The sequence below is a fragment of the Acomys minous genome (genome assembly GCF_964271855.1).
Source record: "Acomys minous genome assembly, chromosome: 13".
Taxonomy (NCBI): domain Eukaryota; kingdom Metazoa; phylum Chordata; class Mammalia; order Rodentia; family Muridae; genus Acomys; species Acomys minous.
In genome coordinates, this window is record NC_140495.1 from 42,857,709 (window position 1) to 42,929,797 (window position 72,089).

At 44.1% G+C, this 72,089-nt stretch overlaps 1 protein-coding gene across 1 annotated transcript; it reads right to left on the bottom strand.

Annotated features, from left to right (window-relative positions):
• Positions 1-12,068: 12,068 nt before the first annotated feature.
• On the bottom strand, positions 12,069-41,441 carry KLHL31 (kelch like family member 31). Its single transcript, XM_084754269.1, has 3 exons — positions 41,096-41,441; positions 18,507-19,711; positions 12,069-15,507 (listed from the first exon to the last, which is right to left on the bottom strand). The coding sequence occupies exons 2-3, from the start codon at positions 19,676-19,678 to the stop codon at positions 14,775-14,777; spliced, it is 1,905 nt and encodes a 634-aa protein (XP_084610395.1). The 5' UTR covers positions 19,679-19,711; positions 41,096-41,441; the 3' UTR covers positions 12,069-14,774.
• Positions 41,442-72,089: the final 30,648 nt, after the last annotated feature.

The following is a 72,089-nucleotide window of genomic DNA, read 5'->3' on the forward strand; positions in this document are numbered from 1 at the left end:
TCGAAGTTTACTGCCTATATTCTCCTTGGCTGGTGCCTTAGTTTGAGGAGGACCCCAGGACCCAAATCCACCTGGATAATGGCAACTCTTAAAAAGGAATTTAACTGAGGCTGGCTTACAGGTCCAGAGATTTAGTTTATCCTCATGGCAGGAAGCATGGCGGCATGCAGGCAGACATGGTCCTGGAGAAGGAGCTGAGAGTTCTGTATAGTGATCCACAGGTAGCAGAAGGAGACTGTGTCACACTGGCCAGGCTTGAGCATATAAGACCTCAACATCTGACATCAAAGTGACACACTTCCTAAAACAAGCCACACCTAGTCCAAAAAGGCCACACCTCCTAATAGTACCACACTCTCTGGCCAAGCATTCAAACACATGAGTCTATGGGGAGGGGGGCATTGCTATTGTTTTACAAACAAAATCCCAATCATTCGATTTTACCAGTGAAGACTCAGGAGCCAGAATCTGGGGTGAAATCCTGCTAGCTCAGAGAGGCAGAGAAAGCACCCAACTGACCTTCCTACTCAGCTCATGTCCCAGAGGAAAAAGCCAAAAGCCTCTTTGTTGAGGAATGTTAATTCAGAGCATAGCTGTTCTGGCAAGAGATCACATCCAGAGATCTTCTAAGTCTGTGTGAGCTGGTTGGAATACAACTACATCTTTAATCCAGGAGACAGAGGCAAACAGATCTAAGTTTAAGGCTGGCCTGGTATAGAGCAAGTATCAGGTAAAGAAAAGCTTAAGTCCAGGCATGATGGAAAATGCCTTTAATCCCAAATGAAGGTAAAGCTATTTTGTAGAAGGAAACACCCATGTTTGAAAGTGATGTCTAACCGAGTGGCAGAAGATTTGACAGAACAGGACACACCCAACTCATGATAAGTGAGAGGAAAGGAAGCTACTTAAGAGGCAGTTTTTCATAGAGAGAGGAGACAGTTTTACCAGGAGAGTAATAGAGAAATGGGTTGCAGAGAGAGGGGGGAGGGGAACTCAGGTGAAGACACAGTGAGCCAGAAAATGAGAAGAAGCCAGAAGATTAGAGCAGATTGCTGAGTTAGCTGAGGCCAAGCAGAGAAATTCCGGGCTGAGAGAAAAGCAAAAATAAATAAGTCATCTGGGAGAAGAGTTTGAGGCAAAACAGCTGAGTTGAACCAGCCAGCCCAGAGCTCAGAAAAAACAAGTAAGGGTGAGCTCATGAAGCAGTAAGTCTCAGAGACTGAAAACATTCTAGGCCTAGGTTAGATTGTATGAATGCTAGAAGTTTCCCGCACGAGGCCTAGGTTAGCAAAACGAGGCAGTTAGCCTCCCAGACAACAATTAAAACACAAGAATAGAAGTTACTATTTCACTACTTCTTCTCCACACTGTCTTAAAAACCCTTCGCTCACAGTCCCTCCTTTCTGTTTAATCTCTACTAGCTACCTGCTTGTTTATGCCCCTTGGCCTAGGGTTAACTTTATTTAATTCTGTTTATAGAAAACGCTTGGATTAAAGATGTGTGCTGGGGCTGAGCCATACCATAAGTTCTTGTTTACAGTAAACAGAAAGCTCTTGGGTTAAAGGTTTGTGTTAGGGTTGAGCCACACCAAACAAGAAACAGGTTTTTTTCCAGTTCACAATCTCAGGGTTCACACTGGGATCAAACATCCTGCGGTGTATTCCTATTCAAACCACCACACCCCAAGTTGCTGTTGGTCATGACGTTAATCACAGCAATAGAAAGCAAACCATGACACAGGGTAGTTCTCCAGAGTGAAGCTCACAAGTGGTCATCTTCAGCCTGGTTTCAGTTAGGTGTTTTAACTCATTCACTTTATCATTCACAACCTGGGCTGTTGGCGTTATCAATCACTTGTTGTTCCTCTTTTACATTCTTACATTTCCAAATTCTGTCCTTTCATCCTACAGTCTCCTGGGAAAGCCATTTCAGGTTTTCCTAAGGAAAAAAAAATTCCATTGAAATTCTGCGTTATTTCCCTCTAAAGCTGCTATCTGTTTCTCTGAGATGCGTTTAAGATATATTTTGGGTCAGTCTCTTGGAACTGGAGTTATTCTGATATTTCTTTCAGTAACTATGTCTGTCTCTGAAGCTGAGATTTCAGCCTGTCATGAATTAAAAGTTTACGGATTTTGTTTTTCTTTATTGAGAAAGTCTAATGCATCCTCAAGTGAAGAGGTGGTTTTGTTTAGATATTATTAGCTTATCTTCTATTTATTTATTTTATGTATTTTTAGCGGTGTCTGTGTAGGGGTATTTTGCCTACATGTATGCCTACATGTGCCCTCTACCTGTGTAGGTCAGAAGAGGCCATTGCGTCCACCCGGGACCAGAGTTACAGCTGATAATGAGCAACCATGTGCATCCTGGGTCAGGGAGGAGCAACCGGTGCGCTTAACCACTAAGCCATCTCTCCAGCTCACCTATTATTTATTTACTGGTATTTGGGCTCAAGCTCAGGGCTTTTTATAAAATATCTAATGCTATTGAGCTACATCCTCTGACTTGTTCACCTATTTTTTATTTTATTTTATTTTATTTTTTTGTGAATTGCTGCCTAACAGTGCTCGTAGCTTCAAAGGATTGTGGCCTAGTTGGGTGGCTCAGGGCTCTGGAATCTGGTATACGCCAGTCTAATTACACCTGAACACATATTGCTACCATACTCATCTGCCCAACTAGAAAGATCTTTTGGCTAGTTCCCTTTCTATCCTCAAAATATGTTGGCTCCTTATTATAAAATCAGTTCTGGTGGTAAAGACTACAGTCTCCCGGAAACTCAAAAAACTGTATCTCGTGTTCAGACCGTACCAACAAGGTTCTGGTGGTTTGAATAAGAACTGTTAGATATTTGAACACCTTGGTCCCAGCTTGGTGGCACTGTTTGCGGAGGTTGCTGTGCCTTTCAAGTGGAGCTTTACTGGGGAAACTAGATCACTGTGGGGCGGATTTTGAAAGCTTATCGGCTCTCCTCCCTCCTAGTGTGCGCTCTCTCTCTCTCTCTCTCTCTCTCTCTCTCTCTCTCTCTCTCTCTCTCGCTCTCTCTGCTTATGGCTTGTGTTTGATGATGTGAGCTCTCAGCTTCCCGATGCTCCTGCTGCTGTACCTGCTGCTTGCTGTCATGCTTTCTAGCCATGATGGACTCTTGTCCTTCTTTGCCGTGAGCCAAACCCCCTTTCTGCAAAGTTGCTTTGGATCAGGGTGTTCTGTCGCAGCAACAGAAAGGTAAGTAATTTAAGGGTACCGCACAGCTGTTACAGACATCTGGAATTTACTTATTTATTTATTATTTATTGTGGCAGTCAGCAAGCTGTCTGTATTTCTAAAGGGTGTTATGGCTCTAGTTCCGGTTGCCAGTATTCTGTCTGCGCACCATAAGTGATCATATTGAACCTTGTCAGAGTATTCTTTTCTCTAGACAACCAGGGTAGCCCCTCAGTGGGGCTGAGGGTAAAGGGGGCCAGGTTAGCTAAATCACGCTCCACAACTTTGCCCCCTGCAAAACATGGAAAGATGTTATTTGTGCAGCACTTGAAGAAAAACGGAAAAGGGCAAGTGTGGGCAGAGGAGCCAACCTGTGAGCCCTGGACACTACATGCTCCACAGCAAACCTGGGAGGAGTCAAAGACTTGCTGACCATACCCACTTCCTGTGCACAGGTGTGCTGCTGCACAGCCGTGGTACATCCTGCGGCAGAGGACTCGCATGCTCAGATCCTAGGATGAAGTTTACATCTCTCCTCATTTATCTCCTCAGCCCAGAGCCTTACCCTTTCTGTGGCCATCATGCAGGTCTTCTTCCCCCGAAGATGCCTTCTTCTGTGTGGGCAAGGAGGGGCAGGAAGACAGAGGCAGTGGTCTGAAGGCCACCAAAGGCACGTGCACCATGAGATGGGTCTCAGTTATAGGGACTCAGGAGAAATCAATGGAAACATCTTAGTTTCCCATAGGTTTTTGTTGGAGCCAGTTTTCCTCTTTTCAAAACAAGCATTCCTGGGTGGGGACCACCAATGATAGCTCTATTCACAGCCCTACTATTTTCTGCATTTGGGTCCTAAAGCCACCGTGGTGTCAGATTCCAGTCCACTGCATCCTCTTTTGAAGGATGCCTCTGTGCAGACCTCTGAAGCCAGAGCTGTGTATCCCTGTTGCAGAATTTGACACCCTTTATTTCTATAAACAAGACCTTGCTTTTCTAATATGCTGGTGACTCCAGCTGTAGCTATATCCTACATATAAATACACAAACACACACACATAAACGTGCACACGCACATGCTATTATACTATAAAATGATGGATATGTGTATATCCATGTATGTATACGAACGTATATAAAGTAAGTACTGAGTAATCACCAGCTAAACAGTAAAACTAGTTCTAGCATGCTTTTGAATATTTGGCAGCCGTAGGGAGAAAACTATAATTAAAAATAATGAGGAAATAGCCCTAGAGATATCAATCTTGTGAGGTTGCTTAATAAAGAAATGAATAGTAAAGATTGTGTTGCCTAACTCCCTTTACCTATAACATTTCCAAGCAATTTAGTTTTTGGCCTTGAGTCAGTTTGGGTAAAGTCCTAGTTGTCATGATTGTGACTTGATTGTTTTCACCTCTAGTGATTGTTGGGCTGAGGAGAAGTGCTTTGCATGTAGGAGACACTCAGCAAGTGCGTGTTGGTTAAGTGGATGAGTAATGAATGAGTTGAATGAATGAGTAAATAAAAACCAATAGACAGTAAATCATGATGACTTATTGCTTCAGTCACTCACTCAAAACAACAGCTGAAGACTAGACATTGTTTTAAAACACTGGACATCTAGCAGTGAATCAGGTCAAGACCTTCACTCTTAAGAAGCATTTGTGTGCACATATGGTCACTTGATTTTTGACAAAGAAGCCAAATCTATTCAATGGAAAAAGGAAAGCATCTTTAACAAATGGTGCTGGTCTAACTGGATGTCTACATGTAGAAAAATGCAATTAGACCCATGTTTGTCACCATGCACACAACTCAAGTCCAAGTGGATTAAAGACCTCAACATAAAACCAGAGACACTAAATTGGTTAGAAGAAAAAGTGGGGAAGAGCCTGGAACACATTGGCACAGGAGACAACTTCCTGAACAGAACACCAACAGCCCAGGCCTTAAGGTCAACAATTAATAAATGGGACCTCATGGCTGAGAAGCTTCTGTAAGGCAGGAGACACTGTCAACAGAACAAAGCAACAGCCTACAGACTGGGAAAAGATCTTCACCAACCCTACATCTGACAAAGGTCTAATATCCAAAATATATAAAGAACTCAAGAAATTAAACACCACCAAACCAAATAACCCAATTGAGAAATGAGGCTCAGAACTAAACAGAATTCTCAACAGAGCAATATTAAATGGCTGAGAAACACTTAAAGAAATGCTCAACATCTTTAATCATCAGAGAAATGCAAATCAAAACGACTCTGAGATTCCATCTTACACCCATAAGAATGGCTAGGATCAAAAATTCAAGTGACATCACATGCTGGAGAGGATGTGGAGAAAGAGGAACACTCCTTTATTGTTGGTGAGAATGCAAACTTGTACAACCACTTTGGAAATCTATCTGGCGCTATCTCAGAAAACTGGGAATAGGGCTTCCTCAAGACCCAGCTATTCCACTCCTTGGAATATACCCAGAAAATGCTCCCCCACACAAAAAGGACACATGCTCGACCATGTTCACAGCAGCCTTATTCATAATAGCCAGAACCTGGAAACAGCCTAAATGTCCCTCAGTTGAAGAATGGATAAAGAAACTGGTACATTTACACATGGAATACTACTCAGCTATTAAAAACAAGGAAACCCCAAAATTTGTGGACAAATGGATGGGACTAGAAATGATCATACTGAGTGAGTTAACCCAGAAGCAGAAAGACTCACATGGTATATACTCACTTATAATTGGACACTAGCCCAAAAGGCATGTCCCATGAAAGTCTTCACTTACCAGCAGATTGGGATAGATGTGAGGACATCCTACTGAGACTCTATGTAAGAGAAATATAGGAGATGGGGAAATAGAAGGACCCATAGGGTCCTAGAAACCTACAAGAGGAACATTGTGTTGGGTGGATCAGGGCCCAGGGGATTCTTCTCAAACTATTACATTTACCAATGACAATACAAGTAGTAAACATCAAACCCCTACTCTGATCTACCCAATGGACAAGACATTCTCCACAGTTATGTGGAGAGCGGGAACTGACTCTGACATGAACTCCGGTGTCCCATATTTGACCACCTCCTCTGGGTACAAAGGCCTGAGGGGACTCAAAGAAAGAATAAGCAGGCTACCAAGATGAGACTTGATAGCCTATGAACATACAGAGGGGGAGGAGGGCCCTCTTGGTCATAGACCTAGAGGAGGGGAATAGGGTGAAAGAGGGAGGGAGGGAGGAATGGGAGGATACAAGTGATGGGATAACAATTGAGTTGTAATCCGAATAAATAACTAAATAAAAATTAAAATTAAAAAAGAAGCGCGCGCGCGCGCGCGCGCGCGTGTGTGTGTGTGTGTGTATGTGTGTGTGTGTTTTGTTGTTGTTTGAGACAAGGTCTCTCTGTGTAGGCTTGGCTGTCCTGAAATTCCCTCTGTAGAGCAGGTTGGCCTTGAACTCAAAGAGATCTGCCTGCCTCTGCCCCTCCTCCCAAGTGCTGGGATTAAAGGCATGCACCAACACTTCTAGCTAAGAAATATATCCTTAAAGGGATGCCAGAATACAAACCAGTAGGAAAATATGCCATGGTAAAAGACTATGGTTGGTGATGTGAGTACATTACAAGCTGGAGACTGGGGGGTGGGGGTTGGGGGGAGGGAGAAAGGCCCCTTGTCAAGAGCTGTAATTGTGGCCAGAAAGCCAAAGCCAGTGTTGAAGCCAAGAAAGGGCTGGGAAGAAACATAAAACAGCCATATCTGATCACGTTCTTCTGCCTCTTACAGACTAATGCAAACACAGCTCATAGAGTCAGCCTATAGGATGTAGTCCCCAAAGCTGAGACAGCATGACCATGTGTGTGATGTTGCGAAATTACCAACAAATGGAATCAGCTAGAAAACTTTGACTAATTCTCATCTCTCTAAGGGCAGACACTGAGTTGGATTTACCATTCTCTCCCCTGGGAGAGACCTGGAGAGCACAGAGCTTGCCAAAATATGTGCTTGTTAATTTAATTGCTCTTTGTAGAATTGGCTTTCCTCATCTAATGAGTGTGTTATGGACAACAGAGCCACCTCCTGGAAGGTTCTAGCTCTTTACTTCCGCCGAGGAAGCAGTTCACAAGGGTTATTTTAGCTTCTGACTGCTGCCTGGCTGTGTCCAACAAATGTTTGCTAAGCAATGGAAAGATCCACTCTAACCTACAGGGTTTTCCCTCAGCTACCCACTTGTTTTATATTTTTGCTTGTGAGCCTAGGCTTTAACGGCTGAGCCATCTCTCCAGCCCTACACACTTGTTTTATTCATGCCATAAAGCATCTCTAAACTTTCAACTCTTTCCTCAATGAGAAAGACTCATCAAGTCTAGGCAATAAGACTTGGTGGTGGTGGAGGGGGGCAGACTGTGGCCATTTTATCGTCACTCTTGTCCTCCCAGGACTTCTCACAACAGCAACTAAGAGTAGATGGGCATCGGCTCTCTTTTCAGCTCTCTGTGCGTGTACTCTTCTCCCTTAGGTTGTCAGATGTGGAGACTTCTTCATATGGCTAGAATGGTTGGCATTGAGTGACAGGCATACAGTGTACACTAAACCTTATGCCAAGAGTAACATAAAACAACAACAAAATTCCCAGAATTCTGGACGTAGAGGAAAATGGAGATCCAGGCTGGGACCAGTGAAGAGACATTTTACAAACTGTAGATGCGTCTTGATGGTCTGTGGGACCTAGGTTTCTGCAAACACTGAGGGCTTACATAACAAATTTATGCTGCTCTAGACCTACCTGCAAGGGTACTGGGTTGAGAAGGGACCTTAAAAAAACAAAAAAGGATGAGTGGACATCTTTATAACCCAGAGGGGGCTTTTTATCAGTGTCAGCAGAGCCAATGGGAGTGGGTGGACTCAAAAGCTCTTATCCCTGTTGATAATCCTGTTGAAGGTGAGGGGCCATTCATTTCATAGAAACTGTAGAAACTGCATTTTTTTTAATGTCTTTTAGCCACATGCCGGTAAGACTTCTTCCAACCACACGTGCACCTAGGTAGGGACTGTGGATAGTGATTGGAGCAGATTTGATCTAGCCTCCACACGCGACCTAGCAAAAGTAGGTCTTTCTCAGCTTTTCCCTTTAACTGAGTGGAGATGTCGCTAGACAGAAGAAAACAGGAAGCTGGAATGTAAAGTATTTAGTGAAGACCTAAGTGTGTCTCAAAGCCACAGAGCCACAGGAAAAGGTATGGGTTGGGTTGTTAATTTTTGGTGTCCCTACTTTGAGCATGCTATAGCTGAGGGGTGGGCATAAATGTTCACAACAACAATAAAAGTTGTGCTTCTCCCCCACCCCTCCCCTGTTCCTGTTCTATAACTATGAAAGAAAGCCATGCATTTAACTTTTCAATCACCTCTGCAGTTGCGGTTCAACATCAATGCAGAATTGGAGTGCTGATCAGGCCGTAATATTATAGTTTCTTTAGAGGCAGCTGTGTATGATCTCAGGCTAATTAGGCTGGTGCATCCCTCCAATTACCTTCTTTCAAATTACTCCCCAAGAAGCCTGCTTGTTCTAGAGTTGGGTGGAAAATGAGTGTTTTCATGAGCATATAAAACTCACTCCTAAGTCAAACTGCTGAGTGTGGCTGTAGTGAGGAGTGACAGAACCTTAGTGGTTCTGAGAGTCAGTCCCATGAAGAATTCCTTCCTCCTCCAATGTCTGAGGGATTTTCTATACCACTTTGGTGAGGCGAAAGCCTAGAGATAAGTCTAAATCCTCTTCAAGTCTTTCCGCCAAGCTTTACATCACAGCAAAGTAGTCCTTTGAGACACGCCAGTGTAGCATGGATGTGATGAACACTGTTAAGTGATTTCACATCTGTCCTGAATTGAAAAGAGAGACTGCTGTGTTGAGTTGGAGAGAGCAGAAACCTACAGAGGAAGCTGGGATTATGAAGAAATTCAAAGCCAGCTCAGAGACTTAAGGCCCCTGGCTCGTATGCTTCAAATTGGGACTCTGCCACCAACTGGTGTCTGTTTGCAGCTGGCCTCATTATGTGCTTACAGGACCCAAAAAGGCTTAAGAATTCATTACTTCTACTTAGTATGTTCTAGATATGACTAAGAAAGCCTCAACAGAATATTACTTAAGTATTTGCTTAGATCAAGGCTCAGCCTGCTATGTTGGTTACCTGGCGACTACTCATTTGGAAAGATGGAAAAGCTGGGCTATAAAGGATATTTCTGCAGAATAACAGGAATCTGTTCCCTATGAATTTATTTTATAGGGATAATTTATTTATCTCCTATGAATTTATTGCAAATGATGGTAGGTCTGTGTGAGGCTGCCTGTGTTCAGGGTATAATATACCTTGCAGGTTAAGGGTCTCATTTGCAGCTAAGACAGTTAAGAATAATTTCCTGCTTGTCCTGGGAGGGTTAATATTTCTGTTTGTAGTTTAAAAAAAAAGCCCCTGTTTGTCGTGTGTTAAGGTTTCTATTTGTAATTAAGAATAAGCTCATATTTCTTAGATCTGATGTAAACTGTAAAACATGTTTTCAACCTACACTAAGCTTGTGACCCATTCATATGGTATGTAGCTTTGCTCTGCTCACATGGTGTGGGTGTGTAGCCTTGCTCTGTTCACACCGTGTGTAGCTTTGCTCTGTTCTTTCCTTGCATTGCATCTTTCCAACAATGTATAACAGCCATCTCTAGAGCCTCTCTTGTAAAACAGATTTCAAGAGCCCAGCAGGTGCTACTCTCTGAAATCCTGATTTAGGGTGAGACAGCCAGCTGGCCAGTTCCCAGTGCATCCTAAAATACAGCTCTCGTTAACACATCATGGTTTTGTTGTTGGTTTTTTTTTTTCTCTTTGAGACTCTCAGCTTTAACAGGTAGACTGTTGGGATGAGAAGACACACTCAGTCTAACTTCTAAACATCAGGGCTTAGCGACAACAGTTGTCTGTCGGTGTCAGCTGCTAGTGCTGTTTTACGTCTTGCTCTCTTTTAGTAGTCTCTAAGTGTCGCAACATTTTTCAATGATCATTTCTTTTTGCTGCTGTTGCCTTGCTTCACTGAATAGTAACAACAGCTAAATAATAAACAAACAAACAAACACTCATTTAGTTAAAAAAAAAAACACTCAAAACCGCCCCACATGTGAGCACCGGTTAAACTCTTTCGTATGCAGCTTTATTAATAGGGATGAGGTTGCAGAACACCACTACGTACAGTTTCCTTTGCTGTGCTTTATAGAAAACCAGAATGTTTTAATCCAACAGGGTTTCTGCCCACATTTTCCAGATAAATAACAACAAATATTTTAAAGGGTGTCCAAGACAAATATTTTGTGTTAAACCCCTGAAAGGACATGATACTGGTAGGCTGTAGGGTGAACTGACAGTATTTTAATCCTTTAGTTGTAGTAATTTAGAATGGAAAGTATTTGCTATAATTTTTATTGCTAACAAAAGAATTCCTTTTGTGGCTGCCTTACGCCAGTGCTGTGGCAAGGGTCCAGCTCTCACTCGGCAATTACAAATATTCACTCTGTTGTATTTAAGGGAGAGTGAATGCAACTAATGGACTTACACGCATTTAACTTAGTAATGTAGCTGAATTCTGAATACACTTGGCCAGGATAATGGGGGAGGGGCTGGGGAGACCTACATCCTATTTCCATATGGCTTCTACTTACATACATGTCGTAGAACACACATGTTCTCATTTTCACCCTGTCTTAAAGCCTAGAACCCCTCAAGACTCACTTCCCTATTACCTCAGCTACAAAGCTTCCTCTCGTCCTCAGCATCCAGTCATTCTAGAGAACGATGTTAGACCGCCCATCGCTGACCTTCTCTTCGTGACCACCCGTACAACAGGAAGTGAAAATAAAACGCACTCCGGTGTGCTGAAATTAACTCATGAGTTAGAGATCACAGCTTGGCCCGGGAGCCCAGAGAAGACACGGACACACTCGGTCTGGCTTCCTGGAGACATTCTGATCAGGTCTCTGGCCCCTTCAGAAAAAGTTAGCTAGAGTTATATTGTTTTTGGCTGCTATTTTCTGCTTTTAGCGTGCGATTTCCTGATAAGCTGAGCTGGTACAGTTATTTAATCACAGAACTCAGGCATTGAAAAACAAACAAACAAACAAACAAACAAACAAACTACAAGTCATTTTCTTTGAGAAAAATAAACAGAAGCACATGTTTGGGTCCTAACCCAGGGGGGTAAAACTGGATATAGGCTAAGGACAAACCATAATAAAATGAGGTAAAGTTTGCAGCTGGAGAGTGGACTGACCCTCCGAGGAGCAACAACTTTGAGACGGATTAAAGACTCTGAAGGTGACACAGAACATTAAGGTCTCAGTGCGTTGGCGTCTTTAACAGCAGTGGAGGATATTCAGGAGTTCAGAGGTTCGCCAGCATTGATGTACCATTCTTTATCAACCTCAATGTGCCCAGGACTTGGTAAGCCCAGCTGTGTATATTTTCTGAGTCTTCAGCTTAACAACACTGAAAACTAGTTAAACAGTGATTGCGATTTTCCCAGCTGTAACAGGCCCGTGGCTTTTCTCTGGAAAGCAACTGTCTGGGCTTTACAACCTACACAACCTACCTTACCAGCTCCGAGAGGGGAGAGCCCTCTGCTTCCTGCCTCTCACCTCCCTCATGTTTTAAATCCTAAGATGCTACAACGCATTGATTTTTAACTTCATCTGGACTCCTCCACAGTCTCAATGCGAGAAACAGCTACTAATGTGCATAAATAAATTATACCTGCTTGTTCAATTATCTGTAACCCACAGTGAGGCACACTGCTTTTTCTCTCAAAATGAACAGTCTACTGTAGACTTCTCAGGTGCCATAGCTGCCTTCACACAGGCTTGGCAAGTTGTGGCCAAAATGAGGCATGAAAATAAAGTTTATTTCACAAAAGCTGTCGCATCACTGATAATTTAGGAGCTCAACCAGTGATTAACTCGCTCCCAAAGCCATTTTCTCGAAGAGTTTTGTTTTCCAGCCTGCACAGTCATGGAGTCAAAGGAGCAGGCGCCTTTAGATTTCCCCTGTACTAGATGAAATGCCTCTTTCTCTCTGTATTTTTATGCTAATGGCGTCTTATTTCCTACGTTCATAGTCCGTTCCAGAGTGTTACCACTGAATACCACAAACAGGACTTTTCGTAAGGGGTGATGAGAAAGGTTGTTTCAAAAATGTTTTATTTGAACCGCTTTTTCAGTTAGAATAAAGCGCAGCCATCCCCAGTATTCTTGGGAGCCTGGTACCAGGACACCCCCACCCCTTGCTAGGATACCACTGCCTGACATGCTCATGTCCCATCTACAAAATGGCATAGGACTTACATGTAACCTACTCACACTTTCCTGTGCAACTTATATTGTTCTAGGTTATTATAGTGCCTCATACGATACAATTGACATATGAACCCTTGTGCTGTATTGCTCAGGAAAAAGAAAAAAAGAAAAATATTTGGCACGTTTCCTACGCAATTTTTTCCCCCAAATCTCTTCATCCTGGGGCCAGCTGCACCTACCGAAGTATTAACTCACAGGCAAGGGGGTTTGTGTGCGTTAGACACGGACTTCGCAGCTGCGCCAACACACAGGCAGCAGGAAGGGCTGGGACTAATGACAACCAAGATATAGTTCCGGATACCTATTAATCCCTTTACATTGACTGTTCATAATCCACAGTCGATGGGCCCTTCCTCTCCAAAACAAATATGCTACAGAGAATAAACTGATATATTAAAGGAAAATATGCACAATTTACTGCAATCCCTCTCTCTCTCCCAAACTTGGCAGGTAAGTCAAGGAAATGGTAGGAGGAAACTATGCTTTGCCAGGCGTGGTGGCACACACCTTTAACCCCAGCACTCAAGAGGCAGAGCAGACAGATCTCAGTGAGTGTGAGGCCAGCTTGATCTCCCTAATGAGTTCTAGGACAGCCAGAGCTACATAGTGAGACCCTGTCTCAAAAACAAAAAACAAACAAACAAACAAAAAAAAACCCACTTTGATTTGCAAAGCAGATTGGAGTAAGTTGTATTAACAAAAGTAAATCATAAAGAACATGTATTGGGTTGGAGAGATGGCTCAGAGGTTAAAGATACTGGCTGCTCCTCCAGAGGTCCCGAGTTCAATTCCCAGCAACCACATGGTGGCTCACAACCATCTATAATGTGATCTGATGCTCTCTTCTAGCCTGCAGGTGTACATGCAGGCAGAGCACTATATACATAATAATACATAAATCTTTTTAAAAGGAGAACATATATTATTGGTTAGTATTTTAAGTTAGAGTGGGCATGGTGGCACTTGCCTTTAATCTCAGCACTTGGGAGGCAGAGGCAGACGGATAGCTGTGAGTTCAAGGCCAGCCTGGTCTACAAAGTGAGTCTAGGACAGCCAAGGCTACACAGAGAAACCCTGTTTTTGAAAAAAAAAAAAGTTAGCTATCAGGAGGAAACAGCATTCCTCACCAGGCGAACCCATCCATTCATCCAGTTACTGCCAAATCCAAGAACCCAAAATGTTTTCTTCCTCATCACCAGGTAAAAGAGTGGGCTGGTAAAAATTACTGCCATTGGCTGTACAGCCCTAAAGGCTACACAGGCACTAAAGACACTCAAGAACTCAGGGTTCTTCGGTGACTGTTCTAGCTAATGTTAGAGGCACTTCAACCATGTCTGTGTGGAGTACGCCATGTCTGCTGGTACACCTCTGTAACCCCAGCTACTGCGGAGGCTACCTGGGCAACCTAGTAAAGCCTTACTTAAAAAAAAAGTCTCTTAATATGTAAGGACAAAAGTAGAAATATTTCTAAGAAAAAAATGCCAAATAATTTAAATTTGCACTATAAATTAAATGACAAAAAAACCTATTCCTTTTCTGAGAGTAGGATTTTATGACAGAAAACGACCTGAGCTTCAAGGATATAATGGGGCACACACTACTAATCCCAAACTGTCACCTTGTCATCCGTGTCCTTTCCCAGGTAGAAAGCGTTACTTTCTAGCCAAATCCCATTTAAAGCCTTGCGGTTATATGAGATGCCTTTTAATTCTCTTTTCAGTGAGTGAAGTACAGGAAAGGAAAATTTTATGTTGAAATATAAAATTCAGTCTTTAATAGATGTAGACTGTTCTCAACTGAAATTTTGAAATGAGTATTTCCAACTTCTCCCAAAAGAAAAAGAGAAGAAAATATTCCTTTGAATAGAGAATTGCATAGTCAAGTAAGTTTCACGTGTACAGTGTGGGGGAAAAAAATCTCCGTGAGTGTAGCTGCTATGAATTTAGGAAGCATGCCTCCTTGGAAGAGTGCCTATAACAAACTCTGTTTGCCACCCAGTGGCTGCGGAACGAAATTGCTTCTTTTGTTGGTGAGAGGTGGGGAAAAAGACTGAGGTAGATACCAAACTAATAATTTAAGGCTGCCTAGACATTCCTCTAGATCGATTTGAATCACCATCACTGTAGTAAATGGTGCATATTTTCCTTGTGGTCCACCCACAGTTTGACCACAGGCTTCGGGGAAGCAATGCGTTCAGATACTGACTGGCACGGAGGACACCGAGCTGGCCCGTGACTCGCGGGACACGCTGTTGGGCATGGCCAGTGTGCAGCAGGACACGCCCACAGTGGCCTCGGGCAGCTCGTCGTCCTCCGTCCACTCGTTGAGCTCCGGGTTGAAGCACTGGATGCATTTCTTGTACTTCTTCTCACCCTCATTCCAGCCCCCTAGCAGGTAGGCACGGCCGTGCAGCGCCGAGACGCCCGCCGTGCTCACGCCCACCGGCAGCGGCGCCACGAAGCTCCACTGGCGTGCTGCGGGGCTGTAGCTCTCCACCGTGAGCACGTCCACGCGCTCCCCGCGCGGCCCCAGCTGGCTGCCCCCCATCACGTACACCCTGTCACCCAGCGCCACCGCGCAGTGCCAGCCTCGGGGCGTGCTCAGCTCGGGCAGCTCCTGCCACGCGTCGTGCGTGGGGTCGTAGGCGCACACGGAGCGCGAGTACGCGCTGCCGATGTAGCCCCCGGTCACGATCACGCGGCCGTCGGCCACGGCGCTGGCGTGGCAGCAGCGCGCCACGTCGAGCGGCGCTTTGGGCTGCCACTGGTTGGTGGAGGGCACGTAGCACTCCATCGAAGCCAGGCTGCCCTCCGCGTTGCGGCCGCCCACCGCGTACAGGAGCCCGTTGAACACGCTCAGGCTGAAATGCGTGCGCTTCTGGTTCATGCTGCCCAGGTGGATCCAGGTGTTGAAGCGAGGATCGTACCTGAGATCATAGAGGATCAGTCAGGGGGCAAAATGTGACACTGCTCGCTCTCTCCATTCGGAAGATATTCCCTTTAGCCATAGCCTCAAACAAACTAGGACTTAATGAGCCATTGGATAGAAACTGGGTTTCTGAAGTAAATGCGATTCTACCCGTTTTTCTGACATCAGTACCCCTATCTCTTTCTCGGTGCTTAATTAGGATAGGAGATACCTGTTTGGCTATCGTCTCTTAAACATCTTTTACTGGCTTGTCTGTCATGGCCTTCATTGCACTCACCGATAGAAAGCTAAACCACCCCACTGAGGTTGTTAGAAAGAGACCAATGGAATTAAGTCTAAAAGCATCAACAAAGGCTTGATCTCTCTTAACAGATTTCTACTGGTAAAAATTCCAGGTGTGTGTGTGTGTGTGTGTTTGTGTGTGTTGTAGTATTTGAATATTAAACAGTAAGAAACCGAGCCGGATGGAAGGAGGTAGACCCAGTGAACTCACGATTCCTTGTTCACATAGTTCAGAAGTTCTGTAAACAGAGCTTACCTTTGTCCTAAATAAAATCTAAATATAGATACAGGTAAGAACTGGGCACTAAGGTTGAGGCTGGCCTCACAGGTAGAGTGCTTGCTGGACATAGGCAAGGCACGGTTCAAGGCCAGACCGAAACGGAATAAAAAGCCTGAAATCAACTGCTTAAAAGAAAATCAAGTTTTAAAAGAATATATTTATACATATAAATATAAAATATATAAAGATAAATTATATGAAATATATGCTATAATGCAAAATATATTTATTATATTGATATAACACACACACACACACACACACACACACATATATATATATATATAAAATATGTGTGTCTCTGTGTGGGTATATGCATGTAAGTGCTGGTGCCTTTGGAGGCCAGAAGAGGATGTTAGGTGCCCTGGTGCTGGAGTTACAGGCCGCTCTGAGCCACCTGGTATGGTACTGGGAACTAAATGTGGGTCCTGTCAAAGAACAGTAGTGTTTTTAACTACTGATTCATCTTTGCAGTGCTTTGTTCAGAGTCTGGATAGGTGGTGGGTAAACACGTATGGTGAGACAGTAAGAAATATCCTAAAACTTTTGCTTCTTGGCTATGTTTAATTTTGTACTCCTGCCATGGCATAAGCACCTTTGTGCATTTCATATACACGAAAGTTTAATTATTTTGTCATGCACAAAAGTAATATGGCCTCAAATTCATGTTTGAAAGATGTAGTATGGTTTGGTTCTTTTTATATGTGTTCAAATAACTGTATCTTCTATGCTACTCAATCTTCAAATATTTAACATTAATTAGCTGCCACATTTTAATGATTGTATTCTGTTTATCAGTTATGAGTCTCACAGTTGCCAATAGAGGAACTTTAAGAATATTTGCATTATTTTTTAAAGTTTTTTTTTTTGCTGTCTCTGTGGGTATTGTGTGTGTGTGTGTGTGTTATGTGTATATATGTTGTGTGTGTGTGTGTGTGTGTGTGCTGTGTGAGTGTGAGCCTGCATCTGTCACAGTGCACATCTCTGTTGCTCACTGCTTCCTGAGCCTGTGCCACATGCTTCTTGCAATCATCTTGGGTCTAGCATTGTCTCCTCATAAAGGGATGCTGGGATCACAGATTCAGGTGCTCTGTGCCTGGTCTTTATGTGTGTCCAGGGGACCTAAACTCAGCTTATCAGACTTCTGTTGTAAGCAGTTACTCACTAAACCATTTCTCTAGCCCCTATTCTAGATGGGGGAAAAATCTCTACTGAGTCTGTGTCAGATAAGGATTGATATTTAGACTATATAATAAACTATAAAAATCAATCAAAACCCACCCCAGCCAATAAATGAATCAATGAACCGGATAGACAACTGTCAAAATAGAAAACATTAATGGCCGATAAATATTCAGAACATGTTCAATATTCTTAGCCATCGGGGTAATACAAATTAAAACTGCTTTGAGATTCCACCTTATCTCAGTCAGAAAGGATGTCATCAGGAAAACAAATGACAAAAAAGACTAGTGAGAATGTGGGAAAAGAGGGACCCTTATCCAGTGCCGCTGAGAGTGTAAACAGTAACTAAAAATCAGTATGGAGGCTCCTGACAGTGACACCGCACCCGAGGACCCTGAGTCAACAACACACCGTAGGGATGACCGCACGTCTGCGTTTCCTGCTGCGCCATTCACAATAGCCAGGAACTGCAATCAGTTAAGATGTCCAGCAACAGTTAAGTGGATAATATATGGGAGAAATGCACAATGGAAGTTTTCAGACATAAAGTCACAGCATTTTGGGAGAAACAGAAGCAGCTGGAGATCATTATGTTAAACAAAGTATAAGTTAGACTCAAAATACGACAACTCCATAAATTCTCACAGAGAATTTAAATCTCTCTGTATCTCTGTTTCTGTCTCTGTCTGTCTGTCTCTCCCTCCCTCCCTCCCTCTCTCTCTCTCTCTCTCTCTCTCTCTCTCTGTGTGTGTGTGTGTGTGTGTGTGTGTGTGTGTGTGTGACGAAAATAGAAAGGTAACCAAGAAAGGGGAGGGAGAGAATTTAAGGGCAGGGTGGTAATGGAAGTCATGTGGTATGGAAGGGGAGGACTCTGGGAAAACCACTAGGGGACCATTTAAGAGAGCGTCAGGGGCAGGGCAAGGGCTATGCATAAGAAAGTGCAATGACATGTATGTATGAAAAGGCCAAGATAAAACCCATGCTCTTGCGTGTGAACTGAAAAATAATTAAAAGGTAAAAAATAATAATAATAATAAAATAAAAAAATAAAAAGAAAGAAAGAAAAAGAAAGACATCTACAGTGTATATATCTTGGCTGCACTTTAAATGAAATATAGAAAATATCTAAAACATTACTGCTACTACCACCACTACTTGGCCAATGAACTAAGATAATAGACATTATTTCTAGGTCAAGACAGTTTCTCCGCGTTTCGGTTCATTTGCATTACCAGCAAAGCAATGGGTACCTGCAGAAATTGCTGACTGCATGCTTGGCTTGGTTTCTTGCATCGTTCTGGTCCTCCCCGCCGGCTACATAGAGGAATCCATCCATCACAGCCACGCACTGATTAAAACTCTTGGCTGGCATCTCTGTAAGCTTGCTCCACCCATTTTCAGGGTCTCTATATAAGATGTCTCTACTAAGGGACTTCTCAGTCAGGCCAGGGCGTCCCCCGACAGTGATAAGAACGCGGCAGCCACCTCTAATTCTCGTTCGCCTCGATTGCAAGGTATTTTGATGATACGGTAGTAAGTGATAGTTCATAGCATCCACTAGCAGCTTGTGACAATCAGCGTCTTGCATCATTCTCGGTACAGTTTGGACATAATTGACCAGGTCTTGCGCAGAGATGGTACCAAAGCGAATGTTGCTTAAAAGCTCTGCAGCGTGCTTCATTCTCTTTTGGTCGAATTCTAACCATTTCATTGCAATCTGGAATGCCACTAGCTCAGAAGGCAATTGTAAGTCATCATCCACCAGAAGCTCGTTGATTTGTTCAAACGTAAGCTTCATAAACTGGTCGGATTCCGCGAATTCTATGAAGTTATCCCGGATGAACTTCTGCGCGGTCGCTTTTGCGCTTTTCAAGCAGTATGTCTCAGCGATGTTAACAACATACATGCAGTTCTCAACAGTGATCTCTCGAATCAGAAAATCGCTGCACATCTTTACAAGGGTGTGGATCTGAAGGTACACAGCAGCAGAAATGATGCTTCCTATTGTGTAGAGGGAGAGGGTCAGCTTTCCCGAGTAAGCGTACGCAATCACCGTGGCTAGCCCCAAGGGGGCGATGTCATTGAGGTCCACCCTTTTCGTTGATGGATCGTTTTTAAGGATGTTATAAAAGTACTCGCTGCACGAAGCCATCACTGATTTATGAACATCGAAGGATTTGGTTTTGGTGCCAATGACTAAATCACAGAGGAAGCTCTCTTGCCGCATTTTACTTAAACCTTCCAGGAGGTTGGGGCCGTACGAAGTGTCTGTGAGTTCGGAAGACACGCAGCTGAGGCTGTTGCCCCCCTCTAGGAGCCCGTTTAGAAAATTCAGCTTGTTTAGGGGGCTGTCTTCAACAATGATGGTCATCTCACCGACCTCTGCTTTGTTCTTTTTGAGAGTCTTCTTTTTGGGTGCCATGTTAGCGGCAGCACTGTCCCAGTCAAGAGCTCACTGAAAGAGAAGGAGATGAGCTTGTTTTTGTTGTGCTTTGGACTTTGGGATACTTAGGCCAGAAACTGTGGGAAAGATTAAGCTTTGTCACAGGTGGAAGCAGTCTTAGCAGGCTTTACCCTTGGGGCAAGCCATGAATACCTTGTGACAGACTGTTTGGAGCCTTCCTGGGCTTGGAATTCAGGAAGCCGACCTGGGAACCCCACCATGGCTATTGTTTTCCTAATTGACCCTCGAAGGGAGAAGGAGACCGCCCTTTGCTTGTGACTGGGAAGGTGGGGAAAAGAAAAAACAACAGGTTAAGGCGAGCAAGGCGCGCAGAGAGAGCAAGGGACCGGACCAGCTCAGGGGACAGAGACACCTAAGGACCTGTCCTGTGGAACGGATTCCAGAAGGTTTACTCTTCTATCCCTTTAACCTTTTTTTCCTTCTTGTATATGATAGTTGGGTTGTATAATAAAGTTTAATTGTTAAGAAACAGAGCCAACAAGAAACTTTTATAAGAATAGTTTTATAATTGAATGAAGTAGGTTAATCTTCAAAATATGAGTAAATACGTTAAGTGAGACACACATCTCAGTGACATTATTTCAAGGCTCAAACATTGAATAGGATTCTAGAACGGTGTGTATTTTCAAATGAGGTCTCCTGAAGGCTGTGTTTGTTGCCAGGCAATTATGGACCCATCAGCAATGAGCAGTTCTCTGGTCAGCTGTGGGATGGAAGCATTAGAAAGGCTTAACTAGAGCTTTTAATCCCAACACTCGGGAGGCAGAGGCTGGTGGATCTCTGTGAGTTTGAGGCCAGCCTGGTCTACAAAGCGAGTCCAGGGCAGCCACATTTATGACAATGTGGCAAAGAGCCACATTTACGACAGAGGAAATGTAGGCCTTGCCTTGGTCCTTGGAGGAACCCAGATAAGCCAATGTTTTCTTCGTGCACATAATGGGCTTTCAAGGAATCTCTGAACTTGGAAGAGTGGTCTGTGCGCTTCAGACTAAAGTGCTAAATATTCTTGTGCTGGCTAGTTTTATGTCACCTTTATACAGGCTAAAGTCATCAGAGAGAAGAGAATCTCAATTGAGAAAACACATCCATAAGATCAGGCTGTAGACAAACCTGCAGGGCATTTTCTTAATTAGTGATTGATGGGGAGAGCCCAGCACACTGTGGGTGGGGCCATCCCTGGGCAGGCGGTCCTGGCTTCTATAAGAAAGCTGGCTGAGACAGCCATGGGGAAGCAAGCTAGCAAGCAGCACCCTCCATAGCCTCTGCACCAGCTGCTGCCTCCGGGTCCCTGCCCTGACTTCCTTTGATGATGGACCATGATATGGAAGCACACACTGCGTAAACCCTTAGCTCCCCACGTTTCTTTGGTCGTGGTGTTTCATCACAGCAGTAGTGACTCTAAGACAATTTTTGTTAATCCGTTATTAGCTGACTATTTGTTATTGGCGTATAGGTTTAGAGGTTGGTGTTTAAAACACAAATAATGGATGAAGCAGGGCCCTACTGGGCACAAAGGACTCAGGCCACAGTGTTGAGGCCGAGTCTCGGAGAGCTTGGGAGAAAGGCCAGAAGAAGATGCTAAGTAAATAAATGTGACTGGTGGACTTTAGAACCAGTTGTAGCTAATTGATGGCGTTAGGTGTTTTCTTCTACCCTGTTCGTCTCTATGTCATCTTTAAATGAGCCATCCCCTTTTCCTTACTAAGTTCCAATGAGCTTACATCATTGTAACTGTTAGCTAGGGGTACGAGGAGAGGTGGGAGAAGCAAAGCTACTGACGACACCGTGGAGCAAGAAGAGAAGATGATTTCGCACGAGCCCCAGAGTTTGTGGGAACTCCGCTCACTAGACCGTGAGGTGCCAGGGACCAAAAGGCCTGAGGCCGACTCCCACCCATTCAGTATTTGCAGCAAACATCCTGCTGGGCCACTCATTAGGTATGCAAGGCATCCGGCTTAGTCCTGAGAAGACAGCGATCTGATCCTAAGATATTCACAGAGACATCCTGCTTTGTCTCTCCTGGAAGACCCCTCCCCTTGCAAATGTTCCCGGGGCTCAACCCAGAAGATTTTGTACTTTTCCACTACTCTCCTTGCGTACCCCCGCCCTCACTAAAGCAGGTTTTAAAAAGCCTGCCCTTACCTTTAATAAACGAGCTCTTGACAAGCAATTGTTCGCTTGAGCTACTGTCTCTCTCCCGCCCATGTCTTTATGTACAGGTTGCGACCCCCCTCGATCCCCCAATAACTGACCAGCTGGACTGGTTGGTGGACTAATTATCGTTACATGGATTAATTTCATCTGGCGACCACGAAGGGACTCGAGGTGCGGGTTTCTCCCCGAACGGATTAAGGGACCGGTCCACAGGAGTTTTCATGACCAGCCGAGCTCGCCCGGCCGGCTTCGTCATTAGGTGAGTCATCCGTTCGCATATCTCAAGAATGGGCCATTCGCTGTCCAAGGAAGCAAAGTTCATAAAAGGCTTAAAGGACGTACTCAGAGAGAGAGGTATTAGGGTAAAAAAGAAACATTTGATTGAGTTTTTTGTTTTTATTGACCAGACCTGTCCCTGGTTCATGATTGATGGACCTACTATTCATTCTGAAAAGTGGCAGAAGGTGGGGCGTGAGCTTAATGCACTTATTAAAAAAGATGGTAATACAGCGGTGTCGAACAGTATTTTTTCTTATTGGGGCCTTATACGGGACATAATTGAGTCCGGCGAAAACGAAAGCGGAGAGAGGCAGCTCCTCTCCGTGGCTGAACTCTGCCTGCGCGAATCTCTCCCTCCTTCTCGTGTTCCTTCCTGTTCCTCTTTGCAGGGTTCCTCTCTTCCTACATCCTCGGAGCCCTTAAAAAATCTTTCCCCTGCGCCTGCGTCCAAGCCTTCCCCTTCCCCCCGCCGTCTGTATCCGTCGCTTCCTCCCACCCATGAGGACCCCATTTCCGCTATGGAACGCGGGTGTTCACCACTTTGTGCCCCTGTTTTTCCCCCAAAAAGGGCACCCTCTGTCCGATCCGGTCCGCCAGCCTCTCCTGTTCCCCCTTCACGCGCCTCCCGCCATTCCGCCATTTTCCTTTCTCAGGCCCCAGATGAGCCCTTGGATCCGGATGCTGCTGCCACCCTTGAGGAGGAGGCTGCTCGACATCATTCCGATGATGGCCTCCTCCGCGCGGCGCCAACCTTTCCCTCCTCTACCTTGCTCACTCTTCCCCCTCCCCTTACTAAGCCCTACCCTGCCTCCCGGCTCCCGCCACCTTGTTCCCTCCCAAACTGCTTTTGCCAGACGGAGGCTCATCTCCAACACCAGATCTCCCATGCGACGAAGATTCTTCAGCTTCAACAACGGCTTTCGCTTTTAACAACGCACATTTCCTCCACAGCTCCGTTTATTTTCCCTGTCACCCGTTCCCAGAGCCAGCCCGCCCTGAGCGGGGCGAAAACTGAGGCCATTGATTCAGGCGCTGCTTTGGGAGACCCACCTGCCCCTACACCCTCCCAGTCGTCCGCGGCCCTTGTAGATTCTGATAGTGAGCATGATTCCTCAGGTTCGGAGGGAGAACAGAAAGGTGGTGGAACGGCTCCTGACCCTACCCCCACTGCTTATCATAAACTCAAATTTAAAAAGCTAGAAAAACTTAACACGGCTGTCCGTAGTTACGGACCTAATGCGCCGTTCACACTCTCCCTCCTTGATGATTTGGCAGATGGAGGTCATCTAACGCCCAACGAGTGGATCACCACTGCACAGACTGTCCTCACTCGAGGACAGTTCCTTTCTTGGAGGGCGGACTGGGCTGATCGTTGCCGTGACCTTATCCGAAAAAACGTACAGCAGGGACATCGCGAGACCCGTGAATGGTCTCTTGACAAACTCCTTGGCCAGGGCAAATATGCCACTGACGAAAAACAGCGTGCACTCCCCTTTTCCTTACTTTCACATTCTAGTTCTGCCGCTCTCGCTGCTTGGAGAACTATTGCTTCCACGGGCTCCGCCCTGTCCCCTATTACCAAGATTCTTCAGGGACCTCAGGAGCCCTTCAGCGACTTCGCTGCGCGCCTCCTGGAGGCTTCAGAAAGATCCCTTGGTCCTGGCCAGACAGACAGTAAATTTCTTACACAATTGGCCTTTGAAAATGCCAACTCAGCCTGTAAGGCAGTTCTTAGACACAAATATAAGGGCAGGGATCTTGATGAGATGATTCAGCTTTGCCGAGAGGTTGATCCCCTAACTGATAAGTTTACCAAGGCCATTATGGCCGTCGGAGCCCTCCCTAGCGGGGCCTCCTGTTACCGGTGCGGCCAACCGGGACATTTTGCCCGCGCCTGCCCAAATGAGCGTAACCGCCCACCCTCACAGGCTGGACAGCCGCCGGTCGTTCCGCCACCCACTGGATCCCGGGGACCTGTGGCCCGGCCCCCCACTACTACGCTCTGCCCTCGTTGCCGTAGAGGTCGTCATTGGGCGAACACCTGCCGTTCCACTGTTGATGCCATGGGTAACCCTCTCCCCCCGCGTTCGGGAAACTCCTCTGGGGGCCAGTCCCGGGCCCCTCACCCTATCCAATTCCAGCCTGCGTCGGGACCGGTGTCACAGGCTCCCCCCAATTTACAGACCCGCTTCCATCCACAGACCTCCTACCCCACCTCCCAAACCCAACCTCCTCCCATTCCAGCGGCGGCCCCTTGCCCTCCCCCACAGGATTGGACTTCCGTGCCACCACCTCTACAATACTGACGCCCGAGGATGGAACCTTGTCCTTGCCTGTCGCCCTCTTTGGAAACCCTCCCCCTCTTCCCCTCCTGGTCCTCGGCCGTGCCTCTTCTGCCCTTATCGGGCTACTCATCTATCCCCTCGTTTTAAAACACCCGCTCCCTTCTCCTACGCTCCTCCTTGCCGCCGCTACCCAGGGCCCTCTCTCCATCTCCCCTGGTCAGATTCTGGCCTGGGCCCTTCCGTTAACCCTGGCTGACTCTGTTGTCTCTCCTCCCGCCACCCCGACTCCCTCCCTGCCCCCCTCCGCTTTTTGGGTCCAACGCTTAACTTCTGATAGACCCCATCTTACACTAAGGCTTGATGGCCGCCCCTTTGAAGGCATCATTGATTCCGGGGCAGATTCGACGGTCCTGTCCCAATCTTCTTGGCCCTCGTCTTGGCCCTGTCAGCCCTCCCTTACTCACCTTCAGGGCATCGGAATATCTACCAATACCCTTCAAAGTTCTAAGGTCCTTCGCTGGACTGACCCTGATGGCCAGACAGGGACGGTGCAACCGTTCATTGTCCCAGGGTTACCCGTTAATCTGTGGGGCCGGGACATACTCTCTCAGATGGGGGTCTTTATCTATAGCCCCTCCTCTCCTGTCACGCATCAGCTTTTGGATCAAGGCTATTTGCCAGGCCAGGGCCTCGGCAAGCTGGGACAGGGGCGTCTCGAGCCCATTGTCCCTATGCCTAGGATTAGTCGCCAAGGGCTGGGATATGAACAAAATTTTTTATAAGGGCCACTTCTCCCCCTGCACTCCAGGCCGATAAAATTACTTGGAGAACTGATTCTCCTGTCTGGATCGATCAGTGGCCCCTTCCTTCCCGTAAACTGGCCACAGCCTCAAGGCTGGTGCAGGAGCAACTTGATGCAGGCCATGTTGAGCCCTCTACTTCCCCCTGGAACACCCCCATTTTTGTCATCCAAAAAAAGAATGGTGCCTGGCGACTCCTCCAGGACCTCAGGGAAATTAACAAGACCATGATGCCCATGGGAGCTCTGCAGCCTGGTCTCCCCTCTCCTGTAGCTATCCCTAAAGGATTTCATAAACTTGTTCTCGACCTTAAAGATTGCTTCTTTTGCATTCCCCTACACCCTGACGATTCCAAACGTTTTGCCTTTAGCCTCCCTGTTGTTAATCATGTTGGGCCCTCACCCAGATTTCAATGGCGGGTACTTCCTCAGGGCATGGCCAACAGTCCCACTCTTTGTCAAAAATATGTAGCCCAGGCCATCGACCCGCTACGCCTTAGGTACCCACATTTATATATTATTCATTATATGGATGACATCTTACTTGCTGGCCCTAACACGGCTGAGCTCTCTCTCGTCACCCAGGAACTTGTTAAGAGTTTGGGTCATCTGGGACTTAAAATTGCCCCAGACAAAATACAACTACACCCCCCTTTTCTTTTTCTGGGCTATGAACTTGGGACCTCTTCAGTCAGGACCCAAAAGGTCCAGCTCCGCCGAGACACCCTTAAAACACTTCATGACTTCCAGCAGCTTTTGGGGGACATAAACTGGCTGCGCCCCTACCTTAAGCTCACTACTGGAGAGCTTAAACCCCTTTTTGATATTTTAAAAGGCAACTCTGACCCTTCTTCACCACGCAGTCTCACTGCTGAAGCTTCAGTGGCCCTACAAAAGGTCGAAGACGCCATCTTCCACCAGTCCATCTCCTATTATGACCCTACCCAGCCTTTCGCGCTCATAATTTTTCCTTCCCTCTTTGCCCCCACAGGACTGCTCTGGCAACGGACCCCTCTCTTTTGGCTCCATCTCCCCTCCTCCTCCACTAAGGTCCTTCCTACCTATCCTACTCTGGTTGCGTCTCTCATTCGACAGGGGCGGGAAGCGGCCACCAGGCTTTTCGGAAGGGACCCTCACTCTATTATCACGCCTTACTCGGCCACACAAATAAGGTGGCTTTTTCAAAATTCAGATGATTGGGCGGTCTCCTGTATTTCTTTTTGCGGCCTATTAGATAATCATTATCCCCCAGATAAACTAATTCAATTCCTGCAGCGACAACCTGTCATCTTCCCGAGAGTCACCCGCTCCAGACCCCTCCCCCAAGCTTCCCTGGTTTTTACTGATGGCTCCTCTACCGGGGTTGCTGCCCTTTCTGTGGACGGAGCTATCCTGCAAAAACAAACCCCCCATACCTCTGCTCAGCTTGTTGAGCTGGAAGCTGTTGCACACGCCTTTACATTGCTTCCCCATACTCCCTTTAATCTATATACTGATAGTGCCTATGTAGCATCCTCTGTTCCACTCCTCGAGACGGTTCCTCGTATTAAGCCTGCTACTAATGCCTCTCCTCTCTTCTCCCGTATCCAACAGCTTATTCTTTTGCGCTCTCAGCCTTTTTTCGTTGGTCATATTCGCGCTCACTCTACCCTGCCAGGGCCTCTGACTACACTTAATGCCCAGGTGGACTCAGCCACGCGCCCCCTGCTTTCAGGGCTGGCCGTTCCATCCGCCAGTGACCCCGTTGTTATGGCCAGGGAGGCTCACGCCCTCCACCACCTTAATTCCCAAAGCCTCCGCCACATGTTCTCCATCACTCGGGAACAAGCCCGGGCTATTGTTAAAGAATGCCAGGCATGTGTCACCTTTCTTCCCGAGCCACATACGGGAGTCAACCCTCGTGGCCTCATGCCTGGACAGGTCTGGCAAATGGATGTTACTCATTTCTCCTCTTTTAAGAAACTTAAGTATATTCATGTGTCTATAGATACTTTTAGTGGATTTATTTGCGCCTCTCCGCACGCTGGAGAGGCTACTAGAGATGTTATTGATCATGTTTTATATTGCCTTACTGTTGCCCCCAAACCCTATACCTTAAAGACTGATAACGGCCCTGGGTATACAAGCTCTGCCTTCAAGTCCTTCTGTGCCCAACTACAGATTAAACATGTTACGGGGATACCTTACAATCCCCAAGGACAAGGAATTGTCGAGAGGGCCCATCAGACACTTAAAACAATGCTTAATAAATTACAGTTTTCCAAAGGAATCCTATATCCCTCTACAGCAGGGCCTCGCCTGCTTCTCAATCATGCATTGTTCATCCTAAATTTTCTACAAAAGGATGATCTTGGCCATTCGGCGGCCGATCGCCTTTGGCACTCCTCCACCTCCTCCACCTATGCCAAGGCTCTGTGGAAGGATCCACTGACCCACCGATGGCATGGACCCGACCCAGTCCTTATTTGGGGCAAAGGTCATGCCTGCATTTATGATCAGAAAGAACAAAATGCGCGCTGGTTACCTGAGCGCCTAGTCAAACCTTTTAACCCCCCTCTCCCAGGGAACTCCCCTGAGGAAAAGATGTAATTGTGCTCTTTTTTAGGATAAAAAAAGATACCGCCGATGCATCACGTTGCTACTCACCACGTCGCTCCCTTGCCTCTGCCTTCCTGAAGTGATTCTCGCCGCATTCCTGCGCCAACCTCAGCCTTATACAATCTATAATTTTATCTGGGTCATTATTAACCAAGCGGGAGATATTGTTAGTTCCTCCTCCTCTCAGGGCATTAATCCCCAGTGGCTCGATTTACAGGTTGACCTCTGTGCCCTGGCCCTGGGAGGCCCCTCTTCTTGGGGCGTGGAAGACATTTTTTTTCTCTCGCTCGGTTGGTGGTCCCAGTCCCGGCTGCTGTAATGACCTGGAGCGCATCATGCTCCACAAAACCTTACACCAAGATGGGATTGCTTGGGCCGGAGGGCTCTATGTTTTCCCGGGACCCTCTCATCGCTGTGGTGGGGCCCAAGATTTTTACTGTGCCTCTTGGGGGTGTGAGACCACTGGCGACACGTACTGGAAGCCATCCTCTTCTTGGGACCCTTAAAGACCTTTGCAATGTAGCTCGTTCAGTCACCAATGGCTGGTGCAACCCCCTGACCATTCGCTTCACTGAGCCCGGTAAACGTGCCATTTGGACGGGTCGTGGATTTGAATGGGGCCTCCGTGTTTATAAATCAGAGTACGATTTTGAACTTACGTTCAGGTTACACCTCCTGAAAGAAGGTACCCAGTAAGGGCGCTGCAGTGGTTGGGCCTAATCATATTTTCCATCATCCTGTTCCCGTTCCTGCTCCTGACCCGCCCCCCCCCCCCCCCCGCCTAAACCCGCCACCCCCATGCCTCCCTCCCCTCCCACCCCCTCCCTTCCGACCTACCCTCCCCCTGGGCCCCCCCCCCATTTCGGCTGATGTCATTCCCCAGTTGACAAATGCCTCCATATGGGCCTTAAAAAAAAAAAAAAAAAAAAAAAAAAAAAAAATGAATGACTCCTCCTTGTCATTTCCTGAATGTTGTATGTGTTTCTCCCCCTCCCCGCCCTTTTACGAGGGTATTGCTCTTCTTTCCACCTTGCTCTTTACTAATGTTACCCCACCCTCACCGGCTTAGCTCCCGACAATCGCATTACCCTCCAGCCTGTTTCCGACATAGGTACTTGCCTCCTGGGTCCCCATATGCTCCCTCCCCCAACCTCTTCCCCTCAGCGACGTTCGCGCCCAGACTGTCATTCCCGACCTCTCCCTCCCCTACATTCTCGCGCCAAATAACACCCATTTTGCTTGTTCCTCTGGTTTAACCTCGATCGTCTATGCCCCTACCTTCCTTTCCTCCAAAGACTGGTGTGTCCTTGTTATTCTTCTTCCCCGTTTTACTATTCATGACCCTGACTCATTTTTAAATTTTCTGAAAGGGGGAATTTCCCCAACCCTAACCTTGCCTCCCCCTGGCTTACTACTCTTCTCCCCACCCTGCTCGGGCCCCTCGTTGGTGTTCTCCTTCTATTATCCTTTGGCCCATGGACTTTAAACCGTCTTACAGGGTTTGTTAAAAGTCAGGTTGAAGCTGCCACCAAGAATATCCAGGTTCACTACCGCAGCCTGGAGACTGAGGACTCAAATGAGACTTCTATTTCCATCCAGGAGATTTCACCTACGCCTCAGTCGGTTAACTACGGGCGGCCTTTGCAGTTCCTATGGGCGGCCTTTGCAGTTCCCGAGGATGCAGAATGCTGGATGGTGAGCCTGGTTGTGCCCTCGGTGCCTTTGGTAAACCTGTGCAAGCCCTCCCCTATATCTTTTGGCCTGAGCCCACCTTGACCTGACCCGCGATAGTGCCTGGTAAGTCAGAGACGGAGCGATCGAATAAGTCTCGGTTATCAGACGTCGGTCGGTCCTTGGTGGGAGGACAGACCATAGGCGTGGTAAGATTGAGCATCGATCCTCTAGCAGGCTCAGGCCATCGCGAGGCCCCCTCTCCTTGGGAATTTGGCCGGTCCAGAATAACTGTTGTCCTGAAACATTGGACATTAGTGATTCTTAAATATACCGCCATCCTGTAACAATGACTGGTGACCTCCTAAAGGTCATTCGCTGGGCTGTAAGGTCTCCCTCAGGCCAAAGTAAACAAAAGGGGTGAGGATGCCAGGGACCAAAAGGCCTGAGGCCGACTCCCACCCATTCAGTATTTGCAGCAAACATCCTGCTGGGCCACTCATTAGGTATGCAAGGCATCCGGCTTAGTCCTGAGAAGACAGCGATCTGATCCTAAGATATTCACAGAGACATCCTGCTTTGTCTCTCCTGGAAGACCCCTCCCCTTGCAAATGTTCCCGGGGCTCAACCCAGAAGATTTTGTACTTTTCCACTACTCTCCTTGCGTACCCCCGCCCTCACTAAAGCAGGTTTTAAAAAGCCTGCCCTTACCTTTAATAAACGAGCTCTTGACAAGCAATTGTTCGCTTGAGCTACTGTCTCTCTCCCGCCCATGTCTTTATGTACAGGTTGCGACCCCCCTCGATCCCCCAATAACTGACCAGCTGGACTGGTTGGTGGACTAATTATCGTTACATGGATTAATTTCAGTGAGGGGAGAGTCTGCAAAAGATTCCGGAAGGGGAGAGCAGAGGAGATCTGCAATCTTCAGGGAGCCTGGAGGTGCTAACCATCTGGAGGAACGTGAACCACTGTCCTTCCACCATGTTTTTCTAAAGTCAACAGGGTTCCTCAAAATAAAGATGAAAACATGGCAGCATCACGTTTATAACTATGTCGCTGCAACAGCCGAAGCCGAAGCACAGAGGAAACGCTCTTGGTGTAAAGAGAGATCAGCGCCTTTGAGACAAGGTTTCATGGATCTCAGGCTGACCTCAAGCCTGCTATGTAGGTGAGGGTGGCCTCAAACTTCTGATCCTCCTGCCGCTACCTCCTCAACGATAGAATTACAGATGTGCAGCCATTGAGTGTGGTTTTTAGTGATACTAACTGAGCCCAGCTTTCTAGGCCGGTGCAGAATCAGTTAAGCTATGTCTCCAGTGTTTTTGTTTGTTTTGCTTTATTGTTTTGAGCTGCTGTAAATCGCATTCTAGGTGAGCATGCTGCCAGGAGATTACACCCCCCAGCTTAGTTTCTGTATTTTTCTGTGAAGTGTTACATACAACATGAATGTTTAAAGCCTGTGGAGGTTTTATGGGCATGCCAAAGTGTCTAGAGCAGTGGTTCGCAACCTACCGAATGCTAAGACCCTTTAATACAGTTCCTCAACCATAAAGTGTGACCCCCAAACATAAAGTTATTTTTGTTGCTACTTCATAACTATAATTTTGCTATTGTTATGAATCATAATGTAAATATCTGTGCTTTCTAGTGGTTTTACCTGACCCCCTGTAAAAGGGTCTTTCAAGGGAGTTTTGGCCAACAGGTTGAGAGCTACTGGTCTAGAGCAATGCTGTCCCATAGGAATATATGTCATATATACAATCTAAAAACCTGAATAGCTGTATTAGAAAGATAAAAATGATTAGTTCAAATTAATGCTAGTAAGTTATTTATTTACTGTAGCCTATATAAAACGTTATCATTTCACATGTAATTTTTATAAAATTGTTAAATGCTACTTATGCTATTAATACCTAACATTCTAATAATAGCTAATCTGATACTTCCACACTAAATCTTCAGAGTCCTGTGTACATTTTAGAGTTTACTATGCCTTGCTTTGGATTAGCCACATTTAAAGCACTTAGTAGCCAGAGGTGGCTGATGACCATTGTATTGGACAACAGAGCTCTAGAGAAACCACTTAAGACATGCAGAGTATATCTGAGAATTAAAAGAGGACAAGAAAAGTGGAGGGGACAAACAGCAATGTAATGTTAAACAAATGGATTAGTGATTATATTAAATATCAGTGACAAAGCATTAAAAGGCGCAGGTTGCCAGACTAAATTTAAAAAAAAAAATCAAAATATATGCTGTCTATAATAGACCCACTCTACAGACACAGATAAGTAGAAAAATAAGTGGTTATAAAAATATCTAAAAGACAATAATGAATATAAATTCTAGTGACTATTTTGGTACCAGGTAAAACAGACTTAAAGAACCAAAGAGAATTTTTACTAGTGATGGAACTCCATAATGATACAAATGTAAATTCAACACAAAGACATAAGAATCATAGATCTGTATGTCCATATTACGGGGCTTCAGAGTATGTGAGCTAACAAGTGACAGAATTACAGAGAGAAATAGGTAACTCACAATTCTATATGGAAAAGTTAACTCAACAACTAATGGAACTAGGAAAATTTCAGGTATCAAACTCTGAACATTACTAGTCACTGACTTAATGGAACACGCGCAGTTGTAAGATACAAATTCTACTAATGTGTGTGTGATGCATTCACAGAGTGTCTAAAAGTGCCCCAGCCTGGTGTGTGTGAATGTGTGTGTAAAATCCTGGGGCTACTAAGCAGGGATGAGGGTAGGGATGGAGATGAAAGAGAGGATAAGATGGAGGAAGGATTAACCAAAATTTAGGAGATGTATATGAAAAAGCCACCTGGAAACTTACAACATTGTAAGCTAATTAAAGCTTAAAAAAAAAAAAAAAGCCGGGTGTGGTGGTACATGCCTTTAATGCCAGCACTTGGGAGGCAGGGGCAGGTGGATCACTCTGAGTTCAAGGCCAGCCTGGGCTACCAAGCAAGTCCAGGACAGCCAAGACTTCACAGAGAAACCTGTCTCAAAAAACTAAAAACATAAAATAAAGAGGGTATAAAAGGAGCTAGCATTGGCAACTGCTGTTTCTAGGCGCTGTGGCTTATTTAACTAAACGCCCCAATCCTAGACTTGCTACCTATCCTTATAAGTTGCTGGTCAGGGGGACACAGAGAAATGATGCAGGAGCTGAGCTGAGCTGAGCTGAGCTGGGCGTTTCCTCCCTGCTGGCTAGCTTTCAAAGTGCTGAAAGGTATTAACAGATTACCTGGGAAGAAGAGGCATTGACATTCACCCGACATGCTACTACTGTGCCACCAAGCAAGTTGTGCAGAGTGGTGCAGTAGTGGCACAGCTGCTATGGGGGTAACTAACTGCCTTCTGCTTGGGGCTGAGGTCTCCTTCCCTAGAGGGAATTCATTCCTGCTATGCAACCTGGTCAAAAGCCAATGATAACAAAAGTCATAGGCTTAGGGAGGAACCTACTACCGAGGCTTGGGTGAGTCAGTTCATTGTCAAGCTGCTTTCAGCCTTGGTCAGAGAAGCTTTCATGTACAGTGAGGGGTCAGTTAATGAAAAGAACCTAGTTGGCCACAGTGATGAGAACTGAATGAATTGTTAAGTGTGCAGTCCCATTTGGGACATCTTTATTACCCCCTCCAAGGTTCAGGGGTCATTGCAGATGAGGGGACAGAGAAAATATTGGCTAAAGGATGAGGGGCAATGTTGTAAATAGACATCTGGACATGACTTGGTCATCACACTCATGAAATCATAGAATCTCTGGTTATCTTTACAAGCCTGGAAAATGAGGCCTGTCGATATTACATCATGGGTGGAGGATGGGCTTGGCAGTTAATGGCTGTGGGTGAGGACCAATCATTTCCTTCTGAGGTGTAGCCGCTGGGTAGTTACTTGTGCTCCAGTAAATAATCCTCTGCCCATGCTCATACGGGCGACCCTAATTAATGACTCAATGGATAAATGGATGGATACATGGTTGGAGGGATGGATGGATGGATGGATGGAGTGAGAGAGAAAGGCAGAGACTGAGAGACAGGACTTTCTTGGAGAGATGGGGTTCAGTAGGAGTGAGAGGGGATGAGAGGATAATGGCAGAGTATATGTTCAAAATAACTTATGTATACATATGAAATTATTAAATAATTTAAAAAGAAAAATAATACCTCCTCACGGGGTTGCTGGTGAACACAGTGGTTAATCTTGATTGTCATCTTAATGGGATTTAAACTCACCACAAAGCACACACACATCGAAAGGTGTTTACACAAAGGTTTAGCTGGGCAGAGGCCCTATCCTGAACGTAGATGCTAACATCACACAGGATCCAGTCCTGGGCTAAATAAAAGAAGAATGCCATCTGAACACTAACATTCACCTGCCTGTTTCCTGACTCTGGACACAACGTGGCCAACTGTCTTACACTTCTGCCACAGTTCCTTCCTGGCCGTAGAGAGCATTACTCTGAAGCTGTAAGCCAAGCAAACCCTTCCTCAAGGGTTTTGCTTTTGTTGGGTATTTGACTTCATTAACAAGAAAAGTAGCCCATGCAGAAGATTGCTATGGAGAAATGGGGCTGCTGCTATGATAAACATGGCCATGGGGTTCATACATATTTGCAGAAGAATGGGGAAGCTTCTGGAATTTTGTGTTGACTACACTATAGCGGAGGGCGGTACACCCAGGAACACAGGTGCAGCACACATGAGCCACATGGACTGTTGACATTATTGTTTTGGAACAATTCTACTAGATTTTCAGAAAAGAGCAACAACCAACATTTTACTCAAAAAATAGAACCGGGAGGAGCACATCCAAAGTACTTCTACAAAGCTAATATTACTTTAATACCATAACCAGGTAAAGACACAAGCAAAGAAAACTACAGGCCAATATCTATGGTGAAAATTGATGTAAAAAATCCTCAGTAAAAGCCTTGTAAGCTGAAAACAGGCATGTGTGAAAAGGTCATCCACCTCAGCAAGTGTGCTTCTCCCTGACATGTAAGGATGCTCCAGCATGCATAGGGCTACAAATGGAATAAATCATATAAGTGGTCTGAATGGGAAAAAAAAATCACATGACCATAGGTAAAGATGCAGAAAAAGCCTTTAGCAAATCTAACATGCCTTCATAATAATATAAGTCCTAGAGAAAGTATGACTGAAGGGAACATACTAAAGGCATATGACAAACCCACAGTCAACACATGCTAAACGGAGAAAAGCTGAGGAAATTCAATTAAAATCAGGATAAGACCGAGTTGTCCACTATTCTTCATTCTTCTTCAACATAGTTCTTAAAACACTAGCCAAGAGAAGGTGATTAAAGGGATATAAATATGAAAAGAAGTAAAATTATCCATATTTGTAGATTATATGATATTATACATAAGATATTATACAAAAAATCCACCAAAAATCTTCCAGAGATAATCAATAACTCATTAAAGAGGCAGAGTACAAAATATACTTACAAAACCCACGAGCCTTTCTATACACCAAAACCAACACGTTGAGCAAGAGATCATGGGCACACTCCCATTCACAATAGCCTCGAAGAAATAAAATATGTAGGAATAAACCTAGCCAAGGAGGGAGAAGAACACTACAATGAGAAATTTAAATCTCTGAAGACGGAGATTGAGAAATACACTAGAAAATGGGAAAACATCTTCTGTTCATGAATTGGTAGAATTAATATTGTGAAAATGACCACCCTACCAGAAGCAATTTAAAGATTCAGTGCAACCTCAATCAAAACATCTGCTCATTCTTTATAGAAAATAAAATTAAAAACCTCCTACAAGGCATAGGGAATCACAAAAGACTTGAGATAGCTAAAACAATTCAAAGCAAAAAGAACAGTTCCCAGAGAGATTACTGTTCCAATTTTCAAGATATACTACAGAGCCATTGTAATAAAATCAGTATGGTACTAGCACCAAGACATGAGAACAATGGAACAAAATAGAAGATCCAACATGAATCCGCATAACTACAGCCATCTGATATTTGACAAAAATGCCAAAAACTTACACCGGAGAAAAGAAAATATTTTCAACAAATGATGCTTGGAAAACTGTCCACATGTAAGAGAACAGCATTAGACCTGTGTCTAGTTCCATTCATAAAAATTAACTCTAGATAGATCAAAGACCTCAATGTGAGACCAGAAATGCTGGAGCATAGATGGTGCCCTGCAGGATGCAAGCATAGGAGAGGACTCTCAACTAGACTCCATGGCCCAGGAATTAAGGCCAACACCCAAGTGGGACTTCATAAGATGAAAACTATTTTGTACAGGAAAAAAAAATCTCAATCAATCAAGTAAAAGGAAGCCCACAGAGTGGGAGAGAATGTTTGCTTGCTATGCATCTGACAGAGGAGTAATATCCAGAATATTCAGAAAATGAAGAATGAAGAAAACAAAAGGCTAATTAAAAGTGGGCTATGGATCTGAACTGAGAGTTCTCAAAAGAATAAATAAAAAAATGGCCAAGAGATATCTCAGAAAGTGTTTATCACCTTTAGCAAGTAGGGAAATGCAAATTAAAACAATTTTGAGATTTCATCTTACCCCTGTCAGCGCAATGGATGAAACCAGAAAATATACCGAATGAAGTGAAAAGCCGGCTCAGAAACATGAAACTTGCGTGTTCTTCCATTTGTCATTTTAAGTCACAGATCCTTTGATGTGAATACGTAACATGCAGTAACCATATCAACCAGGAAAGTGAGGGGGGACCACGGGATAACTGGAGTGGGCAATGGTGGGATACAGGTGCTATGAAGGGAGAATGGGAAAATGGTCAGGAGTCTTTAACCGGGCCTGGGAAAGGAGGACAATACAGAAGGAGAAAGGGGGAATAAATAACACCAAGAAGGTTTGAAAAGACATAGGGAATCACACTCTTTTATGTCCACCTAAAATCACATATAGACACATAGGTTAAAGAAGTTACATTGCTTGGATTGTTAATGTTCTCCCCAAGAGCCATGGATGATCTAACAAAAAAATCCAGTACCAAGCATGAGAACCCTCCTCTGGAGCTGTTGGTTAGCAGAGTCCAAGAGGATCCCCAAAACAATATAAGCTACTGTTGTTGCTCCTAAATGTCTTCCAGAATTTGAAGGCAAGGACTTTATTACTGAGGAAACCATGCACTTTGGACATAGGACTTAGAGGGATGGAGCTGGAACTGACTCGAGAGGCACATCATGGAAGACTGGCTCTCAAGGTATCATAAGGTGCTACACAAGTTGCCAAACTAGAAGAGCAAGCAGTAGTCCTGCCCAGCCACAAAGCCTATGGGCCACTAACAGTGAATGGACATGCAAGACACCCCAAAGAGTGACATGGGATTTTTCATCATGGGAGTAACCAACAGCAGTATAATTGGATTTAAGGCCCACTCAACTGGAAGGAACTCATGCCTGGTACAGTAACCTTAGCCAACTACCCTTGGCTGGAGAGGCCAGATGCAAGAGATCGTACTACGCTCAAGTTTCCAAGCCTGTATATATGTATATATGTAACTATTTTCTAGATGTTCATCCTTATACCCACAGATAAGCATAATTTTCACTACTCATCAAAGAAGCTTCTTTTTGCAACAGCTGGAAACTATTATAGAGATCCACAATTGGCCAAAATGCAGAGAATAAGTAAGCATGGGGTGCCCAGCCCTGACCAATACATCTGCTAGGCAATTCCCACACCTAAGGCTCAGGGAACATCATGGAAGAGGGGACAGAAAGTTTGTAACAACTAGAGGCTCAGGATGCCTATTAATAGATGCTGTCCCCTAGACAAGGCAGGGGAAATGCACCCGTGAGCTCTCAACAATATGTGTCTCTGAACAAGGCTAGTAGTATACTGCTGCTGCTGCTGCTGCTGCTATTCATACTACTACTCGTTGGCATGCCAATGCAATGCATATATATGTGTGTGTGTGTCTAATATATATATGTATATACATATATACATACATATATATATGTGGAAAGTTGAACAACTTAGCTTATTTTAATTTACTCACTTGCCTACAATAATCTAGAATATTCCTAGACACCGAGAAATAAGTTCTGAGAGCATTCTGTTCTTTTGCATTCAACTTATACGTGAGCTGAAAGCCGGATGAGGGCTTAACCTGGTTTTTGCAGCCCCCTCCTCCCCAATAAGCCAAGTGCATGCTTCCAAACTTGGCAGCCAGGTGATCACCAGGGTTCCCGTTCCCTGAGGAAGCTCCACAGAGCACTGGGGAGTGAGGTCTGTGCTCTCCCGGCTGCCCTGGAGGGGGGTGTCAGGAATCTCGCCTCATTTTCCTGAGTCACATGCTCTTCTCACTCATGGGGTTCCTACCATAGTAGGAAATGCTGAAGAGAGCAGGTCCTCCACAGCAGCTGAGGCTGTGGAACAGGGTGAGCACTGCCAGTCCCTAGAGTCCCTTCCTTCTCGGGGTTAGAGGAGACTTCCGCCCACCAAAGCACTACCTTCGTTCCTCGGAGGGTACCCAGATGTAATAACAGCTACTAACAGTCACTGGTGATGGGTGCCACTGCCTCTTTTCCTCCTTGCTCCATCCTTCTAAGAAGAGTTCCCACCGGGACTGGGAGAGTGATGAAGGACACTGTTTCACAAGCCTTCCTCAGTGCCCACCATGGCTTCTGTCTCCTAGGCAACTTCCACAGTGGTGATATAATGTATTCTATACCCGATTAGCAACTGGGACGACTTATGCAAGTAGTCACGTTTTCCATCATCTTTTGTACTTGTAAAATGTAACTACATTAATAACTCAAAATAGAAATCACCAAGTATGTATCTATATGTATTAAATGTAAATAGACACCTCCATTTCGCCCTGAGTAACAGTATGCAACTAGGATTTACTCAGTACACAGAGCTTACTGTATGCTAGCGTCCTAGTTGCCTACTTTATAGAATTTAATTTTCTAAGTTTAAATGATGCAGAAATCTTAAAATAAAAATCTTGTACCACGCTCTTTTTATAAATGGGGAAATCAAAATTCAGAGAGTTCATTTTTTCTATAATCACATAAATCATATGCAGTGTGCGTTGGCGCAAAGATTCCGAACGGCACAGCATCAAATCCTCTATTTTGCTTCCCTTTAACCCAAGGTCAGTGGAAGCCTGTGGAAGGTGAGAAGCCAGCCTTTTCCAACATGAGAAAAGTGAGGCTGACAAAGGAAGACCCATGGCATGTAAAAGCGAATTGTAAATATCAAGACTGTGAAACAGTTCTTTCCATCCCTGATGTCTTTTAGTGAGAAGTAAAGTTTCAAGATGCATAAATCCTGTGGGTTTCTTTTTCCTGTTACAGGTGATAAGGCTACAAAATTGCAGTAGGTTGGGCCAGTCAAAAATATTAGGGTGCAGAGAGGCTTCTGTGAACGAATCGGCTGATTTGATGACTACGTGCTCCTTCGAAAGGGTCAGACTGAACATGAAGTTAGCACTTTTTTCTTGCAAATAAGTAGTGTCCATGTCATATGTTTAAATTAGGTAAGAACCGAGCTTGGGTTTATTTATAGACACTGAGACTTTAAACACAAAGTTAACTACAATTCTATTCTAACTACAATTCTGTTCTATGTATTCAAGATAGAGGATCCAAAAAAATAATCGGTATTGGTTTTGTTGGGTAAAAATTATCTTTCAAGACAGGGCCTCTCTACATAGACCAGGCTGGCCTCAAAATCACAAAGGTCCCCTGTCTCTCCTTCAGAGTGCTAGGATTAAAGGCATGTGCCATCAGGCTCAGAAAACTTTTAATAAGGTTTTTCTTCTCTTTCGATGTCTTTTATGATTGCAAGGGAGTTAGAAATTGAGTTTCTGATTCTTTCTCTCCCCGAGGATGGCCTGTGGAAACTGAGTCTCAAAGACTCAAATTTCTTGGCTTATCCCAGAAATGGAGCTCAGTTTCAGCATCAACTCTGCTCTAGCCATTTGTGAGGCTTGAAAACAGCCTTTGGGGTTTTAGTTTAAGTTCCTGTCACATTGGAGCTACATCCATCTTAGCTCTAAAATCTTACATAGCTGGCATTTTCTGCCAGAGGTGCCAGGACCTGACCCGGAGACCACTTCCTCTCAGAGAGAGAGAGATGAGACAATGAAGACAAAATTCTTTAAGTATGATATACTCCGCTAGGTCTGAGTTGTCAGTCAGCAAATAAAATGCAATATGTGCACTTAGGATTACAGATAAACACACACACACACACACACACACACACACACACACACATACACACACACACACAGAGGTGTACATGTTTTCAAACACACTTATTGTAAAAGCTGGTTTGTATTGTTTTTATCAGGAAGATATTTTGTAGGGTACCCTGTATTTTATTTGGCATCCCCACTTGTGTTTGGTTCCAGATGCCTCAGGAGCCTGGAGGACTATTCTGAAACACACAGAGCATGTGTCGTCATGCTGCTTTTCTGTAAAGTGGCTCAGAGCACCTTTGTTTCATTTTTATATAAGGTTCCTGAAAAAGTCCATAATCCAGAATGCAACTGGATATTGCCAAGAAACGGAGACAACGGTGCCCTCGCCTGCAAGTGACCAAGACCATGTACAGGTGTGGACTCTAAGTAAAAGTATTCCCAATTCTTTACCCAACTTCCGGTGAAAGCCTCTAGAAGCGGGGCCACTTCCTGTGTGAGAGCATGTTCCCCACCGCCCACCACACTGAGCATGCACATGTGCTGAAGCGTCACTTGTCACTGCGGGGCACTTCTGGCTGAGGCTGTGAATCAGCTGTGCCTGCTCCGTGTCCCTGTCGCATTCCAATGGCTGCATCTGTTGGGGCTCATCAGCTCTGCCTCCCGGAATAGAAGCAGGCTTGGCCCCTGCTGACCATTTTTAGTTAAGTCCAGCGGAACGGGGATTCCACTTTGCCATTTCATTGCCAAAATGATTTTTTTTTAAACGTGAAACACAGACCATGATATCCATTGTGCACAGGCAGAACAAAACTCTATATTATTTTCTGTCAAGTAACAAATGTAGGGTATTTGCAGAGGTAGGCGTTCAATTTTGTCAAGAAATTATATTTTGGGAAGTCAAAGAGTTAATTTGAGTTTTGGACTACTAATTCCGTTAAAACTGATAAAATTGTGTCTCTCCTGAATTGTCGTGTTGACTAAACCACGTGTTAAAGTGGTTACTAATGAAATTAAAGATGGAATTCTTACCCTCCTGAGCAAGCCCTAAGAATTTTCTTTGCTTCCTCCTCTCTATAAAAGAGTGGGAGAAAAACTTCTACGATTTAGAGATTTACAACAATCATTACAAAGCACATGTAATTTTACTTTTATAGGGTATCACTCATACATATCAGTTACTGTGTCCGTTTCCTTGGTTACAACATTTCTCAAATTCCAGAACAAAGTTTTCTGACTCCCAGCTTCAGATCAAGGGACATGACCTGGAGCACCCAGCTGGAGATGTCTTGCAGGAAAACAGCTCCATTGCCGCCGACACTCGGACACCCCCACCGGCTCCCACCCACACAGCGAGCCATACACACCCTAGGATCCAGACGGCAAGAGTTGGCAGTGGCAGTTGCGATCCCAGCTTCTCCCTCCTGTGTGAAGTGAGAGAGCCCCGTTGGTTAAGGTCTGACAGCAGACTCCTTTGGGGAGGTATCTGTGGAGAGAAAGGGAGGGCGGAAGAAGGAAAAGCCAGCGAGGACTAAGCAGCAGCCGTCTGACAAACCCTAGTGGCAGTAATTTTTAGAATAGCTCTTTGCCACGCCACTGGAGGAAACGGGCTGAGCCTGCGCGCTGCTGGCCCGGAGCAGCCTGAACCTTCCTCTCCCTCTTTGGTCTTGAGCTTATGGGTAACGCTGGGGAAGAGGGCGGTGCCCTGGTTGGTGGAGAGGGGTTGGGTTTCTTGACCTGGCCAGGTTGATTTGCTCATTTGTTTTTAAGTCAAGAATTCAATGGGTGCGAGGAAAGGAAATTAACTAACTGGATGTTCAGTTGCAATGGCCAGAAGCCGGGACTCGAGAAGAGCTCTAAGCAGAGAATTGTGGGCAAAAATTCATTTCTAGGAAGGTAAATAGCCGTCACCTCAGGTCCTGTGAGGAGACTGGTTATAAATAGATTGTTCCGTAGAGGAGGAGACATGTTTACCAGGACGGGAGATGCTCTGCCGCACTTCAGTATGGAGCTGACATTTCACAGTTTAATAAAGCCAGGTTTGCGAACAGCCCTCCATCAGCCATTGACCCACAGGAGGGTCTGCGATAAACACGCTTGCACAGAAGCATGCTGGGAAATGCCTGCGTTGCCAACATTTCACGCAAGAAAAGCAATTCAAATGATTGTAATTGGGGGATGGCTTTTAATAGGCACCTAGGGTATGAAATTACTGCTCTAAAGGTCAATATGGTATTAGCTTTAGGGACGAGCACATAGATCATTGAAAAGAAACATCCTAATTATCTTTTATCAGTCAGATGTCTTGGCCTAGTGAGAAACCTTTTTGCATCTTGAATACTGCAGCAATGAAAACATAAGCAATCTGGTATACAGGGAACAAGAGAAAAAAAAATCAATGAAAAGAGAAGTTAAAGATAAGCTGAGGCTCCCCCCTTAAGTAAGAGTTGTGGGGCAAGAACGTGCAATTAAACTGTGTATAGTCAGGTGGCACAGGCTTGTAATGCCCACACTCAGGGAGGCAGAGGCAGGTGGATCTCTGCAAGTTCAAGGCCAGCCTGGTCTACAAAGTGAGTTCTGGTCAGCCAAGGGTATACAGAAAAACCCTGCCTCAAAAAACAAACAAACAAACAACAACAACAAAAAATAACAAAAAATAAAAATATTGCATAGTTAAAAATAGGCCCAAAGCAGGCGGATCATTGTGAGTTCAAGGCCAGCCTGATCTACAAAGCAAGTCCAGGACAGCCAAGGCTACACAGAGAAAACTTGTCTCGAAAAACAAAACAAAGCAAAACAAAACAAAAAAATCAATGAAAATAAGGAAGAAAAATTGGAAACAAGTGAGTTCTAGTGACAAAATCAGCATCTTGGTAAAGAACCAGTCCTCTGTAAACAGAAGAGTGGACGTCTGGGAAGCTACAAAACAGTGTGATGCAGAAAGCACAGCTGCCTTCCTCCCTCTCTCCTTTCCTTTTCCCCCTCTCCTCTTCTTTCACTTCTCCCTCTTTCTCTCTCTATCTTTCTCCTTCTCTCCTTCTTTCTTTCTCTGAGACCAGGTCTTACTATGCAACTCAAAGCCAGGACGGAACTCACCGGGTAGCCTGGTGTTGAATTTGTTCTGTTCTTGCCCTCGTCGCCTGACTGCTGGAACTACGCTCAGGCCTCCACGCCTGGCCTGATCGATGTTTGGGTTCCATCCGTGGATCCTTAGCAAGAATGTGGGAGAAACAAACCAGGGCAGTTTACTTAGAGGGCCACATCGAAGTAGAATGCCAGGGTTCACATTCTACTTTGGGTTTTGAGATGGAGTCTTACTGTGTTGCCTGGCTAATGATGAAAGCCTAAGCTCAAGAATTCCTCCTACTTCCATCTCCAGAGCACCATGGAATAAGGTGGGTACCAGTGAACCCCACTGCCCTCATGCAGGGAAAGGGCCAGAGCATTCAACCTCCGTTTTCTCTATACTAAAGCAAACAAACAAAAAAACAAAAAAACAAAAACAAAAAAAGCCAGTGAGATGGTTGAGTAGCTAAAACTCCGTGTGAGCTCAGTCTCTAGAACCTACAAAAGGCAAGATGCCAGGGTTCACTTCTGCCACCCCAACATTCCCGTGGCAAAGTGGGAGGCAGAGACAGGGAACCCACGCAGAAGCTCACAGGCCAGCATGCAGTGGCAGCAGGTTATGGAAATGACAGTGTTAAGAGGACTCTTATCTCAGTCCTGCACAAATATGGAGTGATACCGCCAAAGACAGCAGAGCAGGTTCAGAGAGCAATTCTGTGAATAGGCTGGATTATTGCATAACATTACTTTACCGTGTAGGTAGAGTTTTACACACACGCACGCACACATGCATGCACATGCTTTTTAGACAATTGCTTAGCATATTAATTGTTCTTTCTTTCTAGTGGTTCTTGTACATGTATTCTCTCTTTGATAATGTTAGATTTGTAAGTTTCAGGTGATATGCAAAGCCTTTTTGTTTTGTTTTGGTTTTGGTTTTTCATGACTGGGTTTCTCTGTGTAGTCCTGGCTGTGTTAGAACCCACTCTACAGACAAGGCTGGCCTTGAACTCAGGGATCTGCCTACCTCTTTGTCTTGAGTGCAGGGATTAAAGGTGTGTTTCATCACTGCCCAGCATGTGAAACCATTCTAAGATTTTTTTCTCTAAAGTTTTGAAACACTGTTAACCCGGATCATGGTGTAATAAGATGCAATATTTTTCCTTTAAATTTTTAAGTGTGTATATAGAGTTAAGCTGTTGTGCATTTGTGATTTAATAAAAATAATTCTAAGAATAAGAAATACTTATAGCTGAAAGAACAGTTGGACAACAAGTAATATCCTAAGAGCATGCCTGGATGCTGCAGTATATATAAACCTGCTATTTAGTTGCCTACTCACTTATTCTACTAAGAGTAAGGAATCATAAGTGCTGTATCTTACAGTAACACAGACGAGAATTACCTGAGAAGAGTGAAGACTTTGTTTTATGAGGTACGTCTGAGGAGGGCAGTTGAGAACCTGCCTTTAAACCGACTCATGGGTCATCCTGATATTGCCAGTCCAAGGGGCCATCATCTGCTAACAGCGAGGCTTTAGACAGTTGCTACCCAGCACTGGAATCTGGGGACATTGGTGTCCATCTGTTAACCTCAGCTAATAGGGAGGCTGCAGTAGGAGGAAGGCTCAGAGTTTGAGACTGTGCTGGGAAACATAGTCAAAGTCTGAAAGAGAGAGAGAGAGAGAGAGAGAGAGAGAGAGAGAGAGAGAGAGAGACAGACAGACAGACAGACAGACAGACAGACAGACAGACAGAGACACATAGACACATAGAGAGGAAAGACACTGAGACATACAAACACACAGAGAGATAGAGACTGACACACAGAGACAGAGAGATATACATGCAAAGATAGAAAGACAGAAAGAGACACACACAGATAAATAACAGAGACACACACACCCAAAGAGACAGAAATAGAGACACAGAGAGAGAGGAGAGAGCTCAAAAAAGTAAGAAAACTCTTCTGGCTTTTATATGAAATATCCCTTACAGGCTGACTTTTGTTGTTGTTGTTTTTAACATCTGCTTCCTGTCTAGTGGCACTATTTTGAGGGATTCTAGAAATTTTAGAAGGCTGGACCTAGCTGGCACAAGCCATTTGTTTCTGGCCCCTTCTCCTCTCCCTCGGCTTCTTGTCCACCACAGTACGAAACTAACTTCTGCCACATGCTGCCACTGCCATGATGCTCCTCAAGTGCAGGGGATCTAGTGACCATGGAATAAACACAGGAGCCATTAGCTGGGGGTTGGTCCCTTCCTCTCTCTTGTTTCTGTCAGGTAGCTTGACACTCCTTCTGCTCCGTAAATATTCTCTACACAGCACAACAGTGTCAGCAGAATCCATTGCCTAGTCCCCTTGGTGGGTGTTTTGAGTGGCAATTAGTAAAATGTCACCCAGTGTGACACACTGGTCACATGAAGGGAGAGCGATGGCCAGGCTTGGGTTGGAGTTCAGCTGACCAGTCACTTGGAACCAGGGAGACACAAGTCTAAGGACATAGGAAACACTCCAAAATTCTGGCACAGATTTTCCCATGGCCAGGGGACTTAAAAATGTCAAGTCAGTTTTATTGGAGTTTCAGCAAGGTTTGGAGAACTAAGCTGACACCTGCACTAGGCAACTATTACCTTTCCCAATTAGGGCGGTCTGCATACTATTTGCCTGAAAGAACCTCTTTTAGTTACAGCTCACTCTTCTCCAAGAACAGGAGTGAAGAGAAGAATTTTCACCTGACAGACATGATTTATTCCCTGGTCAAGGGGAGAGAAAGGGGTATGCTTTATTTTTTTTTCAAACACATAACTTTTAAGCACACAATACATACTTTGAAGGTCCATCAATGACCTTCTTTTGAAAATAGACACGAAGCCCAACGAAACACAACTTTTAATGGAAACCGTAGCCGGCTCTGACTGTGCACCCTCCCACGACCATCTACAGCACCAATTGTGCTTGGGCTGTGCTCAGGAATGCCGAGAGGCTCTTGAGATGACAAGTGGAGCTTGCCAGTCACATGCTCTGCTGTGACATTTCAAAGGCAGCGGCACTGTTTTGTCCTAACTACGCTTGTAAGTGTGGAGGTAACATATCTTCTTAAAGTATGACATAGCATTCAAAACACAGACCATGATTCACCAGTGACTGCAAGAGCGCTGACCCGCTGAAACTGTACGCAATCACACAATTCAATGCTCCCTGTTCTAAGCTGCCTTGGTCATGGTGTCTTTTCCCAGCAACAGAGAAGTAACTAAGATAGTGAATTTATCTGATTTACTTATATGACTTACTTTAATGCTGGACACTGTCATGTAATTGTAGTGTCCACCCTTTCAAATAGATATCATTACAGGGTATCAAGAAACACTGCTTTCGTATGTTCATTTGTTTCTACTATCTCCAAACCAACATGTCCTTACCTAACATGTCCTTGTGGCTTCTGTAATGTTTCACTAAACTGTGCGAGTCAGTAATTTCCTACTGACCTACACAACATGGCACGCACCCAACAGATTGTGGTTAACAACTGGTAAGAAACATTTGCTCACTGGGAAGCCACCTCCTCAGACTGAACTTTCTGTCTCCTTAGCTTTGGTCTGGGTATTTTGCAGAGGTGGCTCAGATGGGGATTACCAGATTGTCAATCAATTGAGATGCCACTGTTCTGGGCAGATACCTTGAGGTGGTACCCCCACCATGAAACTGCCATCGACAGAGTTCTGCCCTGTGCCCAGCGGGTGCTTTACATACACACAATCTCATTTAGCTTTCTTGCACATCACAGTTGAGGACCCTGGAGTTTATATCAGGCAACTAACTGGCACTAGAAAAGACAGAAGACTCTTACAAAAGCGGTAACAGTGATTGGTCCCGTAAGGGTAGCCTATTCGCTAGGCTGGTCACCAAAGGAAGCAGGAAGCCATATCTAAACCGACAGCTGTGTGACTGAGGAGAAACACAGAAGTATGGCCGAGCGAGGCAGCACACCTCCAGAAGGGCCACAGCTATGAAACCACTCACTGTAAAGGAATTTTAATTCAGAACACGGCTGCTCTGGCAAGAGAACACATCCAAAGACCTTCTAGGTGTATGTGGTCTGGCTGGAACATGTACACACATTTAATCCAGGAAACAGAAGCAAGCACATCTGAGTTCAAGGCCAGCCTTGTATAGAGCAAGTTTCAGGTAAAGAAAAGCTTAGGTCTAGGTGTGGCGCCACGTGCCTTCAGTCCCAAACAGTGAAGGTCAAGTTAGTTTGTAGAAGGAAGCACCCGTGTTTAAAAGTGATGTTTAATTGAGTGGCAGAAAGAGTGACAAGTCAGAGAAGGATTTGACGATACACACCCAACTCTTATGAGAAGAGAGAGGAAAGGGAAGCTACTTAAGGGACAATGCAAGGAGGGAGAGGGAGGGAGTTTTACCAGGAGAGTTTTACAGAGAGAAGTTGAATGAGACAACAAACTAGACACAGGTGAGGACAAAACGAGCCAGAGAATGAGAAGGAGCCAGAAGATTAGAAAAGATTGCTGGAGTTAGTTTGAGGCCAAGCAGAGCAAGTCAGAGGCTGAGAGAAAAGCCAGACTGAATAAGTTAGGTGGGAAAGATGTTTGAGCCAGGACATCTAAGTTGATCCAGCCAGCTATGCACTCAGGAAGAACAGGAAAGGGTGAGCGTATTAAGCAGTAAATCTCAGAGAATGAAAACAGTCTAGGCCTAGGTTAGATTGTATAGAGGCTAGAAGCTTCTAGGACTAGGCCTAGGTTAGCAGTCAAAGATAGTAAGCCTCCAAGACAATAAGTAAATTAGGCAAATAAAAGTCCCTTTTACAACTGAATGAAAAGATGCCAATCAGGAGCAGCATAGGAAAAAAATCGCCAAAATTGATGAGAAAATCAGCAACATGGATAGCAAGTTACTAATATGGGTTTGCATTCAGCAATAATAATAATAATAGTAATAATAATAATAATAATAATAATAATAATAATAAATCCAGCAAGAAAATTGAAATAAAAAAATACAAATATTGGGAATGAAAAACTTAAACCAAATAAAACACACCGTGGAAAGTGTCACCAATGGACTAGGCCAAGCACCAAAGAAAGAAAAGCAATATCATGTAGATATAAAAAATAACACTCAAATATCGATAGAGTAAAAGAGCTAATGAGCATAGTCTAGTCGCAGTGTCTAGGAGCTTGTGGCTGCTTCAGGAGACCACATTCTGCTGAGATATAGGCTAAAAGCATAAGAAATATAGTAAATGATACTATGTCAGGAAAACTCCCAAATCTAGAGAAAGAAATAAACATATAACTGCAAAAAGTATAGAAAACCCCAAATAGACACCTCTCGATGACACATAGCCAAAACGTCAAGAAACCAAAGCCGGTGATGGAGGGTTGGCTCAGGGCTTAGAAGTACAATCTGCTCTTCCCAGGGACCTGAGTTTGAACTGCTGTGTCCATGTCAGGTGATTCACAGCTTCCTGTAATTCCAGTGCTAGGAGATCCAATGCCTCTGGCCCCGAGGGCACCTACACACATTACACAAAGCCCTACATAAACATACACACACAATTCAAAATTAAAATGCAAAGTAAAAAAATGATACTAAACTGTAAGGTAAAAGCACCAAATCGTAGAAAGGCACCCACGTCAAGGAAAACATGGGCTCCTCATCAGCAACTCCCCAAAGCCAGGAAGTCATGGAGGGATCTAGTTCAAGCCCTAAAAGCCAGTAAGGGCCAACCAAGATTAAAATAGCAAGAAAAACAATCCTATAAAATTGGTGACAAAGTAAGGATGGTTCAATACAGGGACAAACTAAGGCATGTTGTCACCACCAAACCAGCACCACAAAAGGTGCTTAAGAGAAGAGAGACCATCTCACTTGTGAGAATCAATGAAGAGTAGATTTCACCAGAGATGGATGTGGGAGAGGTAGGAAGGAATCTATCACGTCCTATGTATTAAGTCAATAAGTACCTAGCACACTGATAGGATAATAATAATAATAATAATAATAATAATAATAATAATAATAATAATAATAATAATAATAATAATAAAACAATAATCTAGACCAGCCAGAGAAACTACCATTGAGTTCAAGGAATTAATAAATCATTCCCAGTGATGACTGTAAGTGTAAATGACCTCAACTAACAAAATGAGACCTGACTGTGTTTTCTCTAAGAAATACAACTCATTGGTACGGAGTCCCACAGACTCACCTTACCCAAGCACAAGCCATATACACATTTGTGTAATGGAAGGCCCGTGGAAATGTATTCTGGAAATCTAATCTTATGGGTCATGGTCAATTCAGCAGTGCCACCTGTGTGTCACCAGAACCATGAGAGCCATTCCAAGGCCCGAAATGGAACGGCTGAGTGTGCAATGAGGTCAGCAGCTATGTGTGGTGCAAGGAGACAGCTCCATTACGCTGAACTATAATTGAACACTCAGAATGCGAGTAAGCCAGGCCCACTGCAGAAGGGGGTCAGGCCCAGAGCACTGGCTGTCAATGGCAGAAGTTACGTTAGCTGGAAGCACACGGCTCATTATGAAGCAAATACACTTCCAGCAAGAGGCTTTTGCATATTGAAAGCATGTATTCTTATAAAAATAAAACTAGGACCTGCAAGATGGCTTGGGAGGTAAAGGTGCTCGCCACCAAATCCCAAGGTCCTGATTTTGAAACTCAACTCCCACATGATGGAAGGAGAAAACTGATTCCCACAGGTTGTCTTCTGAGCTCCATGTGTGCACCATGGCAAACTTATATGTGCTTGTACATGTGCACACACACACACACACACACACACACACACACACACACACACACACTCCAAAACAAATACATGGATGCTAAAACCAGTTAATTATGCTTTGTGATAACAACTGTATTGAGGAAACCAAAAAAGTTTAAACTAGTAACTCCAACCTCTCCATCTGGTCAGATCCTGCCAGAAAGTCACGCGACCTTCCCCTGCAGGAATCCTTCTGTAACGCCAGCACTACAGAAGACTGAGGCAAGAGGATGGGCAAGTTCTAGGCCAGCCTGTTTTAAATAGTGAGTTCTTATCTCAAAAACGAACAAACGAAAATAATTTTTGTTTAGAAAACAAAGAACAAAAACGTTGGTAGACACCGCAGATGGTGTAAGTGAGAGATTTCGCCCGAGTGTCTCATGCTACTGCCAGAACTGAATCCTGCTCTGTTATCCAAACCCTAATGGCTGCTTTTAAAATCTACTCAAAAAGGAATGTGGGAGACATAGGAACCATAAAAAGGCTAAAATGTGTCTTACGGCATAGGTAATTAATTACATAAGGTAAATAGCACAAAATTGAAAGGTCTGAATCCAATTTTTCTGTATGATTTATTTTCACACCCATGCTTGCACTTGCATAGAGAATTAGTTTATGCAAATGCGAACCATGTACGTCTTCAGTAGACATACACGTGCAATCGTCATACGTTGAGCATGGCTTGACTCCCATTCTAAACAACCCGAGTGATAGCTAACCTGCTTTAATAAGCCATGCAATAAATACGACCAACTTCTAAGGAATGAAGTATCAATATGCTAATAATGACACGATATCAAAGAGACAAGCAGAAAACCCAGAACAATAAAAACACCACCACCAAAAAGTAGCACTTGCGTAAAGCTGTGGGTGTGAGATCAAGGGGAGATCGAGTTTTTGAAAAACCAGATAGTAAACTGATACGTGGCCACTGTTATGCTGAAAGTGGGACCTGTAGAACTCATGTGCAAAATTTAACCTGTGCTTATTCCTCACAGAGTCAAAAATAAATAAATAAATAAATAAATAAATAAATAAAATTTTAAAAAATCCCCAACACTTCATGCATTTAAGGAAAATTTAAAATCTGAACTGTTCTATCTTGTTAAAGGTGATTTTAGTTTCTTGTGGAGAAAAAAGTCTTTAACAGCAAACCCAGCCTATTCCTTCCCACATGCAGAGACTGGGGTGGGTATGGGGATTTGAACTACCAGCTAAAGTGAAATGACTTCCTTCCTCATGGTTACTCCTTCCTTCTCCCTAGGGGACACCCAACATCTCACCATTTATACTCATTTGGTTTTCTAATATTTACATACTTTGAGGTGCCTGAGGATTGCTTATCTGTAGGACAGCACACACCTACAATGTACTTTCTAATGGTGGGCCCCACAGGACTGCCCTCCTTCCCCACTTAATGGGGTGGGGACCATTACTCTGAGTCTGAGACCGGAGGGCAAAGGCTTTCTGAGAAGCCAACATTTGAGTCGAGAAGTAAAGAATAAGCAAGGACTCTGCTGAGAGAGGAATCAGACTCCTAGGGAGCAACGGTCCTTACTTGGGTGCCTTCTGGCCTAGGGCTCAACTTCTCTTGGAAGAGCTACTAAAGAGTCTCTCTCCATACGGTGATGGCTCAAGTAAATGTGTTACAGTATGTTGTATCCCTTTGGCCTACAAAGCAAATAACTGACACAGGGAGACTGAAACGTACTTTAAAGCTGCCAGCACTTTGCCGGGCAGAGTCTGAACCGATTCTAATATACTTGTAAACTAAAAAAACTACTCTAAACCTTATAACATACATATATTCCAAGCACTTGCCACTGTGACCCCTGGGCCGGTCCTCGTCAAGTCCCCACTGTCCTCCTCCAAGCATCAAAAAAGCCTCCTCTCTCCTCCAACCATCAAACTTTCTCCTCCCCTCCAGGAAGTCCCGCCTTCCACTTCCTGTTCTTCTGCCCAGCTGATTGGCTAAGCAACGCTTTATTGATGGTTGATGCATTTTCTCAGCATTCCTCCACAATTCCCCTTTTTAGTCTGATTTTTTTTTTTAAAAAAAAATCCTTTTACCTATACATTTATATCATTACACCAATATACTATATATACACACACAAGAATCACAAAACAATCGTTACATTTATGTTATAATATTTCACTGTCTTCAACCCCATCAGAGACTTGAGAAGGAATAAAATTAATTAGCTGAGTAAATAGGAAGTGCAGATTAGCAGCTTCTAAAATGAAAAACAAAAATAAAAACAAAAACAAAAAACAGAGATACTTTGTTACCTGAATAGTCACTCGAAACTCTTTAACATGTTGGAGCATCATCTTCAGCCTTCTGGCCCACTTTATCTGACAGACACATTTGTGAAGCAGGGACTGTTGAGGACTTGCTTACCCTGTCTTGGCAGAGTTTGGCCGTCAACTCCACCTGCATCCAAGTTTGCCCATTTCAGGCAGAATTCTGTCTGTGGCAGACAATAAGGACATTTTTTTGCCCGGGGGCATGTTTGCCACATCTGAAGCCATCTCCATAAGGAGGTTCCTTGATGCTCATTACCTTCTTTGAGGCAGGCTGGGTGTTGCCAGGAGTCAACCTGTCTCATTTTCAAAGAATCCTCAAACAAATAAAATTTCTTTAAATGCCATATTCTGTAGGTCTCTGAGGTTTTTGAAGACTTAATCTAAACATTTTATCTTATCTATCTATTAAACCCAAGATGTATAGTCTTATGATAAAATTGAATAGTACAATGAATTAAAAATAAACCTACTTTATTTACATCAATATCTAATATTATATACCAATGAATTAAAACTAGCCTTGTGAGTAACAATTCAGGCCTTAAGTTGAAGAGTAAATTCAATAATCTACCTTTTGTTCTATCATTCCTATATATTTTTATATTTTCAGAGAAAAAAATCCATGAGTTCAGCCTCTTTCTTTCTCTGAACAAAGCCAATAATAACACAATCAATTCTCAATGAAGATAAGCTTCCATAGCCCAAAACCTTCCTCAACCCCCCTTTAAGGGAAATGGGACAGCATTCTCTTTTTAAAGCTTCTTCAGGCCGATTTGGGACAAATAATACCTATTCAGGAGCCCAAATAAAACAAGGAAAATGGTTAAACAAGCTAGAGATAGGATTTGTGATCCAGTCTCTAATTGTTGAGAAATTCAGGCTTAATAAAAGTCCTGTGTGGGATGGTCTGATATGCTGGACCAACTGGAATCAGGAGCTTTCTCCAAAGCTGTCTTGGGAGATGTTCTGTTCTGATGACAACAGCAACCGAAGCACTTGTGGATAGGACGTGAGGAACGCAGCATGTCAGCCTATCAGCATGCTGGAGGATGAATCCTGTCGGGTCTGATCCAGCATCAGTGTCTGGTACTTTAATTCTGAAATTATATAACTTCTCACAAGCATTATACAATTCCAAAACTATAAATGCATGAGGTGTGCAGGATGCACAAGCATTATACAGTCGAGGTATGTCTAGACTGACTTAAGTCAGTCGTCTCCTTTTCATCCAGGTCTGTTTTATTTTGACCTCTTTCTAAAAGGAAGTATAATCTTACCATTACCAAAGACCATACAATCATATTTAATTGAAATCAAAACAAGATTGTATAGTTCTTAAGGTCCTTCTCTAGGCTCTGTGGCACCTGATGGATAGGTTAAGCCGCTACCTGTCTCCTGAGGAAAAAATGCACCCTGTTTTAGAGACAAGCTGGTTGCTCTGAGCAAAAGAAATGGCATTAAGCCTTAAATAAACTTATGTATACCCTAGGCATTAGTACTTGGGTTTACACACTTATATAAACTCCCATTTTTGAAGAGTTTATGCATTCCCTATGCTCCTTGTACCTGGGTTTTCACACTTAGATAAACTCTCATCATCAAGGAGTTTAATGCATAACCTAGGCATCTTGTACCTGGGTTTTCACACTTAGATAAACTCTCATCATCAAGGAGTTTAATGCATAACCTAGGCATCTTGTACCTGGGTTTTCACACTTGTTGCAGGTGCTTTTGTCTCACATAAGTGTGTAGGGCATTCCTCCGCTCTCCCCTCTCAGCCTCATCGTCATCTCTCCTAACTTTCCTGCTCATCCTAGATCTATCTATTGAAACAGGAAAAGAAAAGCAATACTTCTTTCTTCTTCAAAGTTTGAGGCATAGAGGTCATCTTCCCCTGTACGTGGCTGCCTTCTTTTTAAGTAAAAAGAGAAAAATAATTATCTTGATGTTTGTGTGTTTGTATGAACATATGCCATATGTACCGGGTACCTTCGGTGGCCAGAGGAGGGCTTTGAATCTCCTAGAGCTGGCATTACAGGCAGCTGTGAGCCACCAGAAATGGATGCTAGAAACTGAACTCCTGTCCTCTGGAAGAGGAGCAAGTGCTCTTAATCACTGAGCCATCTCTCCAGGCCCTGGCTTTCATTTAATAATGACTGGGATGGGGGTGAGATAGGCAAGAGAGATAGGAAGATAATTCAGGACCTGAACATATAAGAACAAGACAAAACAAAGACTAAAAGCACCTACTGTAAGACACACTTGCATTATTAACAGGTCAGCCTGACACTGGAGGGGTTTTCTGAAAAAACAAAAAACAGCCACAGAGGATCTTGAGTATTGACTTAATTTTGGTGGAAAGTTTTGGGAACAAAAAGCTTCCTTTAACACACACACACACACACACACACACACACACACACACACACACTGGCTGCCAGTAACCACTGCTGTTGGTTCAAATGATGCAGCCACTGGAGATAAATGTCTTTTTGTTTGTTTTTTGAGACAGGGTTTCTCTGTGTAGCCTTGGCTGTCCTGGAACTCACTCTGTAGACCAGGCTGGCCTCGAACTCACAGAGATCCACCTGCCTCTGCCTCCCTGAGTGCCGGGATTAAAGGAGTGCGCCCCTACCACCCAGCTTTAGTAATGTGGAATAAAAGGTAAAGACTCAGCTGGTGCACTGTGCCGGGAAAGCGTCACTCTAACACTTTTTCCTACCCTGCTACAGTAACTAATAAATATGCCAGCTGGGTCATCTTTGCTTTGTGCTTTTATTGCCTGTTTGACAATATTGATAAGATTGCAGGTTCAAAGCCCTGTGAGGACACTGTTCATATGGAGGCGTGACTCTTTTTCAAGGCTTATACCCAAGAAGGGTAAAGGATGTGTCTATCCTGGCCTAGCATGCGCTATGGAATCAGTGCTCAGCTAGAAGGAGGAGGCGTCCATGTGGATGAGCCGCCTGGGTCAGGGCTTTTCATCCAAGCAGAGTGAGTTGGGAAGAGTGCTGGTTCTGGAGTGGCTCGGTGGAGCCAGGCAGACAAGACGGAACGAAGCTGGTGTCTGTCTGCCAGTGGGCTTGGCATGGCATGTGCAAATGTGAGTGAGGCAAGGAGTTCACGTGGTAGACAGGGGCGGAAGAGCAGTGAGAGCTCGGTCACCCTGAGAGGGTTCAGTAAGAAAACACAGCAAGGAAAACGGGTGCCGGAATTTAGACTAAATGGAAAGGCAGAAAATAAAATGAATATATAATTGGTATTATCAGGGCCTCTCCCTGTGTAAGTGTGTGCACTCCCATCACTACAGTGTTTTGATTCTAGAATAGTCTGTCTCATTTGTTCTTCTCCATACCAGCCTCATAAACAATATATTAGCAGTATAAATATTTGTTGATTGAACTAATGAACAAGTGAGTGCAGGGACTAATGACACATCCATTTTCATTTTCTGAGTGCTATTTTTAAGAGTACAGAAAGTTTCAGAAGACCTTTTTTCTTTAAACCATAGTGAATTAGCTTCTTTCCCCAGCAGCTTTATTTTCAAACCAGCTCTTTACTCTGCATCCCTTTCTGCACTAATACAGTCACATCAGTGACGATATTATCAGCTTGACCGAATAAAGGTTCACACGGAAGACGGTGGGCCTCTGGGCATGTCTGTGGGGGCAGGATCATTTCCTGGGCAGGGGATCCAGGGCAGTACAGGATGGAGAAAGTGAGTCAGGCAGAAGGAAGCGTTCATTCCCTTGTCTCTTGACTATGGATTCTTTGTGACCAGCAGCTTTGGCTCTTTCAACCTTGATCTCCCTGACAGGAGGAACTGTACTTTGAGCTGTGAGCTAAAATAAGTCCGTTCTCTCTTCAGTAGATATTGTTAGAACATATGTCCTAACAACAGGACAAGATACAGGGGCAGAAGTTGATACTGATATACGGGCCCATCACGATGACAAACATAACCATGCGGATCTTCAGTATTTGAAACTAGCCTATGGGAAGATCATGAAAGCATTTGTTTTGTTTTGTTATTGTTTTTGTTGTTGTTGTTGTTGTTTTGTTTGTTTGTTTGTTTTTGAGACAGAGTCTCTCTGTATTAGCCTTGGCTGTCCTGGACTCACTTTGTAGATCAGGTTGACCTCAAACTCACAGAGATCCGCCTGCCTCTGCCTCCCGAGTGCTGGGATTAAAGGCGTGCGCCATCTTTGGAACACATTTGGAACCTTGGCCTAGGAAAACTCTTTGGTTTTGTAAGCTGAGCTTAGCCTGCTCTTCTGGGGGCAGCTTGGAAGATAAGAATGCTGAGAGAAACAGACGGTGGAGGCTCAGCACAGGGGATTTTATTGAGGGGTGGGGGCAAGAACTGCAAAAAGAAACCGAGCTAGGAGCCAAGAATCTGCCTTTCTTCTTCTGCTCACGTCCTGAGGAACTGAGTGAAGCTGAATTTATTAATAATGTTTTAATTTGTCAGAAGAAAAAGATGTGTCAGCAAGCTTAAAGTTCTGGACAGTAGGAATGCAGGAACATTTCTTGAACAGGGCACCCTGGGCTGTATACAGTTGCGAAAGTGAACTGGGTTCATGGCTGGGCCTGATTTCCATGGTCTCCAGTGCATGGCTTTTGGGCTCTCCACCCATTTAGGCTTTGTGCTTACATCAACAAGACGGAAGCTTCCTGCTGTGAACCCAGAACCTGACAGACAGCCCTGTCATGCCTGGCCTGGCATCGTTAGACAAGACTTCTGGGAGCCTTCAGGTCCTGCACCTCCCCCACTAACGTCTTCACGTTCCCGTGTGCTCCTTTGACCAACCTGCTGCCTGTGGTCCTCCTTTCAACCTCTCAGAATCTGACTTTTATGTATTCTTCCTACTGGCTATCAGGGTGAGTCATGAGTATAAACTATGCCATATTGGTGAGTATACACATAGGTGGTATATGTATATGCATATGTATATGTGTACGTGCGTATACATATGTGTGTGTGTATATATATATATATGTTCAGGCTGATGGAGCTGCAACTTATTTTATTCATTTATTTTTCATATTATCTCATTAATGTATTTTATTTTTTAATTTTATACATCTTAAAATATATTGTTAATTGAAATACAATTGCACCGCTTTCCCCCTTCCTTTTCTTCGTTCCAGCCTCTCGCAAGTACTGTCCCTGCAATGCTTCTTATGTTCCTCCTGAAGTTAATAGCCTTGTTTCTCTAATTATCATTTTACATACACACACACACTATGTGTATGTATATATATATATATATATATATATATACATATATATATATATATACATACATACACACATACAGTGTATATATATATGGTTTCAGGACTGAGCACCTTTGTACTGAATAAGCAATAAGAGGATCATTCATCCTTGGAAGAAGCTCATCCTGCCCCCAGCAGTCATTGGTTCCCTGTAGCTCTTTGTCCCATGGGGTGGGACACCATGAGACTCCCCCTTCCATGTCAGCATGAATTTTGATATGACGTGACAAAACATGAGGAGAAATTCCATAAAGAGGGAAGAATACATATAAAGATGACATGGGTCATCAGTACACACTACCTCATTGCATGATGTTTTTCCTCTTGACACGCTGCATTATGCTCCCTGGCAGTGCTGGGCAGCAGGGCAGACAGACTCGGGCTTCCCATGAGCCACCGCTCATGAGGAAAATCTGATAATCCAGATTGCTATGGTGTGATATCTGGTAGGTCAAGTGCATCAAATGGACTTTCCACTTAGGATAGTTACAGCTTACAAGAAATTTCTCAGGATGCAACCCCTTTATAGCCTGTGGTATCTCTGACTTGATGGGAGAAAAAGCTGAAGGAGATTTGTGTTGCCGAGAACCAAAATAAATACTGTGAAATAGAAGTGGAGGGGGACAGAATTTGCATGACAGAAATTCAAAGAGTAAGGAAAAGAAGACCACACAGAATGTACGCATGCGTCCCCATGCTGGAAGTCAAAAGCAGCCCCAGAGCACCAGAGGCGAGCACATAGGAAGCGGTATTCCTACGCAATGCCCGGAGGTCGCATCCTGGAGTTGAATTTGACAGTGAATATTATAACCTTTCAATGACACCTTTGAGCAAACAGTTTCATTGCACATAGGAAATATCCTGAAGATGGTGCCCCTTGGGTCTTTCATGGGAGAATTTCACTTGCAGGGAGATGTCACTGTTTTCCATTCTAAAAAGAAATTTCTGTCATTGTTTTCTTCATATGAAAATCAATTCACTTATCCCCGTGAGTGGTTTTTCTAGCCGTGTCTGTAATGAGGGTTAAAAGTGCACAGCGTTAGAAGGTACACATTCCCTTCCACCTTAGGGCTTTTCGGGTTGCCATAACAAGACTAGATGGGACAGACTCTATAAATAACGGAAATCTCTTTCTCATAGCTCTGGAGGCTGGCCTATCAAGATGAAGGCACTGGCTGACTCCGTGCTTGGAAGGGCCACTTAGTTTTTCAAAGTGATGTCTTCACATGACAGAAGGAATGAGTAGACTTCCTTGGGCCTGTCTATAAAGCCCCACCCTGCCACGAATTCATCAGTTTCTGAAAGGCCAGCTCCTACTTCCATCCTTTTGGAAGTTTGGGTTAAAGCTATGAACTGTTTAGAGGCTGGGCACAAGCGTTCATAACATAGGGTATATGTCTCATGAAAATACCCACATTATTAATAAAGGTGGCATCCTTGGGGAGCTATTTCTTCATGGGCTTGCTCCTCACTACAAATCGCTGTCAGCTTAGGCGATGACTTAAATAATTCCAAACGTGATCAGGCGAGCTGTTAACAATGTGACCGAGCTTATCCCCTGTTACCTGACTCCTCTTTCTTTACTGATGGTCTGCATCTTTTGGAATTTTCTTTTCTCTCACCTACCACTCTGGACTCTCTGCCACAATAGCCTCAAGACTGGCTATGGAAATGAAGTTCCTCGTGGGACGTGAGACAAAGATACATATTACATCCTTTATGTAGGAGACAGGGAAAATAAAGAATGGGAGGGGAAGGGAGCGATTGTGGTGGCTTGAATGAGAATAGTCCCCATAGACTCATGTATTTATTTAATTTTTCTTTACTTTTATTTTTTTATTAATTCATTCATATTACATCTCAATAGTTATCCCATCCCTTGTATCATTCCATTCCTCCCTCCCTCCCGCTTTCCCTCTACTCCCCTCCCCTATATATTTAAATGCTTAGGGAGCTCAGTACTTGAAAGGATTAGGAGGTGTGGCCTTGTTGGAGGAAGTGTGTGTGTGTATGTGTGTGTGTGTGTGTGTGTGTGTGTTTGTGAGAAAGAAGGGGGGCAGGTGGGGGGGAGGGGAACGGGGTGTGCTGTTGACTTTGACGTTTTAGAAGCCCAAGGCAGGCTCAGTGGCTCTTGTCTTCTTGCTATCTGCAGATGTGTTTGTAGAATTCTCGGCTCCTCCTCCAGCACCACGTCTGCCTGGGTGCTGCCATGCTTCCCACCCAGCTGCTGATGGGCTGAACCTCTGAACGTCAAGGCAGCCCCGTTTAAACGCTGCCCTTTAGAACGTGTCTCTTTACAGAAATAGAAGAAGATGAACAGGGATGCAAAAGGATAAAGGGTTAATAGGAGAGGTGAGTGTGACCCAAAAGCATATCATATGCATGAATGAAAAAGGAATGAAGTCCTTTGTCTAACTAAAGTATGTTAACAAGACTTTTGGAGAGGAGCATGAAAATACTATTTAACTAAATGGATCAATTAAACAAAATACCTCTAGAGAACTTGCTATTTACAGGGCTGTTTGGGAGTCACAGGGCACTATCTGGGCAACTGTCTTAAGTGATGGGATTTTGCAACATGGCATTGGACGCCATGATGCTTATGCCTGCAAGTGGCAGTCACGTGATATCCCCCACGTGATATGCTGTATTATTAGCTTTCAGACTTGCAGATCTGAATTTTAAACGTGTTTCCATGCACTTTGCAGTGTTACATATGACCAGGGCTACCAGCCAACACACTAAAGTAGATACAGCCATGTTAATACCTAGCATCATGGGACATCAGGGTTCATAGGCAATGCTAACTTAACCCAAAGATTCAGGAACATGTATCCTGCCCGCTTCCAATATGAATCTAAGCAGGAAACAAAGTAAATTAGCTTTTTATGCATGTTTCTTTATTTATGAATTAGAGGCAAAGATAGTATCATCCTGCCAGGCTCTTTGGAAGGTACACAAATAAAATTTCCCATGTAATAATGTTTGGACTTGCAGCCTGTGACTGTTCTGATCTAACTCTTTGTCTCCTCTTGATCTGACATGTCCTCATATTGATGAGACCATATATCTCTCTTGCTGTGTCCTGATGACATCCACAGACACTCCTGGTCCCCTTACCAGCCTTGTCTGTACATAACAAGTTCTCCCCATGGTCAAGAGCTTGTTTCGATACCTTGAAGCCACCTCCTCCTCTAGTCCCAGATGTGGTCACGGATCCTTTGAAGTAACTCCCATGCCATCCTATCTGTGTGCCTCCCTCAGCACTTCATCCTGCTCGTACTATAATTACAGTGTCTATTCTCTGGGCTGCTTTGTGAGTCCCGCGGGGGCACGGTCATGTTCTATTCATACTGCACTCCGGGTTACTTGTTCCAGATGTTGTTTCATAAACACTTCATAAGAAATGTGGTTTTAGCTAGTGAAGGTCTTAAGGTGGCTAAAAGAGTGGTTAAAAAAACAAACAAACAAAAACCCTGACATTATGGATTTGGTTAAGGAACACAAATATAATAAGCACTATTGTTTTCAGTAATATGAGTAATTGCTATTTCTATACTGTACTATCCAGAGTAGGGGAAGGATATAAACATCAGTAAGTTCACAATATATTCATGTTTTTGGGACAACGTCTTTTTTATGTAGCCCACGCTGGCCGGCTGACCTTGCTATACAGCCAAGGCCTTTCCCTCTTTGCTCAGCCTTCTGAATGCTGGGATTGCAGGCCTGTGCCACCACTCTCAGCTTAGTAAACTATCTTTAATTTCTCTTCTGGGTCATCCCTACTTAAGAGTTCATGACAAACGTTGTATAAAAATATCCTCTGCGGGTACCTCCTAAACGGGCGATGTATCCTAGCACAGATGGTAGCTCTTGGGAAGAGGGGAGTGGAAAGTGGAATTTTTCACTCTGTCACTCAGAGTAGTGGAAGCGCATCCCCGACAGTGACATCTTTGATTCTCTCTGAACCCAGAACACACCAATGGGAAGTTGTGAAGTGAGAATTTAGCAGTAAACTCTGGAAAGAAGTAATGAGTTTGACCTACGCATTCTGGCTCCTCTTCGTGTTTCACAGAAGGCCGGAGCCTAAAGCCGGGGCCTTTAGTTTACTGCTCCAAACTGGGGTCACAGTCAGTACTGCCACCAATGGTGAGGAGGCGTTTGAAAAGCCTTCCCTGACACCACAGGTGAGACTAAGGTATTTTAATATAAATTGAGGTCACATTATGAAAATCAGATTCTCAACACTCCAGTTACTCCTGGGGAGTAATGTGGTTACTTTAACGGATTTTGAGCTGGGATTAAAAATCAGTTTAGCGTCGACTTTGACCAGATGTTTCTATCACTTATAAAATAAGATGCAGTGATAACTTGTCTTCCTAACTCCAGGCCAGTCCTTTCCCTTCTGTTCTGCATCTTAGAAACTCAAACTGTGGTGTGTGGATATATTACAGACACAGGTGGCCCTGCTGTAATTACCACTGTGGTTTCTGCTAGATGGTTGTGACCTGTCATCCCCTGCAGCCTTCCATCTAAGTGGTATTTAAGTTTAGTCCATAAAGCCTAGGACTGGAAAAGAAGAAATAAACATTTTAACCTTTGAACACCCCTGAGGACCCTAGTAAGTGTTTTTGTTGTTGTTTTGGTTTTTGCTGTTGTTGTTTTGGTTTGCTGTTGTTGTTGTTGTTCCTGTCTTGTTTTTCTAGCAGTGTCCTTCACCAGGGCATTGACAGGATGAGATAAAAGTTCTCAAAAACTTTGCTACTGCATAAAATAGTAAATAACATAGGAAGACATTAAGTTTTTATTTCGTGTCTCTTTGTCTGACCCTGCTAACTCCTGAAGAACTCAAGCAGCAGTTAAGCCCTCCCTGAGGAAAGTCAACACAATGCACAAGTTAATTCTTCGTTTTATTGCCATTGAGATGATCTCTAAGCACAGCCTGACTTGGTGCCCTCTAAGGCCATCTGCTAAGAGCCACATGGGACTGGGTCTGAAGCTGGTCTCTGCACCTCTCAAGTGCGCAGGCTTTGTTTTATTTTCTGGTTACAGATGCACTAAACAGCAACCCTTGCACCTGTTCTACTGGCCCTGCCCAAGGGAAAGCCACTCTAAAAATAGAACCAAAGGGAACAAATGGTTTGTATAGTTGGCTATTTTGAGGTACCAAGGATGGAGAAATCAAGAATGAAAGTGGAATAATTAGTGTAGGAACTCTGGAGATGTTTGGGGGGTTAAGTTAGTGGCCGTGTGTCACCATTAGAGATTAGACTAGATGCACAAGATTGCCGGTAACCCAGTGATTTAAATATAGCTTTCTGGCTGGTTTTATGTACAGCAAAGTTCTCAGAATCTGAGGGACACAACTTAAATCCTTTAGAAGGACACAATTTAAATCCTTTTCAGGATAGATGACAAGGTTTTAAAACTGTGAACTGTGTCAGCGGCTGAGTTTTCTGACTCATCTGAAAGCATTTGGTTCCTGGGACTCTGTTTATTGGTAACGGCAAAGGTAATGCTTATGATATGGTACAAGCTGACTCCTAGTCCAATGTACAATATGTACAATATGACCCTGAGCTGCACTTGTGAACCCACAAATTAATGTGTTACCTAGGAGCTCCTGTTTCCAGTCACCCCCAAGAGGAAACCAAAGGTGCAGCAGAGTCTAACGTGCATTCTATGAATAGAGACCCCAGGTGCTTTCTCTTGAACCACTGCTCATATATTTTTATTTTCAATTAATGTATTTTAAGGTTGTGTACAACATATATTATATGGTGATCACATTCCTTTCTACATGTTCTTTCTTAGTCACTCTCTATTGCTGTAAAGAGCCATCATGACCAAGGAAACTGTATTAAGAGAAAACATTTAATTGGGGGCTGGCTTACAGTTTCAGAGGTGTAGTGCGTTATTACCATGGAGGGAAGCATGGTGCTGTAAGACTCGTGTCGGGAGAGTCTTTTCCTGGAAACCCCAATGAGAGACGGAGTCCGAGATTGATGCAAACGCAAGAGGCTTTTATTGGTCAATCAGTCGTGATAGGGTCTACCTCCCTTCGAGGAGGAGACCCAGAGCGGCAAAAGCTGTGGGATTTTATACCCTTTACAGAAGTCGACTTCAGCAACAGCGATTAGTACAAACTTGATTGGCTAACAGGGTGACCTTTAAGCTGATCGGCTGGGTGAGTAGGGCTAAGCAAGGGGACCAGGGCCAGACCACAGGAGGGAAATTTTCGTTTGTTCTGGTCACTGTGACCTGTAACTCTGATTGGTTGGCCCCAGGTGCAAGCTCCTAGGAGCAGTCGCTAGCTGTGTGTTTGTGGTTCTCCCTGGAAACTCCAGGAGGGTGGTGGGGGTGGGGAGGGGCAGGGGAATGTTCAGGTGTTCAGGCCCGGAACACAAAATGGTGTTGATTTGGTCTCTATAGTGGCACACACATGTACTGAGCAGTAGGTGAGAGCTACATTCCTGATTTGTAGGCAGAGAGGGAGGAAAGGAGGGAGAGAGAGCACCTGAGACTCGAGGTTTGGCATGAGCTTTTGAAACCTCAATGTCCACCCCAAGTGACACACTTCTCCAACAAGGCCACATTTCCTAATCTTTCTAATCCTTTCAAATAGTGCCAAGCTCCGGTGATTTAGTATTCGAATATATGAGCTCTGGGGGCCATTTTCTTTTTTTCGAAGCATCGTATCCTTTAACCCAGGTTCCCCTCCCCCTTCCCATTAGTCCCACTTGTTGCTCTCTCAGAAGATGTGCATTCAGTTTCCAGCACCCACGGGTTAGCTCACAACAGTCTGTAATTTCAGTTCCAGGAGGTGTGATGCCCTCTTCTGACCTCTGAGGACGTTTGAAAACATGAGAAACACAACGATTCTTTCAGGCAAAAGGTTTATATTAAGTAAATATTAAGTAAATTAAGTAAAATTTAAGTAAATATTAAAAACATCCATGCACACACGTATGTAATCTAGAAACCACAAATGAGAGGGAATGTATGATCTTTGTTTTATGAGACTACCGTAGTCTACCTAATATGATTATCTCCAGTTTGTCCTTTTTTTTTCTTTTTCTTTCTTCTTCTTTTTTTTTTTTTTTTTTTTTTTTTGTGGACAAATTAAATTCCACTATGTAAAATACTTTTTTTTTTTTTTTGGTCTATTCTTCTGTTGGATCACTGGGTTAATTCCATAATTTAGCCATTGTGATCAGTTCTGCAATGAACACTGATGTGCAAGTATCATTGTGATGTGTCAATTTACAGTCCTTTAGATAAATGCCTAGGAGTCGTATAGCTGGGTCACTTAGAAGAACTGTTAGGTCCCTACCGGCTGCAGGGTGAGGCTGGCATACCCTTCTTCCCTGAAGCTCTAGTCCAGGGGCGGGGCTGCCCCCTCCCGCTGCCTCTTCCCTGTATAATCCAGGCATTTTGGTTCCCTCTCTCTTCTCCTCTCTCCCCTGTTGGCATAGGGTTATTGTATAATTCAAATGTTGATTTTTTTTTTACACACACCGTCCCTGTATCTGGTTGCAAGCTTTGTTCTGAGAATTTCTTGTCTAAATGCTGTGTAAATCTGTTCCCCAGTTATGCCCTGGTAAGCCAATAAAGCAGTTTACACCCAATCACTGAGCGAGGGGGTGGGGGGTGGGGACGGAGAATAGGGCTGCACTTCCTGTCAGCCAGTGGAGGAGGAGCTAAGGGAGGAAGGAGGGGGTGGAGCCAGGGGAATCAGCCACAGGCAGAGTTGCGGGAGATAAGAAAAAGATTCAGCTGAGGAAAGCTTCATCTGTAAACTAGTAAAGAGGTTGTTTGTTGTTAGAGCTGAAAAACCAAGAAGTCGGAATTCCAGGAGAGCAATTTGCATCCACCTCTAAAACTTTCAGTCATTAAAAAAAAAATCTCTTGGGAAGCATTTGTTTCAGGACAGCCAGGGCTACACAAAGAAGGACCGCGGAATGAGAGGAAGGCCTTAGAGATACAGGAAGTAGGAGCTAAACCCTTCTCCCCACATGGAGCCAGACCACCTTCAAATGTCACATTGTCATTGAAAGGATGGGGTCATGAAGATCTTCCTGTGGCTAAAGATACAGAGAAAATTGTCAGCGAGGGGAAAAAAAATGATAATAGTAATTTCCTTCCAAGAACCTGTAATCTTAGCACCTGTTCTTTCAGGGATGTGGAATCATAAAGTGGCATTTTCCACTCAGTCGGAGACATTTTAAATTTAGAAATAAGAGTGATGTCAAGAGAATGACACCCTGAGGACATGTGGGTATCATATCTGGAAATGGTTTTGATCACGTGTCTGAAGGCTATCCAATGTGAGCTTATAAAAAAAAAAAAAAAGATAATCAAACATTTCCGGAAACAATACCCTTTCAAGGTCCAGGTCAAGTCAGCAGTGCATGGAGAGAAACTAAGGGAATGGAAATCCTACAAATAAAAAAATAAAAAAATAAATGTGAGGGACTGGAGAGATGGCTCAGAGGTTAAGAGCACAGACTGCCCTTCTAAAGGTCCTGAGTTCAATTCCCAGCAACCACATGGTGGCTCACACCATGTATAATGTGATTTGATGCCCTTTTCTGGCCTGCAGGTGTACATGCAGGCAGAGCACTGTATACATAATAAACAAAAAAATGTGAGGACTGAGGCCAGACAAGGCAGCCCAGCGAGGGGAAAGGGATCCAAAGGCTGGCTGTAAAGCAAATAAATAAATAAGGGGAAAAAAAAAACCTGAGGACTTAAATGGTGGCTATCTAGAAAGATGGGAAGAGAAAAGAATTAAGAAGTAAAAGAGGAAGAGAAGGAGAAAGAAGAGGCTGAGGAGGAGGAAGAGAAGAAGAGGAAGGGGAAGGAGTGGACGCTTCGACTCAGCCCTTTGATAACACACCCATGGCCAACAGGGATGCTGAAAGAGAAAAGCAGTGCTTTATCGTGCTTTCCCTTTGGCCTGCATAAGTTAATGTTTACCATAATGTTCCTCATAAAACAGAAGACAAATACCAGGAACCATTCCAGTCCCTAGAGACTGCAGCCAGACTCTGATTTGTCCCAGGTCTGGAACCCTGCGGAAGAAGACATGCTGCCGCCCTCAGGGTAAACATCCCTAGGAGGAAAATTGACTTGTCTTTTCTCAGTGTTTGACCTTCGGAGATCCCCGTACCCCATTTTTGAAATGAAAGTTTAAGGTCTTAAATTACACCCTAGACACTACAAATGAGTGCTGGAGCTCACAGAGACCCCCGTAACTGACCTCCCAGAAGTTTCCGGTGACAGTCCACTGTGGGGTTACTCACTATAACTGAAAGTCTTTTGTGTGTAAGCTTAAAAATCTAAAGAAACATGGGATTTTATTTAAAATTTGGGCTTAGTTACCAATAACTGGGCAGTCCTGCTGTGGCTTTGGCCTCAGAGACAGCAAGTATTCAAGCATGGTGTTGCAGGACAGAGTAGGGAACATAAAACTGGGCTTTGTATTTTGACTTCTTGTTTTCCATTCTTTTCCTATGTATGCAGAGGCCCATCTCCTTTATCCACAGGGGATGAGAATTATATAGGCGACATATATATGTGTATGCATATATATATATATAAACATATACATACACACACGTGTGTGTTCATATGTATGTGTGTATATATACATATACATTTATATGTATATATGTATGAATCACTGCCTTCCTGGAACACACATATGTTCATGCCCCTGGAAGATTAACCCAAGCTTTTCCTCCAGATGTCAGAAAATGGGTCTGAAACTTCCAACTGTCCAATAACATGGCCGGCTCTTCTGGCACACCCACCACTCCCAAGAAGCTAATAAAAGTCCTTCTGGGGGTCACTTCCGAGTTTGAGTCCCAGCAAAAGACTGTCTGACACTCAGGAAGTTTCAAGTTCCCTGGTGTGTGCTAGGAACATGGACATGGAGATCAAATGTGTTCTTTGTTGTACCGTGAAGTGTTTTATGAGTTCTACACTTAAGACAAGTTAAGTAGATGGTTGCAAGGATTGCCTTGATAAATATCGAGCCCCAAAAGATGGCAATTTTCGACATTTACCAAAATTAAAAGGCTTTTTGAATTCCGTATCACTGACTTGCCAATTTCTATGTGTAAGGTCAATCACTAGAACTTTGTTCAATATCAAAAGATCAAGAAAAACAGCAATAGGAGACCAGTTAGAAATAATATTTCCAATTGAGCATGGTGGAGTACGCTCTTAATCCCCGTACTCAGGAGACAGAGGCAGATGGATCTCTGTGAGTTCAAGGCCAGCCTGATCTATACAGTGAGTTCGGTGACAGCCAGAGCTACTTAGAAAGATCCTGTCTCAAAAAAAAAAGGGGGGGGGGCGGGTGTGAGTGTGGGTGAAGGAATGGAGAGATGGTTCAGCTGTTAAAGGCTAGGCTAGCAACCAAAACATTAAGAAATGACAGGCGTTCCATAAGAGGGACTAATATGCAGCTTTAAAAAAAAATAGGTAAAGATTTCTATGCTCTGTAGGAAGTTATCTGAAAGATACACTGTAGGTCAGTGAGATGGCTGGGCAGCTAACAGTGCTTGATGGACAAGCCCACTGACCCAAGTTCCAGTCCTATAGAAGGACAGAAGTGACTCTATCCACAAAGTTGACCTCTGACCTCCACATGGAAGCCATGGTGTGAAAACGATTCCTGGATCGCAGCCGGAGCTTGTGGTGTGGCCTTAGGAGTAGCCAGCACCAGGCTGTCTTGAGGTCTCGGGGTAACTGAGCCACCTGCCGAGGAGAGCCTGAGGCTGGTGCTGGTGTGGTTCTCTGGAGCGGAGTGAGATGGAGTGCCTGTGGTACAGTGAACCCCGCAATCCTTCCCATCAGTGTAACTTCCTGAGAGCCTGAACAGAGATTGGAGAGGAAGAGAGACAGTACTTTCATGTTGTTGCCCCCATCCCTGATGCTCAGGAAGAAGCTGACAATTTCTTCAGATCAGAACAAAGTCTTTTTTTTTTTCCAAGTTTTTTTTTTTTTTTTTTTTGAGACAGGGTTTCTCTGTCCTGGACTCACTTTTGTAGACCAGGCTGGCCTCGAATTCACAAATGATCCACCTGCCTTTGCCTCCCAAATGCTGAGATTAAAGGTGTGCGCCACTGCTAAAGGCTAGACAACCAAAAATATAAGAGAACAAAGTCTTTTTTTTTTTTCAAGGAATGATTGCAGCAGTGAGCAGCAGGCAGCCAAGGCTCCACCAGGTCCACTAGAGGGCACTGTGCTTACATTTCTGAGGGAAAATGAGACTACAGTCCATTGCTGCTTAAATATTGTTGATCTTTCATTTAGTTTATTTTAATTTTAAATATATTTAAATTCAAAAATTCTCAGTCCCCCTTTCCTTTCCTCCCTTCAGATTCTTCCTGTACTCCCTTCCATGTACTTGTGCACTCTCAAATATATACATATATGTATATAAATATATGTATATGCACAAATATATAACATATACACACAGTACATATAAATATATACATTGTACATGTACAAATATATAAATACTCCATGATATTTTTATATCTTCTCTACTAATATATCTACTGGTATGGTCATGGTTCAGATCTTGGTGGTTTTTTTTTCTTTGTTTGTTTTTCGAGACAGGATTTTTCTGTGTAACAGCCCTGGCTGTCCTGGACTCACTTTGTAGACCAGGCTGTCCTCGAACTCACAGAGATCCACCTGCCTCTGCCTCCCAAGTGCTGGGATTAAAGGTGTGCGCCACCACGCCTGGCTCAGATCTTTTCTATGCAGCCATTTCTAGGGGGCACTGTTTCACAGCTGACTCCCTGGTATTCTGGCTCTTACGGGCCTTCTGTCCCCATTTCTGCCATGGTCCCTGGGCCATAGGCAGGAACAGTGATGTAGATTACTCACTGCGGCTTTGTCCCTCACAATCTGTTGGTCTCGGCATTGTGTCTGGTTGTGGGGTTTTGTGAGGTTCTCCACTTGCTGTAAAGAGAAGGCTGTTCGATGAGGGGTGGTAGCTTCACTTGTCTGTGGGCGTAAGGGTGAGTTTTAGAATGTGGTAAGGAGTTAAGCCGGTGTAGCAAAGTTGTGGTAGTGTGTTCCCCCTTAAGACCCGTAACCTCCCAGCCCCCGCTAGTTGGCCAGGTGTCTAGCACCAGGCTCGGTCCTCCTCCTGTTGAGTGGCCATAGTCCACATAGACAGCAATCGGGTACCATCAGCATCTGGGTCTCACTCACTGATCCTTTACAGATACCCTGCCATGCTGGTCATTGTCGCGCCTCATAGATGTGATAACTGGGTAGACGTGTTGTTTGTCACCTTCTCTTGGCTGCTTACATGTACTTCCTGCTACCATGGAAGCTAGAGTGCAGGAAGGAGGCTTCCCTTCAACCTCCAAGAGGGTCCAGGGCCGCAGCAGGAGCCTGGTTGTCTCGGGAGTCACATGGACTACCCTGACCAACGTGTTGACAGTAGGCCTATTTGCCTGGCACTTGGGTTTTTATTAATCTATAGTGTGTTAATCTATAGTTCTTGTGGGGAGCATTTTCAGCCCAAGTGCCATAACTTCATTTACAATATATATCTCAATATGTGTGTGTGAGTGTGTGTGTGTTTGTGTATTATACACTTAGGTAAAAATAAAATGTAATATGAATATAAAATTCTTTGAGGGCGCAAGAAGACCAACAGAGTCAACTAATTAAAGCCCATGGGGACTCACAGAGACTGAAGCGCCAACCACAACACATGCATGGACTGGACCTAGGTCTCGACACATATGTAGCTGATGGGCCGCTTGGTTTTCATGTGGGTCCCCTAGCAATTAGAGCAAGGGCTGTCTCTGACATGGATGCTGTTGTCTGCTTTAGGATCACTTTCCCCTAGCTGGGCTGCCTTGTCTGGCCTCATGGGACTTGACGTGCTGGGGCAGGTTGGTATGGGAGATGGGGGAGAGGGGGGGATCCCCTTTTCTGAGGAGACGGAGAGGATGAAAGGGGGAAGAAGCTGGGAGAGTGGGACCCAGAGGAGAGGAGGTGAGGGCTGAGATAGGGATGGAAGGTGAATAAATAAATTAGTTAATAAGGAAAAGATTATTTGAGGCCTTATCCAATCAACAACTTTGATGTTATTTGTTTCTTCTCCATCTTTCTCCTTGTGTGTTGAGCCCCCTTCCCCCTTTCCAACTGGAAACTTCTATTTTCCTCTTCCTGTCTTCACATCACCGATACTGTGCCACTTCCCTCTGAAGCCTCCGTCCCCTCCTCCCCTGACCTCGTTGTCCTTTGAACTTTCTTAACTTCTGCCGTTCTCCAGGTTGCATATTCACATGTAAAGATTTGTAACTAGAAATGGGAGATGGGAGAACACGCTATCACATATTGTCTTTCTGCACCTGAGTTACTTCACTCAATATGATCTTTCCTAAGTCCATCTATTTACCAGAAACCTTCACTTTATAAGGCAGCTGAAGTGTATGCTGTGGGGTACATATTCCAAATTTTCATTACCCACTCATCAGCTGAAAGATATTTAAGATGTTTGATGTCCTAGTTATTATGAATAGGATGGCAGTGAAATTACTGAGCAAGTATTCTGGAAATACAGGGATGATTCAACATACATAAGCCAATTAATATAATAAATCATATAACCATCTCAATAGGTGCAGAAAGGGCCTTTAACAAAATCCAACATGCTAGAGAGATGGATCAGTGGTTAAGAGCACTGGCTGCTCTTCCAGAGGTCCTGAGTTCAATTCCCAGCACCCATATGGTGGCTCACAACCATCTATATAAAGATCAGATGCCCTCTTCTGGCATTCAGGGGTACACGCAGCAGAGTACTCATATATAAAATAAAAAATAACTGACCTTTCTAAAGTTTATAAAAAAAGAAATCCAACATGCATTCATGATGGAGTCCCAGGGAGAGTTAGACTGGAGAGAACATACCTCAACAAGATAAAGAAAGGCGTATGTAACAAACCCACAGCCAGCGTCATCCTAAATGGATGAAGACTAGAAGCAACTCCATCAAAATAAGAAATAAGACAGCTGTTCACTATAGCCACTATTTTTCAACAGAGTTCTAGAAGCAGAACAAAGAGGCAGGAGAAGAAAATTAAAAGGATGCAAATAGGAAAAGAAGAAGTCAAATTGTCCTTAATTGCACACAGTAGTTTTTACACATAAGTGATCTGAAAATTCCATCAGAATACTTTTAGAAATAATCAACAAATTGGGCAAAGTGACAGAGTACAGAATCTACTTACTAAACCAGTGTCCTTCCTTACGCCAACAATGAACACACTGAGAAAGAGACTGGGCCTACTCCCATCTGTAATAGCATCAGAGGGGAAAAAAAAATGTCTTGAGGGGGAAACTCTAACTAAGGAAGTACAATGTAACATCATATCTGTGAGGAAAGAGATTGAGGAAGACACCAGAAAATGGAAAGACGTCCCATGTTCATGGATCAAAGCACCTACAACATTCTTCACAGAAATAGAAACACCCATCCTAAAACTTATGTGAAACTAGAAAAGACACCAGATAGGCAAAGAAATTCTGAGCGAAAGAGTAATACTGGAGAGCCATTCCAGACTTCATGGCATATTCTAGAACAACATCATTATATATTATATGTGTATGTAGATCAATATATGTGTAAACATATGTAAATATGTATATATACATGCAAAAATATATATGGTAGTGGCAAAAAAAAAATAGGTATGTAGATCAATGGAAAAAATAAAAGACCCAAACATGAGTACACTAACTCTAGCCATATAGTACTTAACAAAGAGGCTAAATCATACACTGGAGAAAAGACTGATTCTTCAGCATATGGTGCTGTGAAAACTGTATGCCCACATGTAGAA

What these genes read in the sequence shown, in the direction of transcription:
- KLHL31 (XM_084754269.1), bottom strand. Translation starts at nt 19,678, where the DNA reads ATGGCACCCAAAAAGAAGACTCTCAAAAAGAACAAAGCAGAGGTCGGT. An exon ending in GCAGTCAGCAATTTCTGCAG is followed by an intron (nt 15,508 to 18,506) that starts GTACCCATTGCT and finishes CTATGATCTCAG; the next exon opens with GTACGATCCTCGCTTCAACA.